Source organism: Camelus bactrianus, chromosome 5, assembly GCF_048773025.1.
Source record: "Camelus bactrianus isolate YW-2024 breed Bactrian camel chromosome 5, ASM4877302v1, whole genome shotgun sequence".
In the NCBI taxonomy this organism is placed as follows: domain Eukaryota; kingdom Metazoa; phylum Chordata; class Mammalia; order Artiodactyla; family Camelidae; genus Camelus; species Camelus bactrianus.
The window spans coordinates 9,371,813-9,443,207 of NC_133543.1; the positions used below are offsets into that span (position 1 = coordinate 9,371,813).

The 71,395-nt window shown below is 39.6% G+C and overlaps 2 protein-coding genes and 2 long non-coding RNA genes across 4 annotated transcripts; 2 read left to right on the top strand and 2 right to left on the bottom strand.

The window, feature by feature from the left end:
• Nucleotides 1-2,396: 2,396 nt before the first annotated feature.
• Nucleotides 2,397-6,428, top strand: LOC141577687 (uncharacterized). The gene is made up of 3 exons (XR_012506928.1): nt 2,397-2,532; nt 3,799-3,981; nt 6,294-6,428. It is a non-coding gene; the product is annotated as an uncharacterized LOC141577687 (long non-coding RNA).
• A 3,069-nt stretch (nt 6,429-9,497) lies between these two features.
• LOC141577685 (ankyrin repeat domain-containing protein 26-like) lies at nt 9,498-35,915 on the bottom strand. Its single transcript, XM_074363386.1, has 13 exons — nt 35,873-35,915; nt 33,945-34,015; nt 33,312-33,453; nt 30,951-31,161; nt 29,566-29,749; nt 28,579-28,716; nt 26,622-27,134; nt 25,001-25,153; nt 18,271-18,636; nt 17,502-17,692; nt 15,694-15,904; nt 10,938-10,983; nt 9,498-9,776 (listed from the first exon to the last, which is right to left on the bottom strand). Exons 1-12 carry the CDS (start codon nt 35,898-35,900, stop codon nt 10,972-10,974), a joined length of 2,220 nt encoding a protein of 739 aa, XP_074219487.1. The 5' UTR covers nt 35,901-35,915; the 3' UTR covers nt 9,498-9,776; nt 10,938-10,971.
• Nucleotides 35,916-36,138: 223 nt separating this feature from the next.
• On the bottom strand, nt 36,139-54,143 carry LOC141577686 (uncharacterized). Its single transcript, XM_074363388.1, has 11 exons — nt 53,750-54,143; nt 52,973-53,087; nt 52,637-52,810; nt 49,372-49,478; nt 46,382-48,056; nt 44,142-44,309; nt 43,492-43,543; nt 43,043-43,112; nt 38,592-38,685; nt 36,607-36,876; nt 36,139-36,167 (listed from the first exon to the last, which is right to left on the bottom strand). Exons 1-5 carry the CDS (start codon nt 53,959-53,961, stop codon nt 47,915-47,917), a joined length of 750 nt encoding a protein of 249 aa, XP_074219489.1. The 5' UTR covers nt 53,962-54,143; the 3' UTR covers nt 36,139-36,167; nt 36,607-36,876; nt 38,592-38,685; nt 43,043-43,112; nt 43,492-43,543; nt 44,142-44,309; nt 46,382-47,914.
• Nucleotides 54,144-65,748: 11,605 nt separating this feature from the next.
• LOC141577688 (uncharacterized) lies at nt 65,749-69,780 on the top strand. Its single transcript, XR_012506929.1, has 3 exons — nt 65,749-65,884; nt 67,151-67,333; nt 69,646-69,780. It is a non-coding gene; the product is annotated as an uncharacterized LOC141577688 (long non-coding RNA).
• Nucleotides 69,781-71,395: the final 1,615 nt, after the last annotated feature.

Here is a 71,395-nt window from a genome sequence, read left to right on the forward strand (position 1 = left end):
AGTTAATATGAAATAGATCCAAAATCTAAATGTAAGTGTTAAAAGTATTGAACTATTAGAAGAAAACATAGGGATGTACCTTCACGACGTTGGATTTGACAGTTGATTCTTAGATATGACACCAAACACACAAGCAACAAGAGCAAATGATAAGTAAATTGAACTCCATCAAAATTCAGACTTTTTGTGTGCCACAGAATGTAGTTAATAAAGTGAAAAGACAAATCCCAGAATGGGATAAAATATTAGCAGATCAAGTATGTCATAACGGACTTTTATCTAGAATGTGTAATGAAATCTTATAACTCAAAAAAGACAAATAACCCAATTAAAATGATATTCCATTTATTCAAAGAAGATATACAAAGACCAGTAAGTACAAGAAAAGGTACTTGGCATACTTATATAACAGGAAACACAAATTAAAACCATAATAAGATACTATTTCACACCTATTATGATAATTATAATCCAAAAGTCAGGTCACAAGTGTTGACAAGCATATGGAGAAACTGGAACCCTCTTATACTGCTGCTGAGGATGTAGAATGCTGCAGCCACTTTGGAAAACTCTTTGGCAGTTTTTAAAGTTGTTGAACATAGAGTTACCATATGACCCAGCAATTCCACTAGACACATATGCAAGAGAGATGAAAACATATGTCCACACAAAAATTTGTACATGAATGTTTATAGCAGCATAATAGCCAAAATTTGGAAACACCCCAAATGTCCATCAACTGATAAATGGATTTTAAAATGAGGTATATTCATATAATGGAATACTATACAGCAATAAACAGGAGTGAAATATGAAGTTTGACACGTTACAACACAGATGAACCTCGAAATCACTCTGCTAAGTGAAAGATAGTCACAGTACCTCACATATAATGGGATTCTATTGTACATGAAATGTCCAAAATAGGCAAATTGATAGAGGCAAAAAGTAGATTAGCCATTGTTTAGTGCTGGGCTGGATGGAGTGATAGGGAATGATAGTAAATAGGTACACTTTTTGAGGTAATGAAAGTCTTCTAAAATTGTATTGATCATTGTACATATCTGTAAATATACTTAAAATCGTTGAATTATACATTTTAAATGGGTTAATTATGTTATATGAATTATATCTCAATAAAACTTTTAAAAATGAGCCTATTCAAGTGTGAATTTTTAAATTAAGGCATAGTGTACCTCTAAAACAAAATCAGACGTGTTTGATAGTATTCAGGGTTTAAAATATTACAAAATCCGTAAGAAAAGAGTTATAGCTAAGAGTAAGGCCCATGAAGTCTGCCTAGATTTCTATTCTAGTTTGACCCATTATTACTATATGATTCAGGCAAGTTATTTAATCTGAAAGTTATTTAATCTGAGAAGTGGGTGTAATAAAAGTAACCGTGTCATAGGTTTATTAAAGAGATTAAGTGAGATCTGAAGTAAGTTCATGTAGGATTTCAGACTTTCATAATTCTTATTGTTATTCGCTGACAACCCAGTGTTACCAACCTACTACAAGTTCATTTCTCATATGCACTGCTCCTGAAACAGATGTGGTACAAACAGGTCCCAGATTCAAAGAACTGCTGAATTTCGTGGTGCAGAACACAAGCACATGAGAGTAGGTGAGGAAAGACAACAAGAGCTGGAATAAATAAGAAAGGTTGTCTAATGCATGTGAGAAGACCCAAGCTGGAGGAGGAGAAAGTGAATCTCAGGACACAATGGCAAACTGAAAGGTAAGGATGGAAAGGAAGATATCACTAGTGGAATAGTGAAGAGATTGGGCAGGATGAAGATGCTGGAAAGAACATCTTTGAACAGGTAGGACTGAGCTCTGCTACACATGATAGGCTAAGATGTTTAGATACGTGGGGTATTAGTGGAATTTTTATCTTAACTTTGAAAATTGTGGTTTTCTTAGAGAAACAGGATTACTTGCATATTGCCACCATTGGGTAACAGTTCTTATATTTGAGAGTTGTGTCAAAGAACCACTTAGCCAAGTAGTGGTAATGTTTAGCTCTGTCTCCAGTGGGCTTTTAACCAAGAAGCAAAATCCCTATCTTAGAAAGAAGGGTCAAAGGAAAACTGCACCAGATGAATGGCTAAGGAAGACCTGACTCAGGACTTTTGCAATAGAGACTGAAGCTATTGCAACAGAAGAGAGAACCTGAATTCCGCTCTTCCAGAACAAACGGTGAGAGGGTTTTTAAGTGCTGTGGTGAACTAGCGGGAAAGCGCTGAGGGCTGATGGTGGGGAGCTGGCCTGGGTGATCAGGCTGCTGCGGTTACTAAGTCCCTCTTGCTGCTGTTAGGCCCCAGCTCTCCCAGAGACCAGGGGCTCCCTTCCTTGATGGTTACACGTCAGAGGGCCAGCTCCCAGGGCCCCGAGAAAGACACTCCAGGATTACAGAAGATCTGCATCTCAAAGGAGCAGAGAAACAATGTGCAATTCCAAGTTTCCTGAAGTCTATGCTCCGAGAAATAAGAGGTCAAGGGCCTGGAGTCAGGAGAAATCTTTCTAAAGGTTAGTCCAGCTGAGGGGAACATTAAGGCTCATCTTGGTCAAAGGATGCATATTTTAGAAATTCTGTCATGTGGAAACAGCCCTTGAATGCTGGTAACGCTTTGGAAATATATATGCATTTACGCAATGAATTATTTTTAAACCAAAAATGTTCTGGGTACAATTATATGCATTATAAACCAAAGGGAGATCTTTCCTTCATTTTGTTTTCCTTTGGATCTCAAGGCCTTATTACTATTTTTTCCCTGTCAGAAAAGAACTATGCCTTGAGGCTTTCCTTCTTCAGGCAATATTTTAATGCAGAATTGCGCTTTATGAGCTATGACAAGTCCCATTGAATTTCCACCTTCACTTCAGAAACTAAGTGGACTTTGAGGCTGCCTTTGTGCTGGTAATTAGGGCAAGTGAATGTGAATCTCAGTGTGTTGAAGTGGTAGCACATGAATTACTTTCTCTCTCAAATTCACCTTTATTCAAATGCAATATCCCACAACAGAGCATACTGAAAATTCAGAGCCTTGTGGATGACCCACACAATCATAGCATTAGTAGCTAAACTTTGCATTTCTATGGTGCTCCATAATTTTTAATCACTTCCTCGTACATAATCTTATTTTGTCTTCCCAGTAACCACTGCGGTGGGGTTTACTACAGGCTTTTATAGTTGTCGTCCTGGAAATGGCAAGACTTGACTTTGAGGCTTTGGGCTCCTAGCTTAATATCTAGTTAGAAACTGAATACTTTTTTCAGATCTTGGTAATTAACTAGCATGAATTTCAAAATCATTATGCTCTTCTCTTTTTAAGTGATTAAATTAAGATATAGCTTAGTATTTAATAAATTTCTATTTCTGATACAACTTTAAGAAGGCTTCAGAATAACTGAAGCCCATTAAATCAGTTGGGGCCTTCGACTATAGGCAAAAAAATAAAGATTACAATAAAACAAGATTAACAAAAGTACTCTTACCCTTCTTCTGAGACTGAAACTCAAGAATAGCCTACGGCATTGACAATGAGAAGAAATGTTTGAGAAAAAGCTGCATATGCTTAGCATATATTTGAGAAACTTTCTACATGTCTGGTCTAATGTAATAAATACCACTATGTCAATCTCTATCCAAAAGAAACTATTTAACATACTATGAATGTAGGCAGAAAAACATAACTTTTAGTACTTCAATCTGAAATAGACATCAAGAAAAATGTCCAAAAATTACATCTTTAGCTTGATCACTTATGTTTGAAGTATTTTTTCTGTCATCAGGCAACCTGCCCAGCCCCCTTCTCTCCACTACACGAATCCTTGTCAAAACTGCACACCTGCGGTGCGGCGCTGACAGCAGTGGGGGAGACCGTTCAAGATTGTGACGGTGATAGAATGTTCCCAGCTGCAGGTTTTGGTGCAAAACTGCCTCCAGATGGAAGGATAGCTCATGAGTTTGCTTTGGTAAGAACACGTGGCAACGACTGATACTTAGAAAAACATATGTTGGATCTTTTCATTAGTTTGCTGCTTATGTTGTGATCACCCATGTAGCAAGTTTTTGTGACTATACATTCGGCTCAGTTTTGGTAAATGACTGGTTTAGGAGTGTGTGATTCATGGAAAAGAAGGACAGTTACATAGATTAGTAGTAAATCTACTTGAAGTGCCTCTGATTTATACATACGGGTTCTATTCTGGTTATCTATTTCTGCGTATCAAACCTCCCTAAAACTTAAGAGGCATAAAACAATACCTTCCGTTGCAGTCATCATTTGTGGGTCAGGAATTGGGCAGACTACAGTGGGGGTGGTGCGTTTCTTTAAGACGTACGGGGCCTCACCTTGGATGGCTTGACTGGCTGGAGATAGCTGGAACTCCTCTACTGGAGCCACATGTCTAGATTTCACTCTGGCTGTTGGTTAGATTCTTCAGTTCTCTCTCTGTCACATCACCTGAGCTCATACGTCTATTAAGGTGGTTCATTTGCTGTGTCTGACACCTAAGGATGGCTGACATAGCTGGGCTGCCTACACACCTTCCCTTTTTCTACATACAGCCTGTCCATGTGGTCACCACGGGTTTCATCATGGTGCAGTGGTCCCAAGGTAGTCAGATTTCTTACACAGCAGCCAACTTCTCCCAAAGCGAGTATTCTAAAAGGCTGGGGCAGAAACTGCAGGGTCCTTTATGCCATAGCCTTGGAAGTCCCAGAAAGTTATTTCTCCTACATTTCTCTTGGTCAAACAAGTCACTAAATTTAGCCCAGTTTCAAGGCAGGGGAAGTAACCTTCACTTCTCAGTGGGAGGGGCAGCAAAGAATGTGTAGCTGCCCTAAATTTACCATCTTCCAAAATGTCATTTCTTTTCAAATACAAAGGGTTAGTTATGGCTGGAATTAATTTTTTTCAAATGGGATGCAATAATTATGGCTATAGTTAATTATGGTTTCAGTATAACAGAAGAGATATGACTGGAATAAATATTTCTTAATTTAATGTTCAATTTACAAAGACCTACTCCATACTATATGATTACAAATAAGCAATGTACTGATTTTTACCTTCAACATAAACCTCATATAGATAGTGCTGATAGGCCCAATCAACCTTACCCTCACTTGCATTTTCTGATGAAATAATGGGAAAAAATCAGTGTAGGAAAAATTTGGGGGGAAAATTTTAGCTTTTTGTAATAGAAATGTCTCCCTCCCCTGCCCTATGTATTATAAAAGTAAACTTCCATGCCCGATACTTTTGTAGGTCTATTTTGTTTTTATTTTTCTTTACAAAAATAATGTATGACATCTTTTAGAAGTTCTGCAAGAAAAATAGGCAAAAATAAACAATAATATAATCATTTGTGAGAAATTACTGAGCATAAGTCTGGTACTTTATACTCATTTCTTATATAATCCTCATAACGTTCTTAAGTGCTAGGTGTACCATGACTGTCACAGCACACTATTCTACCAAGAGCCACTCATATCAAATACAGTGAAAAGAGTACCCCCAGGAGCTGTGTAACTTTGCTCAGCCACAGAATTTAACCAGGTTTCCAGGGGACAGGACTTGGACCCGGATCAGTCTTATTTTTGAATCCATGCTCCTAAACACTACTAAACCACATTTTTTACAAGTACCTGTAATCCTACCTCTCACAAATGTGCTTTCTTAATACAATTATATATATCACACACACACACACACTCTTCCAGAAGCTTTTATATGATTAAACTTCATCTCCCCTAAATATATTTTAAAAGCTGTATTTTCACTTTTTTTCTATATTTATTATGTTTTCTGTTCCATCACCCACACAATTTCAGGAAAGTTTGCTGGAGGGTTTCTTTCTTCTATGCAATCATTCACATGTTACAACCCCAATGTCATATAAAATGAATATCTGTTGGGATTTTGTTATGATTTTTTAAATTCCCAGAGCTCTACCTATAAATAGTACATGGTATTGAGATCAGAATATAATTGCTTATTATTCCAAGTACATGTTCCAGGAAAAAATTTAATGTGAAAGTCTGTATACACTTAACATTTTCCCATGAAAACATAAGAAACCTAGACACCACTTTTAATGTCCCTAAAGTTTGTCTTAACCCAGTTGCAAATCCTATGAAATCCTGCCTTATTTTTAGATAAGCAAAAAGTATAAGGCTCATATCTTTCTGAATATGTAGCCAAAACTTGAAAAAAATACTGTACTTGGCTCAGGTTTTCAGTGTTGAAAGGCAATATGAAACCTCAATTCTCTATTTGCAGGTTCTGGTACTTGGTCATCTCCCTATTGGACATCATCAGTGCTCTGCTTTTCATAACCTGGGACATAGACAAGATGCTGAAACACCCCTGGCACCCAGCGCTGACCCCAGTGGACTCTCCCATGGGTCTCCACCTCCAGCAGACAGTGGTACATTGATGGCATTCTCTGAGTGTGACCCTTTAGCTCAGGATTTTTCACTATTTTTTATCCACAACCTGTACTAAATTATGGATTTTATATCTTCACTCTGGACCCACACAACTAACATAAATATGAAATAATGCGCTCCCAGGCCATCTCCCTCCGCCGACGCCACGCTCACTCTCAAGCCCGGGAAGTGGCAACCTGTGTGTAAGAAGACGCGTCTGGCTCAGCTCCGCGGAGCGTGAATACCTACCGGGTCTTCTCCTCCTGCTGAGCTGCCGCCCCCCTTCTTGCCGCCGCCGCCGCCGCTCCGGGTCCTCCTCCTCCTCCTCCTGCCGCCGCCGCTGCTCAGGGTCCCCCTCCTCCTCCTCTCTCCCCCGCCTCTGGTGCCTCTGCTGTCCCTGCTGCCTCTGGTGCCCCTGCTGCCACTGGTGCCACATCTGGGTATTTTCAGGGAAAAACCCCAAGACAGTATTTTCAAGTGTCATACCATCCACATAAAAATTGAACTTCCAGAATTTACAAATTAATTATTCTGAGCGGATATATTTTACATTCTTTTCCAAAATCCAGTCTACAGCAGTTAAAAATTCATACAGTTACAACATAATATTTTCTGTTTACAATCTACCTATTTTCATAGCTTTTCCTACTACACATGATAAAGTTCTCATCATGGCTACCAAGGTTTGCAAACACACTATACTTAAAATATATTTAGCAGCATATAAAATTGGATTAAAAGGAAAAGAGGTACTGCTGTTAAATAAAAGTGAAAATAAAAGGTGATAATAGAAACAACTCCATAGAAAAATAGATCATAATGTATTTCTGTTAGGACATCAAAAGCTTTCCCATCAGAGCGTATGCACAGCACTAATGAAACAATTCAACAGCATTCTAGTCCTGAGCAGAGTACAGCTCAGCTGCAAAACTTTGGTTAATACAAGTAAACATGAACATTTAACGCAAACTGTTTGACATTCTTTGTTAGTAGATTAAGGTCAATTCCATTTCTGTACACCAAAAACAGACACATCTTGACTGACTATATACATCAATAAAAAGGCAAATAACTAAAAAAGCCAAAGAGAAAACAGAGAGGAAAATAAAACAGTGGTGGTGCACTGAGACCTGAGGTATGAGACGGTGTGGGGATGGGAAGGGGGCAGAGCGTCTCAGGACTGTAGGGCCATCTTGAGAGAGCAGAGCAGGAGGGAAGCTGAAGTTTCTGGCAGGTGTTCCGGATGACTTCATTCGGGCAATAAATGCTCACAGGGCCGGGTTCTCTGTGGGCTGAGACGTGCGTAAGTCTCACCTCCTTCGTGAGCCCTCTCGAGCAATGCAGACTCCGTTTTTGTTTTCCTTTCACAAAGGCAGTCTTCTGCTGCCGGGAGCAGTGACCCCAGCTCAGCCTGGAGGACGTTCAGGTGAGCTTCAGCTCACTGGCTAGTGCTGGAGGAACAGCAGCGTCTGCCATCGACCTCTTCCCTGCAGGCGCGGCAGCGCCCACGCCAGCTGAGAATGAGCACAGCCACCTGTGCTCAGGCTTGAGCTCGGGTGGGGGCGGGGAGCGGTCCTCCACCCTTCTAGACTCATCTGGCTGGTCTAAGAATTAACCTGACATGAGGCAGACTAACAGGAGAAAAATAAAAATTGAATAACACGTGTACTTCCTTGGGAGACAGCCAGGGTAAACTGAGTGAATTCACCAAGAAGGCTGCAGCCCTCACCTTCAACATCCTCTTCAGCTGAAGACTAAAGAGGAAGCTGCAGGCAGCGGTCAGTTACAGAGGTCAGCTACATGGAATGCCCGGAGGAATGAGAAGTTCAGTTAGACAAGGGCTGGAAAGGTGTCACTTTGGTTTAGACGTGGGAGTCATCAGTGACTCGCTGCGTGGGAATAGAGGAAGGGAAGACACACCAGCATGGGTGGGGACAGACTGCTGGTGGGGAAGCAGGCAAATCCTTCAGGAAGTTTGTCGTCAGAAGTAAGACTGTCTGTTCATCTGAGAGGGAAGAAACAGAGGGAGATGTTTACAGAGAGGGGAATTTGAAATCGTCACTGAGAAGGAAGAAGGTGCAAGTTAACTAAATAAAAGTAGTAGGATCGCTGGGCAGTGCGTGACTTTCTTCAGCAGCACTTAGATGCCTGGGGGGATGTAAGGGGGAAGAGTGACAATCAGTCTGTTGTGCAGTTGGGAGTTTTGCCAAGTAAGCACACTGAAAAGACAGAAAAGGGAATAAAGGATCTAAGTAGGAGTTATTAAAAATTTAGCTCCTGGAAATTGTTGAGAAGGAGAGTATTTCCTTTACCATCTTACATTCAGTGATTGGGAACCTGCAAATTAAATTGACTAAAGCTGATTACTGTGAGAAAAAAATTATGTATGAATACATGCAGGAGTTCACAAAGCAATGGGATTTGAAGAGGTGGCTAGAAGTGGGGGCTTATATGCAATTTAATAAGTGACAGGAAAAGGAGAAAGGCATTTTCTGAAAAACAAATGACTTCTTGGTGAGAGGGGAGAGAAAGGGCACTTATGGTAGAACAAGTGACATTTAGGGAAGATAGATAACGCCTTAGGAGAATGTATGGGAGAGATGGCATGTTTGTGACAATGTCCGTTTGAGTCTGGTGCTCAGAACTTGTCTCTAATTTTAAGACTGTTTCCAAAAAGTAAATAAATAGAGAAAATGAAAAGCCTGAGGCAGATTTCGTTTCTCCATGAGGAAACATCTGTGAATCAGTGTTTAAGGTAACATATAGAAAGCTTGATGGCACTGTAACGATTGTTGTGATCCATCAGAACACTGCAACAGCCACAGCAGATCCAAGCCCTGTCCGTCTAAATCTTTAGGTCTATAGACAGTGATTAACGCTGGAAAATTCAAAAAAGCTATCAGTCAACACGGCTCAATATCGACAAGTTTGGTGGGTGGCTGGGTGCTGTTTAAACAGCTGGCATCTGGGCTCAGTTTGAGTATATAATACTCCAGAGTGCTGGGTTTTATTCCCAAAATCTGCTTAAAAGTCAATGAGATGCAGAGAAACGTGATTTAAAATACTACATCAATTTTAATCATGCCCATAGAATGCAAGAGTATTTTCCCTTAATAAACAGGGTCAGTATCTTACATAATGGAAAGTAAATAAAATGTTAAGCAAACAGCCCAGCAGGTAAATGTTTACTATTTATCTTGCACATCATACAATTATTCTTCAAAATCTCCACATATTCTTCACGTGCTTTCGAAACCAGATCTGGACTTAGACTTGATTCGTCCATCAAGGCTGTGAGAGAGTCTCTAGGACTTAGATCCAAGTTCAGTAGTAGCTGGAAAGAAAATGAAAGAATTAGATTCTTTACTTAAAATACTTCATAGGTAACTAAATGTCAGTTTATTTTTTAAGAAAAGCTGAGACTCTTCTAAGTTTTAAGAAGAACGAAAAATACCTACACACGATTACAACACAAAATACAAGATTACTACTCTAGACTTTGCCCAGGGCTGCATGTTGAATTAACTGCTCCTGTGGCTAAGGATCAGAGCCCCCGGTTTTCTCATTCTTCATTCATTTACTCGGCAACCATGTACTAAGTCACTGTGACAAGCACTGGAATCACAAGATGAAGATGACAAAGCCCACCCTGAAAAATCATGTACCGTAAACTGGAAAACTAGATAAACCGGCAATTTCGGTACAGAGACATAAATGCCATGACAGGTATAAAAGAGGGCACAGTTGGAACACTCAGAAGGGACGTCCAGCTTTGTGTCAATACTGTCCCCTCTTTGGTGGCCGTGACGTGTAAGCAGATACCTGAAGGAGGAGGAGAAAGTGTGGGAGGGAGAGGCAAGAAGCAAACACACAGAGCAGAGGCAGGTGGGGCGCCCGCGGAGCCGGACGCAGTCTGACCAGCCACTGGAGCACAGGGGCAGAGCAGGGGAGTAAAGAGATATGGCTGAAGCCTTTGGCAAGAGCCAGATCGATGTGGGTGTTTTTCTTCCAAGCTAAGGAATTTGGAATTTTTCCTGAGGGCAAAATGTTAACCCCTGACAAAGTGAATGACAGGAAATTAATTGTCATCCACCAGGGGACAGGTACATGAACTGTGATTGCTTGAGTCTGGGTTTTTGGCCTCAGTCACTACCAAACTCGAGAAGCTGATGACCTCCATGCTTTCTGAGAACAGGTCCGTGTGCAGGTGACAGGCCCACGGGGACAGCAGAAGAGGAAGGGCACAGCCAGAAATAGAGAACACAGACTTCCTGAGATTTTTTTTAAAGCTATGGATCATGATGAATAAATGAGGAATAAGTACACTTATCATTATGAATGAAATTGTGCTTTCACATTTTTCATTAGATATGTGTAACAAAAAAATTTAACATAGTATCTGTTATTCAAACAATAGAAAGAGATGCCATTTACTGTTTACAGTGTATTTCGGAAATCAATGTCTAAATTTAATTCAGAAATGTTGGCAACATACCTTCTTTTAATTCTTTATCTGTATTATTCTCCAACTACTTCCGCATCTGAAATAAGTCAAATATTATTTTTAATGTGTAAGTTAAATATGAAACACTATCATAGGAATGACAGCTAGCTTATGAAATGTGGCCTTTAAATAAATACTTTTAGAGACTTGACCTTACTTGAGGATTGCTTAAATAGAAAAAATAATCACAGGACTAAAATAAAATAAATTCTAACTTACTTTGATTTTAGATAATACAGAACATATATATGAAAGGCTATTTAGATTCCCCTGATGGAAAGCACAATAAACACTGCCCTGTCGGATACACAAAATCTCAGAGGGCGATGCCCGATCTTATTAGTACAAAGAGTTTAAACAATTCAAGTCATGTTCTACACTGAATGCATTACTCTGCAGTTCTCAGAAAAACTGCCCTTTATAAAAGTTTAGGTTTTTTTTAACCTTAATGGATTTTTCCTTAAAATGAGATTTCCATTCCTGCACTTTTAATTTTAAGGTCTGTTCTTGCTAAAGTTTTTAGCACAGAATTGCAGATGCATAAAATGAAGAAAAGTGTTCTGTTATAATGTCAAATGAAAATTCTACCGGCAAACAAGTTAAGCAAATGTATTTTGCTCTCTGTATATGACTAAAATATTTATATCAGAAAATCTGCTTGAAGAAAAGAAAAGGAGAGACTAGCGACAGTTACAAAAGTTGGATTCTGATTCACAAATTCCTAGAGTTAGAAATACGGAAAACAATACGTAATTCTTTAAATGTAACTTTGTTTCCATTCTAGAAATTAGGGCCAACTTTTTGAAACTTGACTTAATTAGTTAGGTATTTAATTATGAAATGTGTGGGGACATTTCAAACTGCAAAAGTCCCCACCTACAGTGTTCTTTTAAAAACCTTTCTTATAAAAGTCACCCGCTCAATAAACAGGGTCTAAACTAGTCCACCAGACATAATAAACACTGCGGTGGTAACAGCGACACGAGAGCCGAGGCCTTTGTAAATGTTAGGTGCAAAGACAAAATTTGGGGCTACCATTTGCCAGTATTTTCAGAGACTGTTTTCCATAACACTGTCTGACAAGAGCATTCTACAGAGGCCTTCTGCCATCAACAACGTGACAAAAGTGCCAGGTGGGTCCTGTGAAGTGAAAAACGCCTAACAGATGAAGGGAGAAGACTTTACTGAAATAAATTCATATAACCGTTAATAAACACTATGCAAAATGTAGATCACACTTTCACATGAGCTGAATGTAAGATTACTATCTTTTCCTCTGCAAAGCTGTTTTCCTAAATAGGTACTTCTGGGACCTTTATGTTTATTTCTAGGTGAGGACCCCCATGTCCAGATGGTGGAAGTGGTCTGAAGTCCAACATTAATAAGGAGAAGGAACCTGCAGCTTTACTTAAACTTTTCCATTTAACAAAAACACAGAAAGGTGAGAAAATTATACACAGGAAGACAATGTATCAGCAAGTTTTAATTCTAATGGTTTTTAATTAGGAGCATTCTCTCCTAACTGGCAGTTTGCAGACTATGTCCCATAGAAATGGAAGGTCCCACTGGGGACACTGCAGGATTGAGGTCAAAACTGAGGTCACAGGCTGGAAGATAATGCTGCCCTCTCTTTCCGAGATCAATTTGATAAAAACACACTTGCCACACACGTATACACACACCTTCATTTCCAAAGTGAATATGTTCTCAGATTATTGATACTTTTCAGTTAAAATTTGGTACCATTCTTATTTTAAATGTAATAAACATAAGTACAATTCCACAAATGAAATAAAATCAAGTCATTTAACTGCTTTCATTCATTATCCTGTTGTAAATAGGCTAACGTATGAAGGAAATGACACTTGTCAGTTTGTAACTATTAAATGCATGTATTTTGCTGCAGAGAAAGGAAATGAGAAAGTATTTGTTGATCAAGGAGCTAAAAAATTAAGTACAGAGAAAAAAGTGAATGAAAGAAAAAGAACTGGAAGAAGTTGAGTGATTGTCTTTCAAAAGATAGCACGCTTCCTCATTTGTCCATTCAGACAAAATGAAATGAGGGCAGGAGGGAGTCCACAGGGCAGAGAGCTGATAGCAGAAACAAGGTTATTGAACTCTGCCTCTGCCTTAAGACAAGTGAGCTTAACTACTGTGATAGTTTGATTAGAATTAAAATTCACAGTGGATGTGCCCTGCCTTGGAAGCCTTCTTTTAAAAGAAACGTGACCAGATTCTGCTGAGACGCAGTGCTGTGTCATGTCAAAAGTTAAAGTCTTAGGAATGTTAATCGTTTTAGCTCTGGTGCACTGCTATAATCCCATTTAGAAAAAGGGCTGCTAAACTGAATGGACATTTGAGAAATTTAAGTTACTTAAATAAATCATTAGAAAATGTTTGAAAGTGTCAGTAATACACCAAAAGTCCAAAATCAATGAGTGTAAAATTTAGTCTTCCTATTTAAAATAGATCTGAAGGACATTTATTAACTATTGTGGCCATGCTTCACGTTAGGCATACCAATACTAAAACATTCTTGAACACAAAATAATCTTTAAAACAGAGAAATTTTGTCTGTTATAATACTGTCTGGAATCCATTTTTAAGTTTTCAGTTCTCAGAAAAAAAGTTCTATGTGCAAGAAAATCAAACAGTGATGTATCTGCTCAGGATAATTTTAACTTTTTGTATTTTATAGTAATATAATTAAATAACACAATTGAGTAAAATTGTAAAATTGCTTCTGACATGTAGGACAAAACACCCCAGAAATAAACTAGAATGTGAAATCTGAGGGTAAAAATCGGCAAAACAGATACGGGGTCCATCTGTCACCGCTACAACGATGTCACGTGACAAGGCTATACTTCATTCAGTGGTAAGAGAGGCAATAAACCCAAGTGTTACGAACTGGAAAAAACTTGCTTCGACAACCAGCACGACTGAACTCAGACTTAGAGCAACACTTCTGTCAAGTTAGAAAAAAATGCTGAGTAAGCTGGAACTTCACAGTAGGAACAGTCCAAAATGTTAAAACCTTGCACATAAAGGAGAATGTTAAATTCAACCGCAATGCCATTTTTAACATTTTGCTTTCTAGAACCATAGCTGAAAAGCTGTGGAAGTCTGTTGTTTTGTTAAGCCCCATGCAAAAACCCATCCCTTCCTGTCATTTTAAACAGTATGTTCACACCTCTCATAGCATTACTTTATGTTTTCCCAGCAGAAATAATTACATCCCCAGCAATTCCACAAGGCACCTTCTTTCTCTAAGTCTGACTAAGAATTCTGTAAGCAGTAAATGTACAGTAAGTCCTGTGAGGCGCCCGGCAGTGCTGAGGGAGACGTGTCTCTGCACCCGGACAGAGCGGGGCTTGTTAACCTCCCTGCTAAACCTAGCATGATTCGGCCCCACGGCCCCACAGAAATACGTGTACCTCGGAACTACAACACTGAGGTTAAAATAAATCATTTTCCAGTGTATCTAGAAGTACTAAAACATAGACACCTCTTTCCCCAAAAAACATTAAAGGAGAAAACTGTCCTCAGGAGCTTTCTCTTGCATTGCTTTTGCACCCACACTCTTCCACCATCATCCTGCAAAGTGACACACTGTCGATTTTTTGGTGACAACTAATGAAAACATTTCGAGTTTGCATCATGCTTAGCCACTGGCGGAAGTGTTAGCCATGCATTTTTTTTTTTTAACACCACGCAGTCCGGTTTCATGACTCTGAAGCACTTAGACTCAATTTAACCACAACACTGTCTACGAAACCTGAGCTTTATTCTTCTTTGATTTATTATGACACGAAGCCAAGTGAGAAGAAATGGGTTGAGACCTCACATAACAAGGGCCCGTGTTACCCTTCTCTGCATCAAGAAGATCATGAAAACACCATCAAACCATAAACCAACGCGTACCGCTTTAAATGGCTATTTTAACAACGATACACAATGAAAACTGGTTGTAATTTAAAGACTCACTATCGTTGCCACCTCGGTATTCCTGCAGGTGAGGGCAAGACAGAGACATAAGTGAACTTCTTGTTAAAAATTGAAGTATTTGCTTTCCTTGACTACGTATTTAGAAATGTTCTACAACTGCTCAGTAAGACATTTTATAACAATTAAAATAACAATACTAGAAGTAAAATAGCAGTTAAGGATGTACTCTTACAGAAGAAAATGATAAAAATTTTAAACTTAAAAACGGAACTTAATATTTTTAGTGTTACAAGTTTATTGAATTCATAAAAAGAATTTATCTTGGATTCCTTTACCTAAAAAGCATCCGCATGTGGTTAAGTAGCTCAATGCCAATCATTTACTTGTGCTTAGGGGTAGAAAAACTGGGCTGCAGCAAAACTTGAAAATTACTATCAACCAATGCCAAAACGAAATCAATCAGAAACTAAGCCAATCGATGGAAAGTGGATCTCTAGTTATTTGGCACTAATACTTAACTTCTAAAATAGAATTTAAAATGGAGCTTTTTAAGAAATTTAACATTTGTCAGTTTAGTTGCATCTATTGAATAAAGTTAATGACAGGTATCTCTTAAAAACTACAAGTCCAGGGACTTTAAAAAATTATAAAATTTGTCTCCTTTCTTTATAAGCACAATTAACGATGGCTTCTACTTAGTGTGCATCAGTCAAATAAACAACTCAGAATTTCATCAAATTAAAAACAAGAATTGTATCAGAAATCTGAAACCCAAGGAAAAAAAGATAATATAACTAACCCGGAACAAGGGAACGCTCAAGTTAGTTGAAGGGTCGGAAAAAGTCCTGAAGCGCCTTCTTCGAGTAGGACTCCTTTTGGCCTCCATGCTAGTACCAGCAGCAGAAGGAGGTGCGCCAACAGGCCTTGCAGGAACAAAGCCAGGGAAAGAGCTCTTGTGCTGTCTCTCCAGCAGAAGCTTAGTGCTCACTTCGGCCAGCCTCTCATTAACCCTGCGAGGATCGCAAAACACAGATTTCATTCATTTCATTTTCTTCCTAAGTAATGTGTATTTTTACAGTTGCTATAATAGTAAACAGATTGTCCCATTAAACTGCATTTTAACACCAAAAATACGTCAGCGAAGACCTACTGTAAACAATTACAGTTTAAAACTGCCCTAAAGAAGGACGTATGTGCCTGGGGGGGGGGGTGCTTAACTAACAAGTACTTCAAAGTGGGGAGAGTCAGAGATGGAGACGCCCCCACAGAGGACCCCCACTGCCTTCTGCACCGGCTGCATCTAGACATACTCACTCTCAGTAAACCAGTTTAGAAATAAAAGATAAACCATTCCTCAAAGCCATTTTCAAGCATTTGCTTTCACCCCCCTTATATACACATTTCACTCATTACCTGGGAGAAAGGAAGCATGCGGCACTGAGCAACAGTTTAGAGCCACCACCTCTGGGGGGCACCAGGCGGCACAGTCGATGGTGGGAAAGAACTCCGACAGCGCCAGGGGCAATTTCAACTGTCCCCCAATTTCCCAAAGCTCACTTTGTTACTTCGCTTTTACCAGAGGCCTACATCAGCTCCTGTTTTCCATAATCAAACAAACTCTCAAGCGGATTTTCACTTTTATGGGAAAAAAGCAAAAAGCCAGAATAGCGCTGGGTGTTTGTTTTAGCCCGAGCCATCAGAGGGGCAACGAGCGCCCCGAGAAGCGAGAGGGGCCCCACCGAGCTCCTTCCGCAGAACCACACTCAGTGTCCCGGCATCACGCCGCCACGGCTTAGGACCGTGTCCGTGAGCGCCTGTGCTTTATGCATATTTATTTCATGCATCCACCAGCAAGATGTGTCCTAAGGTAACTGCCTCTTTGCTTTACATCGACAACTTTCATAGGAACGCTCTACTTTTGGATAGCGGGGAGACCTGTAGCTTGTAACACTGCTACTCAGGCACCGGAGGTGGGACCCGCCCTTTCTGTCTCCCACACACCCCCTCGGGCAGGCCACCACATTCTTCTTAGCCACTTTGTGAACCACTATGCTGCCCTTCACCCCTATGTGAAGTTCCCCCTATTCCCCAAGCATGCCTTTGTGTAGCAGAGACAAACTTAGAAGGGTACAGTACTTCGTCTCAGGGTGCCCACGAGCGGTGACACCAAATATCACAATCAAGAACGTAAATTCACCAAATACCAGCATGGGGCCCCTTGGGTTTACATTGTGCTCTTCCAAAACACAGTCAATTTTAAACTCATTAACATTTCTATTTATGGGAATTCCAGCTAGAAATTTCTGATAATATGGCTGTCTAAATTACAAAGTTTGCAAAACCCCTAGCTTAAAGACTAGATCGGGTTAAATATATGCAAATATAAAAAATAAAGTCGTGTAAAAGCAACAAAAGGCAGGGAGATGCAAACTGCCCTGGACTGACATTTTAAAGGGGAGTTCATTTGCTAACATCATTTCCCCAAATTACACTATCTAGTTAGTTTTCACTTGCTGCTCACCTCATGAACCTGGCTCAGTAAGAATTATGCCTCAGAGGCAAATTAATGACCTGAGTTATTTTCTATAATTCTACATTTTGACTTACGAGGTAAGTTCACTTGCCAAAGACTTTCTATTTTCTAGCTCTTGCAGGTATAGTTGTTTGTATTTTTCCAATTTGTTTTCATTACAATCACTTTTAATTTCAGGCTCCAGATCTTTAACTCTGGGTTCCGTTTGACTAACTGAAGCACGCTTATACTCTTTCAACACGTTTTCTTGAAATCCTGCTTGTGCCTAAAGCAAATTAAAAGGATACAACTTTAAAAATAATTATAACCTGAGTAATTACAGTCTATTTGTTCCCTTTAGTTTTGAGTCAATGACTCAGAGAGCAATTTTAAGTGTGAGAAAAAAGCTGAATGTTAAACTACTTATCATCAATATCAAGTGAATTAAATCTGAATTACAAAATTAAAGTTGAATCACTCATATTAGTACTCATGTAATGTGATAGTTCAAAGAATAAAAGGATCGATTTAAAATTTTAAAAGTTGAACAATACAACTCAAGAGCAATCCCCGAGTGTGGCACAGTATTTACATCACAATATATTCTTCTCCTCCTAGTAGTCTTGACTTACACCAATTGGTCTTAAAAATGATTCTCTAGTGAGAATTGTTCTGAAAGATCAATTTAGTGATAGTGATGATGGAAACTGAATTATTTAAAGGGAGTAACAAAAGCGGCCTTCCTTCCAGAAATCTACAAAACCAACTGCTATATGGGAAGTAGAGGAAATACATAAAATGTACACATCAGAACTGTAATTCTCAGCAAAGTGAGTTAGAGCACATTACAGATCAGTGTCTCACCTGTAAAAACTGGCTGATTTCTTTTAGTTTCTCTACTACATCATGTCTTGCTTGCTCTTCAGTTTCCTGTCTGTGCTGCACAGCCCGCCTGAGTTCTTTCAGTGCTTCTACTGCATCCCGTCTTGCTTGCTCTCCAGGCTCCTGTTTGTAATGCTCCACTTGGCTGCGTTCCACTGGGTTCATTTCGAGGTGACGTCTCAGATTTACTGCTTCTTCCTCCAACTTCTTCTTCTCCTCCTCTAGTGCTTCACATTTCCTTTGCATCTCTTTCACAGGTAACAACTCATTTAGAAGAAGCTGAGTTTCTGCACTCAGATGGAGAACTACTGAAGATGTAGACTCCTCTTTTGCTGGAAGATCAGTATTCTGCATGAAAAAGATAAAATTGTTTGGTAATGATGTTAGCAGACTGAGAACAGCCTAACTCTAACCCAGCATCAAAGGTTGAAATAAATTCAGTTACAATAAAGTGGCATATCTACCTAGTGGAATGGAGAAACTCAAATTACTCAGAAAATCAAGAAAAAAAGTTCAAACCACCAAGAGTCACAAAAATATACTGTTTATTTTCATCATCTTTGTTATACATTTGTACTTGATTTTACAATCTTCTTTTCTGTAGTTGTTTCATGTCTTTCCTACATAAAATGACTACAAGTCACCTCTTAGTAGAAAGTCTCTTAGCCCTTCCTTCCCCAAGTCTCAACTCTTCATGATTTTTAAAGTTTAGGGAGATCATATTGAGTTACTTAGGGCTGAATTAATAAATGCCTCCCAAAACAAGACTTTGAAAAAAAGACTGCAATTAATACATCTTACAAATATGGATTCTAATGCCATAAGCCTTTCTCTGAAATACAAATATTTTATGCTAGTTTGAATTGCATGCCAAGGAGCAATGAATGATTCACAGAGTTAAGGAGAAATCCATCTCCTAGTGTAGTGGTTTAGTAAGATGACCCATACATTTTCCTAAACACACAAAAAAGCCTTAATTCTTGTAATCCTTTGTGGCTCTCCACAAAACAAGAGAACATACTTAACAAAAACAAACAAAAAAACTTGCTGGAATTTCAGTGACACTGACTTGGGAAGAACTGCTTTCCTTCAGATAGAAGGATTATTTGCTGACACTAGGCAGGCGGAGGTGGTGGTTGTAAAACATCTCTACAAATTCCTTGGCACTTCCCCTGCGAAATTCCCTCCCCTGAAGTATGTACTGGCCTCAGTTAACTGGTTTCCAGGGGACAGAATGCAGGGGCACCGCTGTGTGGTTTCTAAGGCTAAATGGCCTCTGACTTTCACTCCATAGGGATGCTCACCCTTAGAACCCAGCCACCACGTTGTGAAGCCCAGGCCACCTACTGAGTCTTTGTACACACAGCTGTCCCAGCTGATGACCCCAGGGAATGTCCTCAACCAAAGCCAGCTCCAACTTCCAGACATGTGCATGAACAAGCCTTTAGATTATGCTAGTGCCCGCTTGATGCCAAGTGGAGAAGAAACGAGCTGGCTCCACTGAGCCATGTCTAAACACAGATTTGGGAACCAAGCAAATGCTGTTTGGAGTCACCAGGTTTTGAGGCAGTTTATTATATAAATTATTAGCAATAAATCACTGGCACAGATATTGATATTAAAAATGGGGCACAACCATTAGAAAAGAACCCAAACTGTGGGGATGCCTTTGCACCTGGAGGTAGGTGAAACCTGAACAGATGTAGAGAAGAGTAAGAGTGAAAGCCCAAAGTGTCCACGAGACTGTTAGTGGAAGCCTGAGGGCCCTTGAAGGGCTGAGAGGGAAGGATTCTAGGCCAGGGAAGAAAATGACACTGAAACCGGAGGGAACGGGACCCTTGCTACCGAACAGCTGAAAGTAAAATTGATGAGAGAGATAAGCTAAAACAAGCAAAAAGATTATTAAATAGAAAGGAACCAGGACTCACTGGGTTCAAATATCTGTATCCCATTTAAAGCATCTCCACACGCCCAATTGTCACATAATGGGTAAGCAGAGAAATGGCTTCCGGGCGAAGATCAAATCTAGGGTGCTGCCAGGAAAACAGTCTAAAGATGAAGCCAAGGCTTTGTTAAGACCTTGGAAAGGTTTAACGTGCTGGCTCAAATTCCTTTAAAGATCTTAAAAGCGTAAGAATTTCAAAGGCACGGTCCCACAACAGCTTCACAGGAAGCCCAAGGTGAAGAGTTTATCTCAAAAAGACGTGAGAATACCTTTTCCAATGGCAGGAACCCCAATAAAATTCACAGGAAACTCAAAGTTTTAAAGAGAACTGTGGTAGCAAAACTACTGCTTGCTAGCTTGGACTGAAAGAGACAAGACAGTGCAAAACGGGAAGAGGCCTTTGGGTTTTTCTTAGAAGGTCTACGGGGAGGAAGCTGGCTTGAGAGAACCACTCAGCTGCAAACGCAGGTCACTGCTCATGAAAGGGACGGAACCAAGAGCTCAGAGAGGGCGGCGAAGGAGAACCCCTCCCAGGGTTAGGACTAAGTCCTAATCAAAGAGCCCACAGCATCAGGCTGCACTTCAGAACTGCTACGGGCCAGTGTGCCTCCCACCTTCCAGCTGTGAGTGAGGGAGTCCTTAGCAGTTCAGCAGAATGTCGGGTGTGTGGTGGTAAATAACCCGTGTCTCCTTATCCTCAAGCCTCAGCACTGAGGGGAGCGTTCCCAAGGGCTGTACACCAGAACCACCACGCCCAGGAACCTCAGCCCCACCTGGACCTGGGGAAGATGGGAAAGTAAGGCCCTGCACTGGAGCCTGAGCCTAACACCACAGCGACCGAGACCTGCTTGGGGACTGAGTGGGGATAAGTGGATTTCTCGTGTGGAAGCAGTAAGAAAACGTTGTGGCTAGTGAGTAGATTATGCTGGTTTTTGAGTGTCTCCATAAATTTTCAAAATTAAATTCCATAAAAAAGGTAGAATATGGGCCAACCTTAAGTGACTTGCTCCTAATGAACAGAAAACAGTGAAAGTCACACCGAGTGAACTGCAGGGCTCGGTTTCAAAAGGCAATTCAGCTTCTGCCTCGCTCTTAACCCTGGAACCCAGTCTCAGGTGCACAAGCTCAGGCCACAGAGACAGCTTACGTGTTCCAGGGGAGGGGGTCCACCTTCCCGCCCCACCTAAGCCACAGCCCACCACCCACATCAACCATCAGACATCAATGGGTGAACCTTCATGTGATTCCAGCCCCCCGCCTTCGAGCTGCCCCACCTGAAGCTGAGAGGAATACAGGCCAGCTGTCTTGGCCACACTTTTCCTAAGTGCAGGTTGTGAACAAAATAAATGCTTATTTAAGCCACTGAACTTTGAGGAGTTTGTTAGGCAAAAACAGATAAGCAGAAAAGTGGATGAAAAAAGACAGTAAGAAATGTAACTTGAATATAGTAGAAATTGGTCTCCTATAAACTGGAATGTAACAAACGTTGAGATTAACTTATTAATGACAAAGTGCTGATGAGAAGCAGCAGATAACTGAAAGAAAGACCTCAGAACTAGCGAGAGGGAAGATACTTTAGAGCTCCATCCCATTACAGCTCCTTACAAACAGGCATGTATTTCACAGTTTCCCCTCAACTTTGAGGTTAAGGAAGACTGGTGAGCAAGGAGACACAGGATTTGAAGTCTAATAATTGAAAAACAAATAGAAAGAGTCAGTTTACCAAAATCAGCCTTTTTACCTCATTTCAATTAACTGAAATTCTAAGAGACAGGCAGCTTTGAGAATGTATTAATCTAGCACTCACTCTTCATTTTCCTTTCCTCAGAGACAAAATAAAATATTAAGGAACCATAAATGTAATGTCCTTTTGCAGTATTTAAATTAAATACAATTTTTCCTTTACCTTACTTAAAAGCTTGTTGGGAAGGGAAGGTAAGATTGTCTCAGCTTCATGTTGTAGCACAATGCTTCTCCATATCAGAGATTGGCTTTGAACTTTTCAAATTCAAATTACTAATCTGTTATCTGTTTTTGATAAACTGATTGAATATTATCTAATTTTTAACAGCTGTACTCTTGGAAAATTTTCCTTGGATGGGATGAAATATTTATTTCATTAATTATGCATTAAGCTATAGAATACAGCTAGGCGCCTCTCCTTTTAAGTAAAAGGAGGTAGACACAGGGAGCTGACGATGCAGGATGTACACCAAGAACAAGATCGGCACCAGTGTTACACACAAGAACCAAGCCAAAAGAGGACTTCATCGTGAACGGCAAGAGGATGGATTAGAGAGGTTTCCAAAGAGGAAGGTTGATTTAATCTTTTCCAGGCTTAACCTTTTGCCTCTAGATACTGAAATCTATGGATGAGTCTATGAATTATAATCAATGCAACATAATGAAGTATATTGCAGACTGAGTCAGCAGATCCCGTGACCATGATTTGATGGAAACTGGAGTGAAGTGGGAGGCACTGGGTGAGAAACTAAAGGTCTGAATGGGGGGGAAGGGATGGACTTTACCTTTGCAAGCCTACTTTCTGTCATGTCACAGAGTCAGCAAGCCATAAGCTGGCCACAGGCCCCTTCACGAAGCAGCAAATCTCCACAGAAGTAGAGTTACAGACATTCCGTGACACTGACTTTTTATTATTATGTAAAACAACTGGAAATATGCAAGAAGACTCGGAAAGAGTTCTCAGAACATCTGAATTGGTACTGGCATAGGACAGACATACATCATGGCATCACCACTGAGAATCTAAAAGAAACCCTCACATTTATGGTCAATTGCTTTTCAATACGAGTGTCAAATAACTGAATGAGACAATAATAGTCTTTTTAACAAATGGTACTGGGACAACTGGATATCCACATGCAAAAGAACAAAATTCGAACTCTACCTCATACAATATATAAAAAATTAACTCAAAATGAAAAAGCTAAAACTACAAAATTCTTAGAAGAAAACACAGGGGTGTGTCTTCATGACTGGATCTGGCACTTGTTTCTTAGGACAGTAAAAGACAGAAATAGATTAACTGAACTTCATCAATATTAAAAACTTCTACTCTTCAAAAGACACCGTCAAGAAGGTAAGAAGGCAAGCTCCTGAACAGGAGGAAATACTTGAAAATCCTACTTCTGATCAAAGAATTGCACCCAGGATACAAAAACAACTCTGACAATTCAATCATAAAAAGACAACCCAATTTGAAAATGGGCAAAAACCTAAACAGACAGGTCTTCAAAGAAGATACACAAATGGATAAGCACATGAAAACATCCCCAACATTCTTAGTCATCAGAAAAATGCAAGTCAAAGCCACAATGAGATGCCAGCTCACACCTAGCAGGAGAGCTGGTGGCCAGTGGTGACAGGAATGCATAGAAATTGGGAGAATTATACACTTTGGATAAAAATGTTAGATGGTGCAGCCACTCTGGAAAACAGCATGGCAGGTCCTCAAGAGGTTAAACAGAGTTACCATATGACCCATATGACAGCATTTCCATTCTTAAGTCTGTTCCCCAAAGAAATGGAAACATGTTTACACCCAAACTTGGACAGAAATGTTCACAGCAGCATTATTAGCAATAGCCAAAAAGCAGAGGCAACCCAAAGGTCCATCAACTGATGGATGGGTAAATGGTTTAGCCCCACAACCGAGTACTGTTCGACAATAAACAGAAATGGAAACACTGACAAGCGCTGTAACATGGATGAACCTTGAAGACGTTTTGTCAAATGAAAAAAGCTAATCATGAAGGACCACACAGCATGTGATTCCATTCCTGGGAAACACCCAGAGCAGGCACATCTATAGAGACAGAAGTCAGACTGGTGGTTGCCAGGGGGTGGGGGGGCTGTGGTGCTGGGGGTGATGGCCAAGGGATGCAGGCTTTCTTTTTGGGGTGATGGGAATGTTCTAAAATTGATTGTGGTGACAGCTGCACATCTCTGAATATACTAGGAGATACTAACTATGCATCCTAAATGGGCGAATTGTATGATACGTGAATTTTTTTCTTTTTTGGTGGAGGGAAGTAATTAAGTTTTACTTATTTATTTTTAGAGGAGGTACAGGGGATCGAACCCAGGACCTTGTGTATGCTAAGCATGCACTCTACCACTTGAGTTATGCAATCCCCTTATAATATGTGAATTATATTTGAACAAAGTTAAAAAAAAAAAAATCCAAAGGCAGGATCTAGACAATTTTCTTAATTCTCTATTTTGGGTGTACAGATGTGATCTGAATTTCTCCGTGCATTGACAACATGTCTAAAATGAAGAGAAAATGAAGGCAATGCCTAACTTCAACTGGTTTGTATAATGACCTTTCTGCACAAGGCATTCTGAAATCCATGAAATAAATACACACAGATTCGATATCCATTCACAAAAGTGAAGATGAGACATGACAATTTTCTGGAACATTCCATGAAACATTATCCTCTGATTTGATCTAGCTTGCCTCATTGTGGTGAGAGATCACTAACAAATACTGTTTAATAGGAAAAAAAAGTTCACTTCTGTGAGGAAAGAGGTATAAATCTCAACTTCTCTAAGGGTAAATATTATAAGAAAAAAATAAAGAATGGCAGAATGAAAGTCCAAGTTTAAGAAACAAGTGCATTATAAAGATAATAAAAGTGAAATTATAAGGAAGATGCAAAAGAAAGCTGTCCCTGAAAAGCTAGTGTCCTGCAACACTCTGCGCTGCACACTCACGGCCGACGTGCTGAACTTCATACGTACTGGATTCGCAGTTTGATGTGACTTCCTCTCTCCATCCCGTCTCTTGTTTTCTGAATTAGTCTTATGATGTGCTGTCACCTCCAGGGACGCTTCCAACATGGACACTTTCTTTCGGGTGTCAGTCAGTTCTTGTTGAAGCTGTCTCATATGGGCCTAAAGAGATAACTCTGTTACTGAATTTTAAGTCACCTTATCATTAAGTTACATTAATAATATATAACTCCAACAAATGGACATTGAGAACTATCCCCACAGACATCAATTCGCCTTCTTTTCCTCACAGGCACACATTCCTTTCTACTGAGTTCCATTAAAGACACAGATAGCGTGACCCTCCTGCCTTACCGACAGTAAGTTAACTTAGACGATGGATGCAGCCCCACCAGCCATTCCCTGCCCCTCCCAGGAAGTGGCCAAGCTTTACCCCCACTGAAGTCTCAAACAGAAAGGGGTGTGTGGGTGGGATGAGTGGTGGTAAATTCCACACTGTGGAACATTCTCCCTCTTTCTCACTAGAGGCTTAAGTTCAGAGTTCTTCACATATTCAATCTGGTGTTTAAAGCCTTCCAATAGACTCCCATCTCACAATAAAAGCGAGGTTATTCCAGTGGCCTTTGGGGACCCGAGACAACCTGGCCTCCCCTGCCTCCTGGACTGCAGCTCCTACGGCTCCCCCCACCCCTCCCACTCACTCCCTTCCTGCCACTCAGGACTCTGGCTGCTCCTCCTCAGTCTGAAAATGGGACCCCAGTGCCAAACTCGAACATCACAGAGCGCTCCAGTTCCTCTGTACTGGACAAACTTAGATCCAAATGACAGTAACTGAGCCTTGCAATGAGAACTGTGAGCACATTATTTGAAAAAATGTTCAAAGTAAATTATAAATACAACATGGGAGACTAAGTCAAACACAGTTTTGCTAAAATTTACATTTGTCCCAAATTATGACTGAATGAAAAGTAGATGTCTTCAAGGAGTGGAGAGATCATAACAATACATGATTTGAGATGGAAATATTTTAAATTTAATTCCAAATGACATGAATAAAAATAAAGTTATATCAAATAAAAATGTATGAAAAGCTACTGAAGGAAAAGTACTGCAAGATACAGCATTTACACATCAGTTCATCTGGGAAATCTGGATTTAACTGTCAAGGTAATCCACACCATTGAATCTTTTCTCTCTCTCTCTTTTTTTTTTTTTTTTTTTTGTTTGTTTACTTTTTTGGTTCACACAACTGAATCTTAATTTCAAAATACTCATTTTAGTTCTGAGCATTTCATTTATCTGCTTCATGATACTAAAATGTGGTGACAGAAAGATTAAAATGATTTGGGCCGTATAAATTACTAAGACCTGCCTGTATCTGTCAACAACTTATAGCTTAATCTCTTAGAATTTCAGGTGACACGGCATCTTTACTCAAAGTAAAGCACCTCTCAGGTCTAATTTTTGTTTGCTGGATACAAGAAATGCCTTTAGGCTGCTTTACAATGTATATATTTATAGACCGCACATTTCTCATATTCAACTAGTTTCAACGTTCAGCTTTCATCAGATACTACTTTGAATTTTCTTTGAGGAAGTCTGACAATTGGTTCCCTTTCTGGGTACTTACTTCCATTTCTGCTCTGTCCGTTTCATACTGACACAGTCTGTGCTTTAAACATCTGCATTCATCGATTAGCTCCTTGTTTCCTTCCTCCAGCATCAGAACTCGTCTGCTCATGGCTTCAAGTTTTCCCATGTGATCCAGAAAGAGCTGTGGGGTATTAAGTATTGTCTCTTCACTTCTGCCTTCATTTTGAGCAACTTCCAGTCGCTGTCGAAGCAACGTGTTTTCACTCTGTAGTTTACATATTGTCTCCTTCAAGAACGCCTGCTTTCCAGTGTATTTGCTGAATTCCACTTGTTTGCTCTGAGACAAGGGTTCAGTTTCCTTGTTTGAACGCTGGGCTTGGCCTCGGTCTCTATGCACGCATTCTAATAACAACGTCGTTGGTCTAAGAGCATCTTTCCTGGGATGGAGCTCAATTTCTGGGCCACGGAATTGACGTTCAGCTTCAGGAAGTTGCTGAGGAAGCACCTCGCTGCTATCTTTTGGGTCAGACAGCTTAAAATCCATCGTGTCCTGTAAGTGAAACCCCTCATCTCTTACTCTTTGAACTGTACGCAATAAACTGACATATCATAATTTCCTTGGAAGTGAAAGACTAATCTCTAAGTTTATACAACAAAAAGTTTGCAGTAACTGGGTATCCAACTGGAAAAACTTAAGGTGGATACAAATCTCAAACTTTAAACAACCAGAAATCCCCAAAGTTCAAAAATTTAATGAAAGACAGTGAATCCATGAAAGTAAAAAAAAACCACAAAAGGATGTTTAAGAAGCTCAGAATCGGAAAGGCCTTTCTTTCTCTGAAATACAACAAACCCAAAAGGCTTAAAAAAAAAAAATGAATAAATCTGACTACACTTAAAAATTATATCTGACATCTTACCTTTACAGCTACCCCCAAAGTAAGAGCCTTAGCTCTGTATAAATTGGGCCAGGTTAGATTTCCTAAAAACTTCTTTCCTGAGAATATTCCATAAATATTCTCCCTTTCTATCATTTTTAGAGCGAGTTATAAGAATTACATCTACGGATAAATGATAAATCTAAGCACTGTTCTAAGCACATCTACAAACATCAGTTAACTCATTTAGCTGTGACAATTCTGGAATAAAGGGTTGAAAACACAAGCAAGCTGCAGGGTTTCCCCCAGGGCTTCTGACTCTCTGACACTTACACCAAACCAAAGCTATTTCTCTAGGATAAATACATAAACACAACAGAAGCCTTCTACTTCCCTAATGGTGAACACACTAAAGGTCAACAAGGTCAAATTTACAGAGCTCTTCGTAGAAAATCAGGAGACTATTTGCTTCTGCAATAATTTTGATTTCTTCTTCATGGTGTTTATAACAGTAATGGATGTGAAATATCAGGGAAATACAGTGAACTGCTTTATTAAAAATAAAATACTGATCATTAAATTATCACTCAGTACAGAGTACGGCATATCTATCACTACATTCGAAATCTCCTTGTACTGAAATCGGATACCACATGGAGCAGAGCGTTCCTTTTCATCACACGTAGGAGAATGACACCCAAACTACGGTTTCTGAACTGGCTGCGCTTTTCCCTCCTTACCATCAGTGGAAATGATAAAGTTACCTCTCCATTCGTCTATCAAAGGAGTGAGATCACTGCCAGAAACTAGAATGCCTGCCGTTAGTAGCAACAGTTTTGAGATAATGGAAAGTTCATCGATTCCTATGGGCAATATTAACAGCCTCTCCTTGGATGAGGCCATTGTGAATGTCACTACGTCACTGTTGCCGGCAAGTGGACTTGAATTCAAAATATTGCTTTATCCAATGGACCGGAAATGAAACCTCCAGAAAATATATTTACATATATAGGCTTTTAAAACCCTCTATATTTTCTGTACCTACAGTATTGGTTTTTAAACTATGTAAGTATACAAATTCATACACACACGTTTGAAGATGACTAAAGAAAATACCTCAGCATTCATTTCCTTATTAGCCTTTTCTGCCTCCTTTTGTTGGGAAAGATGATGGGCCAGGATGTCATCTTGTATTACTCTGGCATTCTGCACTCGAGAACGTTGTCTCTCAGCGTCATTTCGCTCTTCTAAAACCTGGAGACATATTACATTAGGTTTTGGGTTTTATACCATGAAAAAAAGTCAAAAAAAGCTTAGGAGGGGAATCTTTAAAAAAATTTTTTAAACCTGTTAAAAAGAAGTAGCCTTTTTAAGCACAGGGACCTTTAATGCATATAAATAACTCAAATTCTAATATACATGACAGCTAAATTTATCACAGAGCAAAAACACAAGGGATGTAGTATCATGAAAGAAAAACTTTTTTAACACTTTTGAAATTGAGTTATACTCATTTAACAATGTTGTGTCAAATTCCAGTGTAGAGCACAAGTTTTCAGTTGTACATGAACATATATATATTCATTGTGACTGTTTTTTGTTGTGAGCTACCACAAGATCTTGCATATATTTCCCTGTGCTATACAGTATAATCTGGCTTATCTATTCTGCATATGCCTGTCAGTATCTAGAAATTTTGAAATCCCAGTGAAAGAAAATTTCTTTATAAGGCATTTAACCAGTTCCATCATAGTCTCAAGGCGATTTAACCTGGATTTTAACTTCAAAAAGCCAAAATTAACACATGGATTTGAATTACACTTGTTATTTTGTTGAACGGACCAAAACTGTCAAACCTTATGTTAATGATTAAGCTCAATTTAACTTCCATTCCTTCATTCAGAAAAGACACAGAGCATCTGTTAGATGCCAAGAACACCAAGAAACTGGTAAATTAAGCTCTAAATGTCATAGTTCATATCTAGGATGAGATAACTTTTATTTGTTTTAAATGCAAATATAGATTCATTCAGAAGAATATTATAAATAATATTGATGAAACAGTGTTAGAGATATGAAACTTTCACGTTAAGATTAATTTACCTGATTTGGTTTATTCCTTACGCCCTTCAGTTTGCATTCTAGTGCTCGGGCAGTGCTTTCAATCTGTTGCTTCAGGAAAACTTGCTCATTGTCTTGTTTCTCTTTTCTTTTTAAATCATCCTCAGGTTTTTCATATAATGTATAAGCATTTTTCTTCTTCTCTGTTTCTTGTTCTAATGTGAATCTGCAGTGAAATATGCTTACCTTAAAATTTATTTTGTTAGAAAATAAAAAGTTCATTTTATGATCTGGTTCTTCACATGCTGATTTATTACCCTAATGGAATTTCTATGTTCTCAATTTTTTTTCACTTCTAAGTCTCACATTTTAAATTCCTCACTTCAATCTCTTCATAAAGATACACACACACACACACACACACACACACACACACACACACACACACACGTTTGAAAAGTAGCAATAAAAAGACAAAATGCTACTGAGTTTCAATCAAGAGTAACTCTGGTCAATAGTGTAGGAAAGAAATTTTGCAATTATTCACTAAGGTTTGAATTGAAAATTACCCTCTTTTCCCCACATAGTCATAAGTTACTCCTTCATTGGGACAGAGAAATTAGTTACTAGTTAAAAGAGAAGTTGCTATTTAGAAACAAGTTTATAAGTTCATGAGAGATAAAATTTCAACTTCCTGAAGTATTACAGGGACTCCTACATGATCTCCAGGGGAAGATAACAACCGCAGGTGCCTTTTCCAGAACACAGACCCGCTAATTAGCATAATCCAAGGCGAGGCTGGGGAGCCTACTCCCTGATGCCCTACACTTTGTTTCTTCTTTCGCAACACTTTGAACTTACCTTGTTGAATATTATTTATTTAGTAAATCATTTTTAAATCCCTTTTGGTACAAGGCAGGATCCATAGTAAGTAATTAAAAAATAAAGAGTAATCCACGCTTTCAGCATAGACCTTTGAACTAATCTTATCTCTGTATGAGAGCGATGCTGAATAAACTAACCAGTAATCACTTTCCACTTTACTTTTTAGTCCATCCATTCATATGTTAAGAATCAAACTGCATAAATTTTTTGAAAGTTTCTGCCTTGAGAAAAATGGTCATTTCATAATTCTGCAAGTGGGAATGTAAAGTAATATAAACTTTCTGGAGAACACTTGAGAGATAAAGATCAAAGAATTTTTTTAAAGAAATATAGAATGAGGAGATATATATATATATAGATATAGATATATATATATTGCTGTGTTATTTCCAAGAGTCTCACATTCCACAATATTAATGAAATTTTCTCCCCTGTAAAATCCCAAAAGGGAAGTTAGCAATTATGACTTCTCCTACATACCTACAGTATTAAAGTAAATATAAAGAGTTCAAATATTTCTTTAAAACCAAGAAATTCAGTACCTCATGTGGCGGAGCTCTCGTTCCCACTCCATATTTTGAAGTTTTAACTGTGATTTTGCTTCTCTTGTTTTCAGCAGCTCTGTGTGTAGCCAGTTCACCTTCTTTTCCATTTCTTTAAGTTTTCCTCTAAGTTGTGTGCAGTCAGATTCTTTAAGTTCTATTGATCGGAATGAATCAACTGGATCCTGAATTTTCAATAACCTATCAGGATCTGCATTAGGAAGAAAACAAAAATAGAAACAAAATATATGAATAATTTTTGTGTATAAAGGACTGTGCATTTTCACATTCATTCATCCATACATTGAACAAATGGATATTGAGCATCTATAACGTGGAAGACATTCTTGTAAGCTCTGCAGATGTTAAAAGAATCACAAGGTAATATTATGAACATTATGCAAATAAATTTGACAATTCAGATGAAGTGGGTAAAATTCCTTGAAAGAGAGGAATTACAAAAGCTCACTTAAGAAAGAACAAATAAGCCAAAAACCCCTACATCTTAAAAACCAAAACAAAAGTCCTATTTAAAGACCTTACGACAAAGAAAATTCCAGTCCCAATGGTTACACTGGTGAATTCTTCCAAATATTTTAGGAAAATTTAATACCAATTCTACACAAATTCTCCTCAAAAAATGAAGAGGAAGAAATATGTCCTCATTCTATGAAACTCACATTACCCTGAATCCAAAACCAGACAAAGATATTACAAGAAAGAAAACTAATGTCGTGAAAATGGAGGTAAAATTTCTAAACAAAACATTAGCGAATTAAATCCAACAATACAGGATAATTCATCGTGACCAAGTCGGGTGTATCCCAGGAATGCAGGGCTGTTTTAACACGTAAAAATCAATGTTATTCATCATATTAACAAACTAAAAAAGAAACCATATGATCGTGTCAGTGGATAAAAAGAGGCACTTGCCAAACCTCAACATCTATTCCTGATAAAAACTTCCAGCAAACTGGGAACCAAGGGAACGTCTTCACTATGACAAAGATCTGTGCTAAGCCGACAGCTGGCACCATACGCAACGGTGAAAAACGGAATGCTTTTCCCAGAAGGTGAGGAACCGGACAGGAGTGGCTTCTCTTACTCCTTCTAATCAGCACTGTACTGGAGCCAGTGCAATCAGGCAAAATAAAGAAGCAAAAGGCATCTGGATGGGAAATGAAGAGGTAAAACTATCTGCTAATCAGCGGGGAATATGACTACATGGTGCGAGTCAGCTAACTCCAACCTGTGCGCTGGGTTGCTTGCTTTGGTAAATAAACTTTTACTGAAATACAGCCACGTCCATTAACTTGTGTATTGTCTATGGCTACTCTTGTTGCAACGGTGACAGAGCTGATTAGCTGTGACAGAGAATGTATTTATTGGCTGCAAGTCTTAAATGTGAACTATCCTTAGTAACACAGTAGTTTAAAGAAGAAAAAGCTGGACCACCTCTGGTTATTTAGAAAATCTGAGAGAATCCATAAAAACACTACTAGAACTAACAAATGGGTTCAGCCAGGTTGGAGGGCAGAGAGTCACTATACAGAAATCAACTGTATTTCTATCATCAGAAACTAAAATTTAAAATATATTATTTTAAAACAAATAAATAAAAATATACTACTTATAATCTCACTGAAAAATAAGAAATACAGGTAAACTCATAAAAGACGGAAACACCCAGACACTAAAAACTCTAAAATATTGCTGAGAAAATCAAGGAAGACCTATATAAATGGAGAAATAAACTTTGTTCGGGATTAAAAATTTCATTTTGTTAAGAAGTCAATTCTCCCCAAATTAATCTACAGATTCAACATAACCTACATCTCATTTCCAGGACACTAGCAGACTTTTTTTTTAGCATTGACAAGCTGATTCTAAAATTCATGTGGAAAGAAGGGTAATAAAAGGAAACAAGACGAAGCCAGAGGACTGTGGCCTTTAACCATGGAGCTACGAGTGGCAGGAGCTGGATTTTAGGCAAGGAGGTAACAAAGACCTGAATTTTAAAAACTGTCTAGTAATCATGGTTGCGGTGTAGACCAAGGTCCCAGGAGGTGGAACGGTGCAGAAGAAAGTCCTGAGGTGATTTCAGCGTTCTAGGAGGGAAGTAGTGATACCCTGACCTTGGGTGAAGGCGTAGGAGCAGCAGAGTCAACAGAAAGCACAGGGAGAGGGAACGGTCACAGCGCCTGGCTGGCAGCGCACAACACGTCTGCTTCTGCTTTAACACAGAGCAGGTTCCTGAGACGCAGGGGACTGTAACGGAGCCGCGCTCCCTGGGTGGCACTAGGTGTGCACACGTTACCGCGAGACACTTAGAAAGGCTGTGTAGTCACACGGGGGTCCTACCTTTACTCTCCGGGCTAAGTCGCTCGATTAGCCTCAGGGTGTTCTTATAATTACGGGAAAGCGACTCGCAATCCTCGGAAGCTGTCCCCGGTGACCGAGGTAAGTCATCGAGGCCATCCAGAGAATTCATCTGCTCTTTGACCTACAAATAAATAATGCTATTTCACAGTGTCTCCAACATTGTTATAAAATATGCTCAGTGTACAGAGGTGATCGATATCCATCTTTTTATGAGAGCAAAAACACAGACACTTCTCGAAAGAACTGATTTCTGTCAAAAGGCTAACTTTATCAGTAGTGTTTCTAAATGATTTTGAAGTAAACGTTTCTACAACAAAGGAGGATTTTCTGTTTTTCCTCTCTATCTTTTATAATTTTTTTTTACTACAGGAAAACAATATTCAGGAAGGTTTTTTGCCTCAATTCCAAGGATAAAATTTAACTATAAATTATTATAGATCCTAACAATACTTTAAGTTTTGTGACTAGATAAAATGCTATTAAAAACTAGATATTAAATAATTATTTATTGACTCTAAAAGTCTAGTTTGAAAGGCAATTTCTTTTCAACTGTGTTATCAAAGCACAAAAAACAGTATTAAACAAGAAATTTAAATTTACATTTTTACATACCTGTGAGTGGTTATTTTCACTTCCAACAAGTCTTTCTTGCTCTTCCTCAGATGTGCTTTCTAAGTCTAGGCCTGCTGAAAAATGAATATGCTTAGTTAAAATTCACTACTTAGAACAGCTAGATAAAAGGCATCATCTTTATAAAAACATACAACACATTTCATCAATTGACAGTTTAAATTAAGCTTAATCTTTACCTGGATATTTTCTTCTTTAAGAAATACTTCTAATTATTTAAAATTTCAACAAACTATTTGGGAAATACTAGATGTTACCAGATTAAAGGCATACAAACATCTCAAAGTTTCACTCACAAATTGATTCACCAGACATGAACAAAACAAAGAAATAAAACAAAATTTAAAAATACACTAGAAATATACAAAGTCACCTTCTCTACCTCCTAACAGTACCTTTTTAACAACATACCAAGCTTCAAGAGCAATGTTATTCATGCTTTCCAAAATTACTGTTACTTTTTATGCTTTTATCTTTCCTTTATCTGAACGTTTCCCTCTATTGTTCTGACAAGTTCCTTTTACTCTTTGAAGACTCAGCCTGCTCTGTGAAGTCCTCCTTGATTGCAGCTCTCTTTCTGCAGAGACACAGGGATCTCTTTCCTTGGAGTTACCTTGGTACTTCACAGATTTTTCTAGTGTGTCTTCACCAGCTGAACTCTAAACTATTTCTTTACATGTCTATCCTCTTTGCTCCTCTGCTGCAGAGGACAAACTCTTAAAAGTATCTTTGAATAAACAGTATTTATTAGAAAAACTTTGAGTTTATAGCTTGTAGTCACTACTATAGGAGATAACTGAGAATCTTTTGTAAATACGACACTAATTCTACAGGTAAGGAAAGAAAAGATAAAACTATAGGAGCAGAAAAAATATTGTATGACTTATTACTACAGCTCTGATTATATCACTGGTTTCACATCCATGAGCCCTGTTTAAAACAGCAGTTCTCAGGTGCCATCCGAGAAGCCCTGAAGCCCCAAGTTCCCTCCATCTAGGAAGTCCAGGAGGTCAAAACTAATTTCACAATAATACTGAACGCTATTTTCATTCTCATTCTCCGTTAAGTGTGCAGTGGAGGTTTCCAGATACATGACATGTGATAACATTATAGCTCTAATGGCTAACGCAATGTTTCTGTGTGCTTGTTTTTTAAATCTTTCAGTTTCATTTTCTAATATACTAAACATCAATAGATACAACCCACTTAAAAGTTCTTCAGAATTCTCAATAATTTTTCATAGTATAAAAAATATCCTAAACCCCAAAACTTTTAGGATTATTTTTGAAAAGATCATGTCTACCAAATACTAAGGTAGGACTAATAACTTCCATCATTTTTAATAATCAAAGACACCACACACACACTCTCCTAATCAAAACATCCAGTTGGCTTAAGATCTTTGGGCTAGGGAAATAGCTCAGTGGTAGAGCACATGCTTAGCATGTACAAGGTTCTGGGTTCAATCCCTAGGACCTCCATTAATAAATAAGTACAGAAATAAATAAATATCAGCAATGTGATAGCACTCGATAAAATCATTAAAGTGAAATATGACTGACATGTTAGCAAGTGAAGCTTTACCCTACGTAAAGGTCAGAATTCAATTAAGCATTTTAAAACTGGAAAAATCTTAGAACCAAATAATCAATCTCTCAGAATCCCCGAGAAGTATTCGGACTCCAAACTGAGCACTTTAGTGTCTCCCAACATCAATAGAAACATCCGAGTCAAAGCTGACATTTTAAAAATCTATTTCTTATGCTTATATATATTTTTCAAACATGGATACCGATCGTAACATCTGCCTTACTTATGTCATCTTTCAATTAAGTTTGAAAAAGTAAAAGGAGTTAGGAAGAAGAAGACTGTACTTCATTTCAGAATTAAATTTGTATTGCAAAATTTACCTGATTTGAATCTTTGAAAATTCTTCATTGCTCCTGTTTTTTTAGGAACAGAATCTTTCACTCCAACTGCAGGCTGAATGGTTTTTGAAACAAACCGATTAATAATGTACATTTGATACAATCTGTAGTAATAATTCAAGGGGGGAGGGTCTAGCTCAGTGACAGAGTGCCTGCTTAGCAGTGCATGAGGTCCTAGGCTAAATTCCCAGTACCCTCATTAAAAAAAAAAAAAAAAAAATTCAAGATAAAAGTATAAAAGTTTTTACCTTCAGGTGAGGATACTTTTCAGTAGAATCTAAAAGCCAAAAGGGACACATAATCAATTATAAGTAAATATGAAAGCCAACTATCCAGTCATGCAGTTAGTACTGAGCGCAATCCTCATGCTTGCTTTGGAAATGAACACGTTAGGTTTCGGTGTTTTGATTTCAGGGGCAGTTAGGACAGCAACAAGGCAGAAATAGGAATCCGTTATAGACACTGAATAAAGAGCAGGAATATAGGTTTAACAAAACATGCAGGTAAGATCTCAAAAGTACGATTATGTTTCAAATGACTTTATAAACTAGAAACGTGCACATGTACCAGTGTGAACATGCTGCCTGAGGAGGAGAAAAGCGATCTTTAATCAGAGGAGCAAGTCACGGCTCCAAGAAGACAAATGTGAAAGCTGACGGTAAAACGCAACAGCACATCTTACATGCGACTGACACCATTAGACTACAAGTATTTACCACGCTCTTCAATTCGTCCTGTGATTTAGGAAGTCCAGAGCTGTGATGGCAGTTCATTTGAATGTGCAATTCACTTCTCGTCAGAGAAAGTGTTATGAATTGATCGGCTTGGATACACACTTGTAGAATAATCGTTCATAAAAATATTCATTTTTTTCCATACCCACATGGGCTACCGGTGTGCCTACATTTCTTGGATCCTCTAGCCGTCAAAGTTTCTTGATCCACTCATGCAAGAAAGAATGTATACTGAGTTTTCAATATTGAAATCTGGTGATCAAAAAAAATTCATTGCCACAGAATTATTAGACATTAAAAGTCTTTTATATTTCAAAACCTGTGTAGTAGTCACTGAAAATAACAACTTTTGCATTTATGGAATGAATCCTATTAATTTCTTTTATTTCCAAAATTGGTTTGGTAAATCAGGCTAATGTTTAAAAGGATTATTGTGAAACAAATATCTTATCAAAAAATTAGGTACCATTAAAAACAACAACAACACAGCCAATGCTTCATATTCAAATTAATCTCACTTGAATAACAAATACCAAAGCAACATGTATCTTTGAAGCCTGATAGGAGGAGTGGCAGTGGTTTACCCCAATTCTAGGCCCCCTCCGGATTCCAGTATTCTCTGTAGTGGCAGTGATCAAACCTGGCTTCAGTGCAAAGATACTGATGCCATCGAAAAGGAGTTCTCTCAAGATTCCCCTCAATTCCAAAATCACCTACCTGCGGCCTTTTTTCCCTCCTTCCTTCCTTTCACTTTCCTCTTCAAAGGTACCTCTAGATCTGTGGTCTTAATTCTTCCCCTTCTCTATTCTTTGGATGGATGATGCCCACCACTTCTTTTCCCTCTCTGCTTAGCAGCAGTAGCTTACATCTCTAATTTCTACTTCAACTCTTTGCCTCGCTCTGGCTATGAACGTGCTCAGAAAGAAACACAAAATCGTGCTTTTCCTTGATGCTGTTGTGTCTTTAACTCCCCAGTGGCTCTTTTTCCAGATTCCCCTAAACACAAGTCTACCCTCTGAGCGTGATCTGAAGACCAGCAACAAGGGCATCACCTGAGAGCTTGTTAGAAACGCAGACCCACTGCTCAGAATGTGCACTTTTCACTGGGTCCCCAGGTGACTGAGTAAAACGTGAGCAACTCTGGTCTATACCGAGTCTGCTTCTGCAGCACTCGGACTTAACTGATCCTTCTGAAATCCAGCCGCACGCGTCTCACTGTAACACTTCCCTGAAAGCTGCATCAGGAGTTGCAGACTTTCCAGTGGACTCTTTACCAGGCTCCAGCGCCCCTGACCTCCCCGGAACGCACCCTGCCCTCTTCCTCTTTCCCACTCTCTTCTGTTGGCCTATGAGACACCATCCTGTAAGGCAGCAGCACGCTGCATGACACGAAGGTCCAGACACTGACAGCTGACCACACACGCCTGTGCTCACCCACGGCAGGCACAGCCAGCTCTGCGTGATCAGGTACCGCAGTCCTCACCGCCTTCCTAATGATCGGGGGACGAGGGAGTGGAACATTCTGCTGAGCTTCCCGGACAAGCTTTGGTGCTGGAAGCAGCTCACTTCATACCCACCTCATTTCAAACACTCCTCTTCCTTCTTCTAAAGAACTATTCTACATTCATTACCACCTCCTGCCAGGGACCCCCCTCCTTTTCCTTCATTTTCTCCCCTCCTCTCTACCTCTCTCATTCTTCGCTCTCTCCTTCCCTCCTCCTGATTTCCTGACTGTCCTCAGGTCACAGAGCATCTTGAAAGAAAGCTAACAACTGAGCTCCTTAAACAGCATTCTAGTTTAATCTCTTGCTGACACCCGATAAGATATACAATTTACTTCCTTTCCTCCTCTTTTTTCTCACTATACGTTCAACAGGTGATTTTCTTTGGCTGAGAGAACAGATCCAAATCCATGTTTTAAATCAACATTCTGTCAAATGACTTTTTTTATAAAATACAGTGCTTACTTTCTATTTGTCCATTTAATGTATTTTTTTCTCTTAGACCTGCAGATCCAGATAAATGACCAACATGGCTCCGTAGTTGAATCTCGGAGGTACTCTGTTAAAATTAATATTAATAATGAGTTGCATAAAGATTCCCTTATCCCTTTCTAAGAAAATACCTGTGTTTCCTACCTTATTATTATTTTTAAATTTCCTACTTTAAAAGCAATTAGACTTAAAAACAAAATAAGCATATCCTGGAAACCCAAACATTTAAAGAGAAAATTTCATATAGACTCTCTAGATCAAGTCTTACCTTTTATCTTCAGTTGGCTTCTGACTCTGTAAACTGAGCATGGAAAGCCAGAGCAAATATTTTCATAGACAAAATACTGACTTATGTGCAGATTTCAACAAAGAATTAACTTCAAAATACCTAATTCCATTCTGCATTCCTCGACAAAAGAAGAGGACATTTTAAAAAATACACATTTTTATGTGTATAACTGAATTGCTTTGCAGTACACTTGAAACTAACATTATAAACTGACTACACTTCAATAAAAAATAAAATTAAAAATATACATATTTAAATATATGCTTTAATAAGTATACATGCTATAAATTTAAACTGTTTCTTAGGACAGATATTGCTTTTAATATTAAAATAACATACTTGGCATGAAAAGAAGCCTTGGAGTCTGTCATGTTGAGTATTAAAAGAACACTGTGGAAACTGCTACATTTCAGTAAACAAAGGCTTAGCAGAATCTAACGATTATTTGATAAAACTTTTATTGATAGGAAAAATAGTTGAATAAAGTACCAAAGTGGAAAGAAAAACATTTATGTTTAAATTAACAGCAGAGAAATTTTAAATGTAGCTATGCTGCTCTTCAAAAAAGTACCATAAGCTTTACTTTACTAAGGGAAGAATAAGAACACTGTTTAGTGACCAACCGCCTGTGCCAGGCCCTTAGGATGCACATTCTCTTCTCTACACATAACAATAATAAAAGTGATTCTAAGGACGGTTACACACTTGCTGCTTCCTGGCCACTCCAACATGCTGGAGCACCGTGATGAGCAGACGGGACCCGCTGTTCTCTCTGTCCGGAACATCCCTCCCCTGGACCTTCGTGTGACTGGCTCCTTCCTGTCCATCACCTGGCAGCTTTGGTCACACTCAGCTCCTTTCTGACTACCTAAATTCCACCCTTACTCAACCCCCAGCCTAACTACAAACTCCCCCACTGTTGTCTAACTTAACGCTCTCCATGTTCCTTAAGTGAAGGACTTACTGTCCCTGATAAAGGGTTCCTGTTTACTTGTTCTTGTGTTCCTGCCACTACAGCCTAACCCCTCAACTGCTACATTCAGTGTCTAGCTGCCTGGTGCTAGTCGGTGTTCAGCAACAGGAGTTTATTTAAGGTCAAATCATCTAAAGTCCCCAGAAAGCGTCAAGTACCAAAGAACTGTATACCTATCAGAGATGTCCGGTAATAGTTTGCTGACACTTAACGTACCCAAAATGAGAAGTCCCCGTGCCCGCTCTAACTTTCCCATTTTATTGTCCTTCAGATTTTAGAAAAGTGTCCTCAACATTTCAGTAGGTTCCTAGTGGCCACTGTGATCATTCTGTCTTACGTTTCTATAGCACCCTTTACAGTTGACAATGTGTTTTCACATTTGTTACCACAGTATTGTTCACGACACATAACCTGAGAGGTAGGTATCAGTACCATGTTTTTGAACGAGGTCACTGACATTCAAACAAGTCAGACAAGTGTTTCCAAGATCCCACAGTGGGTCAGAACCAGGATGCCACGTCTGCTGACTTCAAGTACAGTGCTGTGCCACCAGGCAGGAGCTGCCGGGATCCAAGGGCTCAGGCTCTTCTGACCTCTTTCCACGGCTATCACCTTGGAATAGGTCACCACTACCCTGCACTTAGCTGCCTTCAAGTCTGGTCACCATAAAGGTACTCAGTGCACGCTATTTTCCCTACCCAAAATGGGCTGTCCTCAGCAAAACATCACTAAACCAAACTGCTGGTATTTTAACCCCACATACTTATTATTATTCCCCATGCTTTTGCTTCTCCTGAAATGTTCTTTGCAGCTCTAATTGACAATCCAAAGATAATACTACCTGCAAGTCGCAAGCACTGTCTTTTCAAGGTCAAAGTGGTTAAACAAACAAACAAACACACCATTATTTGTGGTTGGTTTTTTTTTTTTTTTTACTACAACCTGTTTCTCTCTGAATCTCACGAAGAGTTTTACACATTCATTTATAACAAAGAAACAGCTGGTCACAGGCTGACCAAGAATTATTTTCTTTAGTTTTTAGAAAATGTAACTTCAGAACCCAAACCGATTCCCTATGACTTCTAAGCCTTGGTTTTTGCACTACATACACCAGTTTCATTAGGTGAGTCTGGAAAATTAACAGAAGTGCAGTCTGCAGTGGTATGACACGTGGCACGGAATGACTTTACTAAGTGTGGGTTAAAATGAGGAAAAAATTTTGCTGGGCAAATGTAAAAGTGAGAAAGTGAAGTCAAAACATCCCTGCATTTATGTTTTAACATGACTAGTCAAGTACAAACTTAAGGCAAGAAAAAAAGGAAAATGTAAGTATAACAAGGCATGTGGAGAAATACATGTATTTCAGCATTTATATATAATAGATCGGTGATGTATCAGTATTGTCAGGGATATACTATGAATGAAAGCCTCTGTTTAACCTTTTTATTATATATATAAAAATATATAAATTACATATGCAAGTATATATATTATTCTTCAGCAAATTTTATAAAAATATCAAAATATATGATATATAAAACAAAGGCCTTTGTTCATAATATATCCCCAATAATACTGACTTGTACTAATCTACAACCATTTGTTTGTAAATACTACTATAAGTAAGACTTAAATTTTGTCACTAGAAGTCACTCAATTGAACACGGTCATCTCTCACTACCTGAGCACTGTGAATTATTACTAGAGAGAGAGAAAAATAGATTTTAGAAAGTTCCTAACACATCAACTTTCCACTTAGAGAAAGAACAGGTAATCAGGATTCTAAGCATAATATATAGCTTGAAAAGATACATTGAATGGAACATGAGAGGGGGCTAAAAAGAAGGTTAAAAAGTTTTCATCTCAAATTCTAAGCTCACAATTGGTAGATACTGGAAAACAGACTGTAACTTATTCCTATTCATCATATACTTCTTATCTATTTCCTTGGCATTTATGACAGATTTCCTGTCATAACAACTGAATTTTACAACCTAAACAAAGGGAATACAAATTGAAGTCATATTTTTAGAATTCAAATAGATTTCATTATGACATAGTACGTGTACTATATTACCTGTACAATCAAATAGATTTCATTATGATAGAGTGTGCGTGTTATATAACCTGCAGCGTGGTGCAGAAGTCCATGTCTCCTCATGCACTCACATTCAAAAAATACTAAAATGCTTCTTACATTTAAGACCTTATTCTACGTGCTCCAGGAAATGCACAATTATATTCCCTAATCTCTAGCGGTGTATGCTGATGCAGGGGCTATAAAATGAGTATGTAAATAATTATACTACAAAGTATCTGAAACTTGAAATTTTAGAATGGGACACGAGGACTGGACATACTTTTTTAAACTATAATACAAAAGAATTCTGAAGTAGGTTTTTCATATGGTTTTTATTAACAGTCTACTTTGAGAGCTGGTTGTTATTTCAGGGAAAACGTATTCTTCAATTAGATGAAGAGCTTTGAATATACTCTTAATGGGATAATTTAGAAAACACAGAGGAATCTATAATACGGATTTTGAGAAACAGAATTTTAATTTCTAAATTTCTATAATTTCAATTATTATTTTAGTCTTAATGCAGAACCAGAGATAGAAATAAAGTAAAACAAGCAAACAAACAAAACAAAAACCTCTTTCCTCACAACTCTCTAATACCAAAATAAAAAATGTCCAAGGGGAAAAAAAGAGACACATGCTACGCAGTTTTGGAACTGAAAGGCCCCAGGAAGAGGCCATGATTATCACAGTAAGTAGCTGTGTGCACTGAAGATGTCCCTGAGGCACGAGTATTATACAAGTGCCGTCAGTGTGGTTTAAAAGTCAAAGAACCCTTATCCTTGGCCAAGCTTCACACTTCCTCTATGGTGGGAAACCTTTTCACAGTACAGTTTTCCTGTCACTATATATGTTCTAGTCCATTTTGCTTCAGCCTTATCTTCAGTATTTACCAAAGTAAAAAAAAAAAGAAAAGAAAAAAAAATCAACCTGTCATATTTTTATAAAATGGTTTACTCTGACCAACTTTCTAACACAAACATAAAACAATGATAGGCAGACCACTGCTAAATTTTAAGAGTAAATACTACACAAAACTAAATTCAGAGCAGAAAAATGAATTTCACAAGAGAACACTTTACCTTGGGAGGAAGAGCTAAGTCATCATCTGATGGAGGCCTTGAATCATCAATGTCACGTTTGGGTGAAATGCTTTGGAGCAAAAATACACATCAAAAATGAGTGAGTTCATTTCTTTAAACAAACTAGTCACAAAAGTCTATGCTGAGGGATAAGAAAGCAGATCTGGGAGCCAGGCTGCCTGATGGTCAAGTCACAGGTCAACTACTTGATAACCATGGAATCATGGGTCAACCAGTCAACCTCCTTAAGCTACACTTGCCTAGTTAACTAACAGTAAGCTGTATCAGCACAGCTACTCTGCAAAGCTGTTGTGGTGACTGTACGAGGTAACATATGTCAAGTACATAACACGGTGTCTAACCCAGAGTAGGACACTCAACAAGCCTTGTTTCTTTTCTCTGTGTTCCCTTAGTCAACATGTAATTTTTAAAAATCCATAAAATCCTACCTGATGACAGAGATATCTTCATTACTCGGTGAAACCTCAACCACTAAATCCGCTATTAAAGAAAAAAGTAAAATAGATTTCATATCAGCAATAGAAAAATACAGACTATTGAAAGTATAAGACCAATGTTCTGTTAACAAGCTTTCCTTTGGGACCACACCTGGAGACTACACACTTGAGTGAATACTGAGTATACTCCTGGTAGGTAATTAATGCGTAAAAACCACTTCCCCTCCTTTATATTTATCAAAAAGAAAAAGGGTGTTTATCCAAATTTGATATCTTGAAGTGAACTGCTGTTTACAAGGACCAAAATCCCAACCAAACTTTACGAGACTCACAAAGGATGATATTCATTAGTAGAATCAGTACCATAAACTGACAACGTCAAGCTCACACAGCGTGGTGTTTCTGGACGACACTCATGGGACTAACCCACCCCGCCATTTGGCTTTGTCGGCCTCGTGTTATCTGGGCACGGTCATCCCTTTTCGCTCACATACGGTCTAGGGCTGCCTTCACACTGCAATTGCAGAGATGAGTAGATGTGACAGACACCACATGGCCTAAAATATTGACTCTCTGGCCCTTTATAGAAAAAGCTTGTGCATCCCTGCCTTATGTCACAACCAGGAAGCCCTAAGACTCACATCGAATCTTCTTACTCTTCTGCTCAACATTCTTCAGTAGATCCATGCAGCTGCCATTGCTGGTTCCCAACTCAACAACCATTTCTTCTTTGTCGTCCTTGCCGGACAATTGCAACTTTTCTTTGATGTTTTCTGCCCCAGTATGCGAAGAAGGTAATCTCTTCTTAGCTGCAAAAAGAGAAATGATTATTCTGCGGTCATCACAGTAACTACATCTCCTTCCCCCGTGGCTGGTTGAGGCATGAGCATGCGATGTAGCCCAGCCAGTAAGATGCCAGGGGAAGTCTACCGGAAGCGTCTCTGTTTTCTTCCTCGTTAACAGGAAACATGCAGAGGGAAGCAGCCCTCCTCGCCTGCGGATACTGTCAGGTGAGAAGAAGACGCTTGGAGCTGCTGCCAATCAGCAGACCAGGAAAGGCGACATCAAACACCAGCAGCCTCACAGCTGAAGGAGGGACAGCGTCTGGGATCCTGACGACATCACCGAACCTTCTAACCAATCCTGACTCCTGCTGCTGTAGCCACTGTTACTTAGGCCTCCTATTATTATTTGTGGCTAAGAGCTTTCTGACACATCTCCCAAGGTCTACAGCAGACCTCCTCCTTTCTATACTACTAGAAAGGCTTTCAGAAGCGTGCCTGAGCTACGTAGTCACCTCGTTCCCAACCATTCCTACAGCATCCTTCCTGCACCAACAAAACGAAACTCATAGACCCTGCAAAGTTCACTGGCACATCTTAGCCTCTGCACTGCTGTCCTTTCTGCCAAATGTAATCTTCAAAGATGTTCCGCCCACCAAACACTGTCCTTCTGCCTCCTTCCCTGGCAAACTTCTACTCGCTCTGCGTGGCTTACCTGACATCCTACCCACTTTTCAAAAACTTCTTTCCTCACCATGGACTTAAAGTATTTGGCACATATTAAATACCCATAAAAATATATATAAAGACAGTTACAAAGTCCTCGTGGGCTCTGGGACACAGTAAGCAGAGAATAAAGTAAAGCAAATCTTAAAAATGGTGATGACAGTAACGAGCTCCCGGAGGCCAGGAACTGTGCTTTTGACCTGTTTGCGTTCTGTAAAGTCACAGTGGCGATTAGTACCTAAAAGACACTTGAGAGTCATCTGTTAAGTGGATGAATTAACAGATAAGAATGTTTTCTTTGAAAATCCTGTTTAAAAAAAATACAGACATTAACCAGGGACAACTCTGTTGTGTTATGAGCACCTTGAAGACCAAAACTCTGTCTATTCCATCTTTGTATTTCCTACAACAGAAGTTCTTTGCTTGATCCAGGCCTACCACATTAAAGGTGCCCTCATACATTTCAGGTGGAACAGCACCCTAGGGGTCACATCTAGGCAGCATAGTCTTCTTTTTTTCATGTGAAGCACTTCTGTGCTTTTATTACAATTTGTTGAGTCCTGAGTTGTGCTATTTGAGTATTTATTATGACAATCCTTTAACTAATGGCAATAGAAAATCTTGTTCCAACAAAATATAGTTTCATGACAAGAATCCCCCAAAAAGAAGAAAACATCTGACTCTCATGAAGGCAACATATCTCATTCTGTTTGCACTTCTGAGGAATGCAATCGGTAAGAAAGAGACCTTGTTGGTGTAATGATGTGAAAAGTAACCAGTGCTTCTCAACAAGACACTGCTTTCCTGACTTCTGCACTATCACTAGGTATCTTTAAAAAACAATCTCTTATTAGTATGCTACACACTGGCCCAGCTGTGCAGTTCTAATTGTTGGCCATTTGTTTACAGCACCAGGAAGGTATTCCTGAGCTCCCAGTGTTAAAGACAATAACTTTTTAGTGAGACTACTCATTATGCAATAACTAGCATTCATTTACCGGAAGTAATCCATTTGCTGTAAAAATTAAAGATCCAGTTCTGTAACAAGGCCAACTTGTTATAATGTTAGAGGAAATGTACAACAAAGTTAAAACCCTGTTTTTCTTATTTACACAAAGATGTAATATGGCATTTCAGGAGCCATGATTAAATAAATGAATTTGTTTTCAGACAATATTGTCTCACATTTTAAATTACCTACAATTAACTTCTTAAGTAATTCTGAATACTAGACCATTAAGAAAAAATTAATGAAAAAAATAAAAACATACATGAAATTTACACACTGGCTTTTTTCACTGCTCTTCCATTATCAAAACTTCCTCAATCTTACTTCCTTATCTATGGTAGGCCCAACAAGAGTAACTTATTACCAGAACTCTGTCCTAGGTCGGTATTTTGAGGGGGAGTAGTTGGTATATTTCCATCTGTGTAGTCGACAATCAGCTGGTAAAGGCTGTGTATAAAAAAGTGGGATAAATAAATATTACTACTTGAATACTAATATCAAAAACAATTACCAAGTATATTAAATTCTTAGATTATTTCAGACAATATCAGAGGTAATATCAAAACTTCAACTATCCCATATACTTCAAACTTGTACAATCTACACTTTTAAATTTAGGATGTATAATTAAAAAAGAAAAAAAAGGAAGGTGAAGTAGTCATGAACTGAGGGCAGTACAGCTCAGTAAGTTAACTAGAGCGAGCCTGACATAAGGAAAGTGTCTCGAACTCAGAAGTCCCAGCTCTATAACCAACAGCTATTTGTTCCTGGAAAAGGGGCTTCTCTTCAGCTCAAAGTCTTCCTTTATAAAACTGGGATCTTTCTGTCTTGTTAGGCAATTAGTTATTAATACTCATAAGAGTATTACAAAGATTTAATGAGAGAATGTATTCCTCAGATGCTGAGAGAAATAGGGGAAGAATGGAATAATCTGTTCTTGAACTTTAATGCTGGAACTATTTGAGAATCCCAAATAAAACCCAATGTGTGTTTTTTTTATAGGTGTAACATTTAGATGTGGCAGTTTTCAGAAAATGTTACAAATTATGGTGATTAGCTGTTCTTCGTGGTTTATAATTCAGGACACCTCAGCTACTATATAACTTGTAGCTAAACTCATTTATAAATATATGACCTCATACAAGCATATGTATGAGAACTAAACAAGCTGTCACGCTGAAGTTTACGTGTCGATCGCCACGAAGACCGCGGAAACTGGATCAGCACAGGCATCCCGGGAGCAGAGGTCAGTCATGACCCGACTGCACGACCAGTTTCTTTCTCCTTTTCTTCTTTTAAAATTTTATTAAAGGTCTTTAGAGAGCAACATCCAGACCCAGACTCAGCTGCCAAGGAGATCCTGTTAAAACTAGTTTTAGTACCAACGCTGCAGCAACTGAATCAAGGGAAACAAGAGAACGATTAGCATGCCCTCGCCCTGCCCCAATGCCTTTGGGAGAGGATTGTCACTGTGGCCTTAGGGAATCCCTTAGGTTCTTGAAAAATGCAAGAGGAAGATTATAGAAGAAAGCCCCCAAAGGAAAATACAGGATTTTCTGCTCTGCTAAACATTTCAAGACCCAAATGACTAGTTAGAAAAATCAGATATGTGACATTACTTGGACCGCATGCATAGGGGTTACACTGAAATGAAATGGAAACCAGTAGGACCCTAAGGATAAAGGTCTTACAAACCCTGAGATAAAGAACCCCGTGCCCACTGCTCCATCTCACTAGTCTGGCCTTTTGCTGGTTTCCAGCTGGTGATGGGGAGGGTCTCACTGCCATCCCCAAAGTGCCTGCTCCCAACTAGGAACTCTCACCTGTCATGTAACAAGTAACAGTTAGGTCATTTTCAACCTCAATTTACAGATAACTGCCATTTTAATGTAAACACTTACTGTTTAAAACCATTACGACAAGCATATCTTTCAGCAGACATTCCGTGTAAATCTCGAGAACTGGCATTAACGTGCTTCTGAAGCAGCAGCTTGACTGTGTCCGGTGAGTCATGAAACACAGCAAGCATGAGCGCTGATCTAAAATAAAAGAGACAATTTCACCCTTAGGAACTTAGTTAGCGTAACTCAAGCAGTTAATTTGGTCTAGTTTACCAAGTTAATATCCTGCCCACCACTGGAGAACTGACCATTTACATGCTCAAGTGCTCATCTTTGCAAATCCCCTCCAAGGCCAAAATGGAGGGACAAAAAAGAAGCCTCCTGTCCTACTTGGGTAGCACATAGTAGAAGATGCTAACTTAAACTCCTCTGATGGACAAGAAAGGATGCTGAGGTCACTTATCTGAAGTAGGTAAAGGTTTAAATAAAGGATTCCCCATTTCTTCTCTAGTCTGAAATATAAATGCTTTAAAATCAGCTAGAGGTCAGGTAAGGAGAAGCTGTTTGCAGGCTGAAAACAGTAACATGAATAAAAATGGCAACAAAAATAGTCACGGTTGCAGTTAACCACGCTGAGAAGCATGTGCCCGGCACTAACCTGAACAGTCTACGCATGGTCTTTCTTAGGCACAACCACCCTTGAAGGATGTACGACGACCCTCCTTTACGTGACAGGAAACGTACTGGTTGGTGATAAATCATGTCCCCCAGGTAACACACCTGACCAGCAGGAGAGCTGGGAATTCAACCTCGTCTGACTCTAAAGCCCAGCTCCTTCCTATCATCCACCAATGACCTGTCTTCTTTAAAGGGAGTGTTTATTCAATAATTCAAGCTATTTTTCTTCCTTCTACCATTATCAATTGAAAATAAAAACATCAAACTGTACTAGAAATGAAAAAGGATAAAAACTGATGAGCCCACAGTATCTGGTCATAGTAACTCTCTTAGTGATACTCACTTAGTGATAACCTAATCACATCATTATCCTTCAAAGAAAGTAATTTAAAGCAGAATCATCCAAAAGGCAAAACAAACTCCTCTCTGTTTAATATGCATCTTTTAAGAAAAAAAATATACACCAAGTAGAGGTTAAAAAAATTATAAAAGAATGAAGAAATTCAACACTGTCTCATAAGGTAAATTAAAATTAGAGTCCATACTAATAAAACTAAAATGAAATCCCTGAACTATGGTAAGATCACATGACCAAAAAAATCAGGTTGCAAATGACAGCAGTCACTACCATAAAGGAAGATGAGTCCTGCTGCATACCGTTCTTCGTGACACCAGGCAGAATAATTGCTTTTCTACCTGACTGATGATGTGTTGATTCCAAGTTAATCCTCTTCTTATTAAGTTAATCTTTCTGATTGGCTGTTACTACTCTAGAACAACATTAAGATTAAACAAAAAAAAAAAAAAAAGAGGGAGAGAGAACAAAGTATTGTACCTTTGCATCTTGTCAACTGCATGTACATTTGCCCCGTTCTCAATCAAAAATTTGACCATCTCTTCTTTGTTCTCCCTGACGGCGACTAAAAATGGTGTGAAGTTATACTGTAAAATAGTAAAAACATTTGATAATGTACAAAATTACATATACATTTCAAAACTGAATTTAAAAACTTAAGCCTCTGAACTTAAAACATATACTATAAAAAAGTAAATAACAAGTAGCCCCTTCCTCCTCGCCCCTCTGTGCCCCTTCTCTTGAAAAGGTTCCTCCTTGGCCTCCTGGAAAGTTTCCCTGTGAAGTCATTCTCTGAAACCCCCTTCAGACATTTGCTGGTTCCAAGAACCTTCGCTTCTATCGCAGCGTGTGTCAGGCATTCTCTAGTTCCCTTACTGCTCAACTACTACTCCTGACACTCTAAACACTGCTCCAGAGAGAGCCATTTAGCTACTGAATCAACTACATTTTTAAGGAGCCACGCTGAGGAGAAAGATACCATACTGTCTGCAACATGCATAACCTATCCAGTTACAACTACGACTAATCTCATAAAGCTTGCAGACATTCCAATGGGAATATGACTACTTGCATGTAAAGAAAAGGTTTTTCTTAAACCAACTTATAAATTCTAATTTGAAAACTTCCATCCCACTCTTAAGGGATTATTATAAAATATGAAGTAGACTATAAATTAATATAGGCTGTCTTTAAAATATTGAAATACTTATCAAAATATACAACAGGAACTGTAAATTCAAATGCTTACAGAGGCAACATAGGTGGCCCGAGTAAGTGAAGGTCCCAGGTGAGGACAGCACACCGGAGAACACACGCCCCACCAAGAAGGGGCCACCTCTGCAGGGCAGACTGCACAGGAGCCTGGGCTCAAGGGGGACCAGATTTGATTCTTGAGGAGAAGTTCTGAAGTGCAGATTTCTGCACAAGTCTCCTAAATTTTAAATGTTGACTCAATGTGTGGAGACAAACTGTACATACCCAGGGCCATGTTTAGTCTATAGCCCACTTGTGTTTTTATGTTTGCTGTGTTTCCAAACAGTTGGGTGTAAATCAAGTATTTGTATGTAAAACCTTGCCTTCCTGTAGAATCATATGTCTTACACACGAAAACACTGGGCCCCAACATGAAATAAAAATTGTGATTAAGACTCATAATATCCACTTCAAGAATTTTTCCAATGCCTGCTAAAACTACAATCTACCTGTATCTTATTCTCCCTGATTGTTAATCAAATGGATCATCAGTTCATAAGACGGCTGAAACTAAATTATTATAACAATTCCAATTTGTTACTAATGTCATGGGTCTTGATGTTTAAAACTGCCATCTTGCATGGTACACTTATATACAATGGAATACGACTCAGCCATAAAAAAAAAGAATGAAATAATGCCACTTGCAGCAACATGGAAGGACCTAGAGAGTCTCATACTGAGTGAGGTAAGTCAGAAAGTGAAAGACAAACCCCATAGGCTATCACTTAATATGTGGACTCTAAAATATGATACAAATGAACTTATTTACAAAGCAGAAACAGACTCACAGACATAGAAAACAAACTGGTGGTTACCAAAGGGGAAAGGGGGTGGGAGAAGAATAAATTAGCAGTTTTGGACTAGCAGATAGAAACTACTATATATAAAATAGATGAACAACAAGGTCCTACTGTATATACTACAGGGAATTATACTCAATATCCTGTAATAAACCATAACGGAAAAGAATATGAATATATATATGTACATACATATAACTGAAAAAGAATATATATAACTGAATAAGAAAATATATATAACTGAATAAGAATATATATAACTGAGTAAGAATTTTATATATAACTGAAAAAGAATATATATAGCTGAATAAGAATATATATCTGAATAAGAATATATATAACTGAATAAGAATTTTATATTTAACTGAATAAGAATATATATATATAACTGAATAAGAATATATATATATATATATATATATATATATATATATATATATATATATATATATAATAGAATCACTTTGCTGTACACCAGAAACTATCACAACACTGTAACTAGACTTTAATTTTAAAAAGCTGTCATCTTGATTATGCTAGGGCTCAGTGAATCTAACAGATAGATTGCAAGAGTCTGTCACACAGCTTTAACCAAAAGAAGGCTCATGATTTCCTATTACTGCAATCAGAAAAACCCTGTTGACCTAATGACCTGGATGGGAACAAATGGTGCAAAATCTTTAAAGGGTCTGACTCTACTTACTGAATCACTCACCACAACCAAGTTTATAGGATTGTCTGAGAGCCACTGAATGATCAGTGGTTAGAAGGGAAAAGGAGCTACTCTTCAAGGCAATAGATACTGCCAGTAATATTGCCAGGAAGAGACGGATAGAAGTCAGGCTAACATGGCTGGAAACGAGAGCACTGAAAGAAGCAGCATCTATCAAACCCCCGCTCTTCCAGAGACGTCTTATTTTTGAGATCTGTGAATTTACATGTATTACACATATCCATTCAATAGTCCTTAACCAAGGGTTGTATCAGAATCTCAGGGAAGTATTTCTAAATACCTGTGTCCAGACCTGAGTAGACTTATTCAATCCAAATCTTCAGGGGAGAGCCAGGAGGAAAAGCAGGAGGACCAGCTGCGCCATCACTTGCTCCCCACCTACAGCCACAGCCCCGCAGGGGAGCTGCACCCGGCTGAGCATGGAAGACCCCAAGGTGAAGGTGTACGTGGAGGGCCATGTGGCCGCCAGCACAGGTGAATGCCCCTGCTGGCTGGCTGTCAAACATGACCTGACCTCACTTGCCCAGATTCTAGAACCTGGGATCCTGGGGTGCTCAGGGCCTGCGGTTTGCCGCCTCCCCTGCCCAGGTGCAGTCACCCAGCTCCCCCTGCTGGGTACTGGGCTCCTTCCTCCTCCCACCCACCCCCAGGCAGGCACCCAGCCCTTGCCATCACTTCACTCCCCGCAAGCCTTCATCTTCTCTAGGCTCTGAGCCTACCACCCACTCCCAGGCACTTCCTAATGGGAAGTTGCTCCTTCTGGGGTACAAGTGCGGCTGGGAGACAGAGCTCTGCCCTTTCCGTGGGCACTACCTCTAGCCCCTGGCCTTGGCTTTGGAGTTGTTTCCATGGTAACAGGGCCTGGTGTATTCAGTATACATTCTACTATAAATAAAACACCTGTAGCTAGAAAAATCCCTGTATTTCAAATATCTTGTAAATAGTTGAGCTATACCTGGTTTATCGCCTCGATGTTTGCCTTATAGCAGAGCAGCTCTGCTGCAATTGATGTATCTTCAGCCAAGACGGCGTAATGCAGAGCAGTGTTCTGACAGTTGTCCGCAAGATTTGGGTCAGCACCCTGTTTCAGCAGGATAGTGACACACACTTCTTTCTGGCATTGTACAGCCTGTTGGTATCAAGCCAAGAAACAGACTGTAAGTGCTAGGCATTCCAAGTTAACATTCCTCAAGACCCAGCAGCTCGTTATATTTAAAACAGATAAATTCATTTTTATTCTAAGTAAGTAAATCGAATCCATCTCACGTGGACACGGTTGGCTGCTACACACCTTGATGAGAGCTGTCTTGCTTTCCTCATCACGAGCATCCAGGTCACACTTCCGCTGGATAAGGAGAGCCACCACTGATGACTGGCCGCTGGCGCAGGCTAAGTGTAGTGCAGTCCTGAGAACATGAGAGGGCTTTTTAGGAAATTAGAGCGTACTAGTTCAAAGGTACAGTTACTCGTGTAATTGTAAACATTCAACAGCATGCTATTCCTACCCCTTTAAAACTAACATTTAGTCTTCTTATCTTAGTTCTTTCTATGGGGAAAGAACAATATTTATTAGCTCTTATTACTCACCACATTAATGGAAGAACTACCTGTTTGAATAGAAAGGGCATGCCGTTGAGATTCAGCTCACCTTGGGTCTGACTTCTACTTTAACACTGTCCCTTATTAGCTCTCACTTAGCCTGACTGTGCCTCAATTTCCTCATCAACAAAATGGGCATGAAGTAGTAGTTATCTTACAGGATGCCGCTGTGATGCTTAAATGAAAAGCTATGCAAAGTGTCTGGCAGTTGAACAGCTCAATAATTGTTAGATAATATTATAATTGTTACCGTTACTGTTTTACCAAGACAACAGTTCAATTAAGTAAAATGATAGTGTATCTACTTTGCTGCTGCAAGGATGAGAACACTGTACTTCAATGATTCTAACATGCTCATTGTCTCACACTTGAACATCTCTGACATGGGAAGGCAATTTAAAATCCATGTCTTACAACCACAGTTGGCAGCTCCTCCTAGGCCCGCCCCACCCCGCACCACCTCTGTTACCTGTTCTTCCTGTCTCTGCTGTCTACATTTTTCTTATGTGACAGCAGCTCCTGCAGTGTATGCGTGTCACCTAAATATGCGGCTTTGTGGAACTCCTTTAGCTCACACCTATGGACATGATACCCAGGCACAGGCTTCTCACGATTCCTGCGCTCTCTCTGATGGATGCTGAAGTCCACCCAGTTCACGAACTCAACGAGTCTCTTCTTCATCTGGCTTATCGCCTTCCGACACCGCTCACTTCCCTCCTGGTCTCTTGCCACCTCCAAATCTCAGCGCTGGCGCTGCAGAAGAGCCACAGAGGTCTCGCTGCCACACCTTGGCTGTGAAGCTCAGCGGCTTGGAATGTTTGGTCCGGAACACTCGTAGCCTAGCAACAGCACTGACCCTCAACAGTCCCTCAACTGTCCCTCAACTGCCCCTCCAGAGCCAGTGTCCCTGTGAGTGTGCACAGAGGCCCAGAGGCCCAGTGTGCCCGGTGCGCACGTGGGAGCCTAAGTCATTTTAAATCTCTGCAATTGCTTGTGGGCCATTTTGGATTCCTTTGAAATGTTGGTGCTAGGTGGCTGAGTGTTTTGGGACATTTCCAGAAGTGAGGCTTGACCCTGAGAAAGCCATGTTTGTATGCAACTGAGGTTAGAGTGGGGTGGGACCACAGGATGCTGAAGGCCTAGTCCCCCAGAAAGCTCCCCACCAAAAACCTCTGTATCTCCATATCCCCCAGTGTATTCCTTTCCACATCCCTCTGGGCCCCAGCCAGTCTCCAGGGAATTTAGCAGATGCAAACAGTAAAAAGCTGTTTTCATGGTTTCAGAGATTGTGGCAATATGTATCATTAAGTACAAACTCGAGAAGCCAACACTCGCTCTCCAGATGAAGTGAAAATGTGTTTCCTCATGTCTGCTGACCCTGCTCTGTGGCTCAGCCTTATGTTTACATGCTTTCTTCACTGTATTTTTTTGGTTTTTTTTTTTTGCTTTTATTTCCACCAATTAAATCTTCAATCAGTCTGAGATTTATTCGGGAGCATGGCACAACATTTGAGAAATTTTTAACCACATAACTATGAAAAGACCACGTCAGTTACTCAGTGAGGCCATGCTGCTGGCTGACCACTTGCAGGAGGGGGGGAAGGCAGGGCAGGCCTCTTCTTCCTGCCTAACTCCATCCTTCCTCAGCTGGCTAATTATGGCTTCTGGCCCTGCCAGGATCAAAACTGCAGGGGGCGGTAAAGTTCCTAAGTGGCTGACACTCCTGGGACCTGGTCTTGAGTGGACTGGACCTGGCAAGTGTTTTGAAGCTGACTCTCTCAGGGGCATTTCTGTGTCCCCACCTGCAATTCCCCTGACCTAAGGGAATGTGGTGTTACTAACTTCCCCATTTAAACTATCTTTTCTATTAGCATACACTGTTATTACCCTCATCTTATAAAAAAAGATGCTTTCACCCTCCAACTGCGGGCCCCAGTTCTCTGCTCTCCAGCACACATGCCTCCTGCCCCTGCAAAGGAGCTGTTCCCATTCACTTCCTCTGATTCCCCTCATTTTCCATACAAGCAAGTGTGTCCACTCGCTGCAACTGCTCACGACAGGGTCACCCACCACCCACCAGGTGCTGACTCCACGGGGAGCTCTCAGTCCTCTCCTCGCACGGCCTGGCAGCCACACTTCCCACCGCTGCTCTCCCCGACTTCCTGAAGCCCTTTCTTCATGGGGCTTCCTGGGTCTCGGGCTGCTCTGGTTTCCTCCCACGGCCCTGGCCGGTCTTCTCAGTCCCAGCCCCTGAATGCTGGCACACAGCACCCCTGAGGCTCAGTCTTCTGGCCTCTACTACTGTCTGCTGCCGCCCACATCAGCCTTAGGGCTTTATGTATTATCTACAAGTTGGTAACTTCCAAACTGCTATTTCCCATCCAGACCTCCCTCCTGTATTCCAGACTCAAATACCCATTGCCTCTCAACGTCATCACTTGGAAGTCTAATAGGACCACTCCTGGGCTGGCCCTCACCTCTCCTGCTCCCTTCTGTGCCTGCACACTCCTGGGCCTGCCCTCTCATGTTCCTGCCCTACTCTTGGTATACATTTGCTCACTACTCTCAAAACCCTCAACACTTTCTCTTTAAATTATGGATCATTTTCCTAGTACTTTGACCACTTTCTTGATAGTGATCCTGTAACACCTAACAATTTAAAAGATTTTTCACACTTCTTAGCTTTTCCATGCTGTTTAATAACACTGCAGCACATCCCAGTCTTTTGAAAATTATATGTATTTTGCCCTCCTAGTCTTCTGTACATTGTGCTGATACTCCAGTCTTGTGGGTAGATTCCCCTTCATTTACTGTTAAAGGCGTAGGTCCTTGTGTTGTCACTACAGCTCTGACAACTGAAATGAGTCAGCTTATGTACATGCTGTGCTGTGCGTCATGCTTTAGTGAAGATATCTATTCATGGGCCATTTACGCTACTCCCAAGTCTTTCCAGGTGATCTGCATTCATCTGATCACTGAAATAGGTTCCTGCCTGCCTATTTCTTCCATGCGCCGGTACTCTGGCTCACCGGAAACGTGTTAAGCCAAATTGTGTATACGATTTTCTTTACGTTACCAAGCTTGGTGTTCTCACTTGGCCCTTGATTTATATTTCTTCAAGCTTTGGCTCACACCCAGATCCAGGCAAGCCAGTCTTCTTGCACAGACTTGGTTCCAAAGGCCAATCAAGTAAGGCATTTTTGATATTGACTGAACACCAGAAAAGTGCTATTTATCTATCCTAAGTGAAGGCCACAAAATATGTACACTTGCTTTACTATTTACGAATACGAGGCCCTTAAAGGAGTTCTGTAATATGTCTGATAAGGAGTCAGTTGCTAATCTCGTGGTTTGCTGCACAGAATGAATTGTTTTGCTCGTTGCTTTTAAGATTTTCTCCTTGTCTTTTCAACTGTCTGTGCTGTCTAGTTGTGAATCTCTTATGTTTGTTCTCTGTAATGTTTGTTGAACTTAGGTGTGCAGATTAATGTTTTCTTTGAATTTAAAAAGTTTTCAGGCATTATGCCTTCTAAATTTTTTTGTATTTTTCTCTCTTCTGGTCTGCCAGTTTTGTGCGTGTTGCCACGCTTACTGGTGTACCACAGTTCTACGAGAAACTATCTTAATTTTTCACTGTCTGTCAGATTGGATAATCTCTTTTGCCCTGTTTTCAACTTTACTAATTGTTCCTTCTGCCACCTCTAATGTGTTGTTGAGCCCCAACAGTGAGTTTTTAATTTTAGTTATTGAATGTTTCAATTTTAAAATCTTCATTTGTTTTCTTAATGTAATTTTTATCTCTTGCTGTTATCATTGATTTCTTGAATCAGTGTCATCATACTTTCCTTTAAATCTTAAACATGGTTTTCTTTGAATATATTTATAATACCTTGTAATATACTAGTACTATAGTACTTGTATTCTGAGAACATATTTATAACAGAAGCTTTGATTTTCTTCTAAATCCAATAGCTGAGCTCCCTCAAGACAGCTTCTCAAAAACAAATGTTTACTAAAAGTGATTATTAAAAAAAGAGATGACTAACTGAGCATAAAGTCATCAATGTGAAGGATTGAGATACAGAAGTAGTGTGTTTGTGGAAAACTTTCTTTTTGATACCAGTTTAGTAATTTTCTCAGCACATTTTGTGTATTCAGTCTTGTGTGTGTGTGTGTACCATTAAAAGAAAGAATTAGTGGAAATAGAAAATCATCTCCTGTAATCTTCAATCTTCTTCACAAAACTGTTCCTATGACATCCTCTAATCTTTTGCTAATAATGCTATGTTCAAATATGATACTAATTTATATATATCCACAGTTTCAGATACCTTAGTTTGGATCAAGCAGATAAGAAAAAAAGATACGAACTGAAAATAAGATACAAACTGGAAAAGTATAAAATGTATAATGTGTAGATATATGAAATCTTTATCTATTACAAATAACTAAGTATAAGCATGTTTTTTTTTAATTTACTTTATGTGACACCATCTGCATAATTCAGGAAGTCAACACTTTTCCACAGCGCTTTATTATATGTTGATGAGAAGCTTTGCATTGTGTCCTCTAGCCCAATGTATACCTTCAAGCACAAAACTTACAAAGTCTATTCTTAGAATCATCTCTCCCCACCAAGGCCAAAGCTTTCATTTGTACCTCAGTTCATCTATTCTTTAGGATAAGTACTCTTCTATGAATTTATTCATCAATTAACTTCTGATGGGTTAGCCCTATAATTTTTTCCCACTGAATCCAAGCAATAAACACATTCAAATTAAAACATTCTACCACTTAAGTCTTACTATATTTTAATATTTAACAATGTTTCTTTAACCTCAATTTATAGCTTAATACTATTACGGTGTATTACCTGAATTTAAAACTGTGAACATTTTTGATGTAGACTTTACCGATATCTGTAAACTGAGCTACAAGTGTAGGGAGGATGGGATAAGTTTATGAGCACTGTAAAACTCAATAGCTATAATGAGTATTTACTATGTTTGTATGTTATATTTAATTTGAAAAACAACCTTAATTCTATTAACATTCTGCATAATTCTTTCCAAGATTTATTTTCATCAACGTGTATGTGTGTGTGTATGTATACATATATGTGTATGTGTATGTGTATATGTGCTTATGCTTATAGACAGATTTATACTCATGTAACTAAGAATAAGCAGGCTTATATATAGGCCTGTACTTCTGAATTTCATGACTTGTGTCGTTAACATTTCACTGACCACTAACTATTAACCAAAATTTGATTCTTAGTATGTGTTTCATATACGCAACACTTAAGTCAAACATTTCTGTATTATTGACTATTAGTTTTTTTCCTCCAGAATCTCCATTCTCATAAATAACACTCCGAAGAACATCTCTGAAAACAAACCTGAGCTTGCATGTCTTGATTATTTCTAGCATTACTTCTAGGGAAAAGCCTTGACTGGGTGGTTAAAATGAATTGTTTGTGAGCTAAATAAAGGTTTAAGCTAGAATTATTAAAACTAAATTCTAATACATAATTCAAATTTGGTCAGCTAGTATTTTATACTACCAGAAAAATATTATGTAAGGATTTTTATCCTCTCCTGATTTTCCAAGATGTTGGGTTTTTACATAGTAAAGTATAAATAACTAAAACAATGTATTTTTCAGATAAAAATAAAACAGTACAACTCTACACTTGTATTAACTCTCGCTTTCTCAAATTAATTCTGTATTCTCAATAAAAGTATGATCATAAGAGATTACAAGTAAAAAATTAAATCTCAGATTATTAATATTGCTTTTCAAAAAGGCATTTAAAAGTGTCTGATGTTTGCATTTATATTAGGAAACATCCTTTTTAAACGTCAGTGAGCATACTCTCCAAATGCATTTACTTAAGCATTCTTATTAATAGTCCTGGTATTATTTTAATAAGAAATATCTAATCAAGATATTTTATATTTAATCCAAATATTGTAGGTAAATCAGAATATATTAATCATTTACATGCAATCAGAACATTAGAATTTTTAAAGCTACGTAACTGTTGATTTATTGAGATACGTCAGCCACCAAAAGTAGCAAGTAATGAGAACAAACAATTTATGCTGGGTAAATTCTAATCATATTTCTTTAAAAAATTGTGTAGGAAAATGAACATGTACAACTATGATGAACTAATCCCTTCAACTAGAACAGTCCTGGATGTACTTAAAATATTGAGATTTCATTTAAAATAATATTTATAGTCTTTCTTCCAAAAAATACATTTTAACTATTTTGGTCTCATTGCCAAGGGGATCGAAAAGGAACTCATAAAATGAGATTATTGTAATTATTTTATTTTCCTATTAAAATGGCAAGACACAGATTGAGTTTAACAGATACCATGAGACAGTATATTCTTTTTGACTATAAAAAATATTTTCGAGGTCTTTTTTCTTGGTAGTAGGATGTCACTTTGCAGGAGAAATATTTAACTACAGATGTATATAGACACAGATACAAATACAGATATACATATGTATATTCTATTTGCAGAGAATTATTTATCATTAAAAGGTATTCATAATAATATCTCTACCATTTATGAAATGAAAAAGTGATTTAAAAACAGCAAAGTCGACTGAAGGGAAATTATCTTGCAATTTATGACAGCATCTAATTTAAATCCCTACTTTCTGACTTAAATCAACATTGTGACTTTTAATTAAATTGACACTAAATAATAAATTCTTCAGCATAGTGAGATAAGTGGATTCAAACTTTATTTCCTAGAAAGTATACATTATTCACGAATATATCTGTGAAAAAAAGTGTAATGCGATTATTTGGAAACAAAACCAAAATGAGTATGACTCATCAAAACATGTCAATTTTTAAAATCGTAATTACCACATGAAATGGTTAAGGGTAGAATTTAAATACATGGATTTTATTTTTCTCACTTTTAAAACATTCTCTGATTTAGAAGGTGGGGTAAAAGGACAAAGAATTTTGTGAAAAAAAATTACAGTGCATACACGTATTGAAAGGTAGTATGTATAATGAAGCTGCGATACATCTTTTTCTTCAACAGGAACACGAGAGGAAAGGAGAAAGGAGACGGGGATCGGGTACAAGACGACGCGGCAGCAGCGGCGGCGGCGGCGGCGGCGGCGGCGGCGGCAGAGCGAGCTCCGGGGGCAAGGGGCGGGGAGGGGGGGGCGTGTGCGGGGACGAACCGAGGTATGAACGGGACTTCGGGCTAAAACTCGGTGGTTCCCGCCGCCCGTTCCCGCGGCCGAGCCATGAGAGCCACGGTGAGCTCGGGCTTCTCCGGAGCCGCCGCCCCTACCGTCTCTCCAGGCCCCAGCCCCTCCCGCGGCTTCACGGAGCGGCCGCCCGGCCCAACCCCCTCCCCGCGGCCCTGCGGCAGCCGCCCGCCCCGCCGCCCCCTCCCCACGGCTTCCCGGAGCGTTCCGCCGTCACAGCCCCCTCCCCGCGGCTTCCCGGAGCGGCCGCCCGTCCCCGCCCCCTCCCCGCGGGAGCCGCCCGGCTTCGCTCCCTCCCCGCTGTCCTCCGGGAGCCGCCCGGCCTCGCCCACTCCCCGCGGTCCTGCGGCAGCGCCCGTCCGCGCCCCCTCCCGGCGGCTTTCCGGAGCGGCCGCCCTTCCCCGCCCCCTCCCCGCGGCTCTGCGGGAGCCGCCCGGCCCCGCCCCCTCCCCGCGGCTTCCCCGAGCGGCCGCCCGGCTTCGCTCCCTCCCCGCTGTCCTGCGGGAGCCGCCCGGCCTCGCCCACTCCCCGCGGTCCTGCGGGAGCCTCTGGGCCCCGCCCCCTCCCCGCGGCTTCCCGGAGCGGCCGCCCGTTCCCGACCCCTCCCCGCGGTCCTGCGGGAGCCGCCCTGCCTCGCTCCCTCCCCGCGGTCCTGCAGGAGCCGCTCGGCCTCGCCCCCTCCCCGCGGTCCGGCTGCAGCCGCCCGTCCCCGCGGCTCTGCGGGAGCCGCCCGTCCCCGCCCCCTCCCAGCGGTCCTGCGGCAGCGCCCGTCCCCGCCCCCTCCCCGCGGTCCTGCGGGAGCCGCCCGGCCTCGCTCCCTCCCCGCTGTCCTGCTGGAGCCGCCCGGCCCCGCCCCCTCCCCGCTGCTTCCCCGAGCGGCCGCCCGTCCCCGCCCCCTCCCCGCGGCTCTGCGGGAGCCGCCCGGCCCCGCCCCCTCCCGCGGCTCCCCGGAGCGACCGCCTAGGCGAGCCGGTGGAAGGCATCCTCCAGGTGGGCAACCATCTGAGTGACCTCTCAGCCTGCTGACCCCAGGGTGCGCAGGGCAAGTATCTCTTCCAAAGGCTCATCCTCGAGCAGGACTGGAGCCTCGGGAGCTCCGGGGCGCTTGAGGGGCGCCTCTGCGTTTCCCGGGTGTCAGGGCTTCTGCTTGAGCCTTTCTGCTTGCAGCCACCAGGCAGCTTTTAACCACCCTGGAGCCCCGCCCGAGCCGCGGCCCAAATGGAAACAATTAAGCTTCTGCAGCAAAGTTAAAGAAAGCAAAATAAACAAAAAGGCTTTAGAAAGGGCCCGTTTATCTTTCAAAAAAACGTTTTATTCTCCCCTAGAATTCCCGCATCCCCCCATTCCCTTCCCCTATTAAGGTTGTATATAAGCTCTCAAATCTCACCCCTTTTGGGGAGGTACTTTTCTTTTTTTCCTGTGAAACTCCTTGTGTATGCAATATTAAAAATAATAAAGTTGTGAATCTATTCTCCTGTTAATTTGCTTTGTGGCTTATTTCATAGAGTCAGCTTTTGAACTGAAGTGTAGCAGAGTGTGCCACTCCCAGATGTATGATTTGGGCATAAGAACTCTGAGCTGAGGATAAAAGAAAAGCTCCCACCTTCCCTTATTTGCTTAAAAGTAGGACATACATTTTCACAGCCATTCCTTCTCCCATTTCTACCAAAAAAGACAAAAGTTAATCACACCATTAGACACCCCATTTTCCCATAAGGGGAAAAAGATTTTTCCTCCATCCTCCTGGGCTCTACAGGGGAGGACAAATAATTTTCTTTCTATCCTTCTGAGTTTTGGAACCAGAGGAATCTGCATAAGAAATTTTACTAAACAACCTTTATTTCAACCCCTGGAGGCCTGAACCTTCTTTCTGCTGTCCTGTCATTTCTCCACAAATTTATTCTTTGTTGAAGACACTATATAAGCTGCAATTCTAAATTGTCTCTTTGAATTACTCATTTTTCCTTGGGTATCTCCCATATATACATGAGCTGTACATGTTAATAAACTTCTGCTTGTTTTTCTCTTGGAAACCTGTCTTTATTACAGTGGTCGCAGCCAAAAACTGACTTGTGACATTTGGCAGGCATGCCTTGTTATAGTATTCTATAGTATTCCTATCTGGGTTTCTTGAAATCCTGCTGTCTGCTTTCAAAACATAAAAAGACAGCTAAAATAATGCTTCCTAAGCAAAATCTTTCAAAGACTTATGTGTGATAGTTTTATGAATACTCAGGCAAGAGACATCTCTTGTGAAATGAAATTAGGAAAACAATTCCATACAATAGTATCAAAAGGAATAGTACTTAGGAATAAATTTAACAAAGTGAGTGCAAAACGTATACCCTAAAATTAGATTCTGATAAATTTTAGAAAGAAATTAAAGATCTAAAAAAGTGGAAAGCATGTTGAGAAAATTCAACATTGTTAAGATGGCAATACTTACTTTAAACTCTGTCAAAATCTGAAAGGCCTTTTTTGAAGAAATGAATAACTGACCCCCAAATTTGTCTGGAATTCAAAAGGACACAGAAGAACCAAAGCAGATTTGGAAGAAGAACAAAGTAAGAAGATTCATATTCCTCATTTTCTGAACTTCCTACAAAGCAACAGTAATCAAGACAGTGTTGGGCTGGCATAAAGATAGATACGTAGATCACTGAAATAGAAATAAACCCATGCATCTAAGGTTAACTGATTTTGAGAAGATTACAAGACAATTCAGTCAGAGGAGGGTCTATTCAAAAATGGCACTGGGACAGGTGGGTGGCCACATGCAAAACGATGAGGTTAGATCCTTAGCTAACATCGTATGCAAAGTTAATATGAAATAGATCCAAAATCTAAATGTAAGTGTTAAAAGTATAGAACTATTAGAAGAAAACATAGGGATGTACCTTCACGACGTTGGATTTGACAGTTGATTCTTAGATATGACACCAAACACACAAGCAACAAGAGCAAATGATAAGTAAATTGAACTCCATCAAAATTCAGACTTTTTTGTGTGCCACAGAATGTAGTTAATAAAGTGAAAAGACAAATCCCAGAATGGGATAAAATATTAGCAGATCAAGTATGTCATAACGGACTTTTATCTAGAATGTGTAATGAAATCTTATAACTCAAAAAAGACAAATAACCCAATTAAAATGATATTCCATTTATTCAAAGAAGATATACAAAGACCAGTAAGTACAAGAAAAGGTACTTGGCATACTTATATAACAGGAAACACAAATTAAAACCATAATAAGATACTATTTCACACCTATTATGATAATTATAATCCAAAAGTCAGGTCACAAGTGTTGACAAGCATATGGAGAAACTGGAACCCTCTTATACTGCTGCTGAGGATGTAGAATGCTGCAGCCACTTTGGAAAACTCTTTGGCAGTTTTTAAAGTTGTTGAACATAGAGTTACCATATGACCCAGCAATTCCACTAGACACATATGCAAGAGAGATGAAAACATATGTCCACACAAAAATTTGTACATGAATGTTTATAGCAGCATAATAGCCAAAATTTGGAAACACCCCAAATGTCCATCAACTGATAAATGGATTTTAAAATGAGGTATATTCATATAATGGAATACTATACAGCAATAAACAGGAGTGAAATATGAAGTTTGACACGTTACAACACAGATGAACCTCGAAATCACTCTGCTAAGTGAAAGATAGTCACAGTACCTCACATATAATGGGATTCTATTGTACATGAAATGTCCAAAATAGGCAAATTGATAGAGACAAAAAGTAGATTAGCCATTGTTTAGTGCTGGGCTGGATGGAGTGATAGGGAATGATAGTAAATAGGTACACTTTTTGAGGTAATGAAAATCTTCTAAAATTGTATTGATCATTGTACATATCTGTAAATATACTTAAAATCGTTGAATTATACATTTTAAATGGGTTAATTATGTTATATGAATTATATCTCAATAAAACTTTTAAAAATGAGCCTATTCAAGTGTGAATTTTTAAATTAAGGCATAGTGTACCTCTAAAACAAAATCAGACGTGTTTGATAGTATTCAGGGTTTAAAATATTACAAAATCCGTAAGAAAAGAGTTATAGCTAAGAGTAAGGCCCATGAAGTCTGCCTAGATTTCTATTCTAGTTTGACCCATTATTACTATATGATTCAGGCAAGTTATTTAATCTGAAAGTTATTTAATCTGAGAAGTGGGTGTAATAAAAGTAACCGTGTCATAGGTTTATTAAAGAGATTAAGTGAGATCTGAAGTAAGTTCATGTAGGATTTCAGACTTTCATAATTCTTATTGTTATTCGCTGACAACCCAGTGTTACCAACCTACTACAAGTTCATTTCTCATATGCACTGCTCCTGAAACAGATGTGGTACAAACAGGTCCCAGATTCAAAGAACTGCTGAATTTCGTGGTGCAGAACACAAGCACATGAGAGTAGGTGAGGAAAGACAACAAGAGCTGGAATAAATAAGAAAGGTTGTCTAATGCATGTGAGAAGACCCAAGCTGGAGGAGGAGAAAGTGAATCTCAGGACACAATGGCAAACTGAAAGGTAAGGATGGAAAGGAAGATATCACTAGTGGAATAGTGAAGAGATTGGGCAGGATGAAGATGCTGGAAAGAACATCTTTGAACAGGTAGGACTGAGCTCTGCTACACATGATAGGCTAAGATGTTTAGATACGTGGGGTATTAGTGGAATTTTTATCTTAACTTTGAAAATTGTGGTTTTCTTAGAGAAACAGGATTACTTGCATATTGCCACCATTGGGTAACAGTTCTTATATTTGAGAGTTGTGTCAAAGAACCACTTAGCCAAGTAGTGGTAATGTTTAGCTCTGTCTCCAGTGGGCTTTTAACCAAGAAGCAAAATCCCTATCTTAGAAAGAAGGGTCAAAGGAAAACTGCACCAGATGAATGGCTAAGGAAGACCTGACTCAGGACTTTTGCAATAGAGACTGAAGCTATTGCAACAGAAGAGAGAACCTGAATTCCGCTCTTCCAGAACAAACGGTGAGAGGGTTTTTAAGTGCTGTGGTGAACTAGCGGGAAAGCGCTGAGGGCTGATGGTGGGGAGCTGGCCTGGGTGATCAGGCTGCTGCGGTTACTAAGTCCCTCTTGCTGCTGTTAGGCCCCAGCTCTCCCAGAGACCAGGGGCTCCCTTCCTTGATGGTTACACGTCAGAGGGCCAGCTCCCAGGGCCCCGAGAAAGACACTCCAGGATTACAGAAGATCTGCATCTCAAAGGAGCAGAGAAACAATGTGCAATTCCAAGTTTCCTGAAGTCTATGCTCCGAGAAATAAGAGGTCAAGGGCCTGGAGTCAGGAGAAATCTTTCTAAAGGTTAGTCCAGCTGAGGGGAACATTAAGGCTCATCTTGGTCAAAGGATGCATATTTTAGAAATTCTGTCATGTGGAAACAGCCCTTGAATGCTGGTAACGCTTTGGAAATATATATGCATTTACGCAATGAATTATTTTTAAACCAAAAATGTTCTGGGTACAATTATATGCATTATAAACCAAAGGGAGATCTTTCCTTCATTTTGTTTTCCTTTGGATCTCAAGGCCTTATTACTATTTTTTCCCTGTCAGAAAAGAACTATGCCTTGAGGCTTTCCTTCTTCAGGCAATATTTTAATGCAGAATTGCGCTTTATGAGCTATGACAAGTCCCATTGAATTTCCACCTTCACTTCAGAAACTAAGTGGACTTTGAGGCTGCCTTTGTGCTGGTAATTAGGGCAAGTGAATGTGAATCTCAGTGTGTTGAAGTGGTAGCACATGAATTACTTTCTCTCTCAAATTCACCTTTATTCAAATGCAATATCCCACAACAGAGCATACTGAAAATTCAGAGCCTTGTGGATGACCCACACAATCATAGCATTAGTAGCTAAACTTTGCATTTCTATGGTGCTCCATAATTTTTAATCACTTCCTCGTACATAATCTTATTTTGTCTTCCCAGTAACCACTGCGGTGGGGTTTACTACAGGCTTTTATAGTTGTCGTCCTGGAAATGGCAAGACTTGACTTTGAGGCTTTGGGCTCCTAGCTTAATATCTAGTTAGAAACTGAATACTTTTTTCAGATCTTGGTAATTAACTAGCATGAATTTCAAAATCATTATGCTCTTCTCTTTTTAAGTGATTAAATTAAGATATAGCTTAGTATTTAATAAATTTCTATTTCTGATACAACTTTAAGAAGGCTTCAGAATAACTGAAGCCCATTAAATCAGTTGGGGCCTTCGACTATAGGCAAAAAAATAAAGATTACAATAAAACAAGATTAACAAAAGTACTCTTACCCTTCTTCTGAGACTGAAACTCAAGAATAGCCTACGGCATTGACAATGAGAAGAAATGTTTGAGAAAAAGCTGCATATGCTTAGCATATATTTGAGAAACTTTCTACATGTCTGGTCTAATGTAATAAATACCACTATGTCAATCTCTATCCAAAAGAAACTATTTAACATACTATGAATGTAGGCAGAAAAACATAACTTTTAGTACTTCAATCTGAAATAGACATCAAGAAAAATGTCCAAAAATTACATCTTTAGCTTGATCACTTATGTTTGAAGTATTTTTTCTGTCATCAGGCAACCTGCCCAGCCCCCTTCTCTCCACTACACGAATCCTTGTCAAAACTGCACACCTGCGGTGCGGCGCTGACAGCAGTGGGGGAGACCGTTCAAGATTGTGACGGTGATAGAATGTTCCCAGCTGCAGGTTTTGGTGCAAAACTGCCTCCAGATGGAAGGATAGCTCATGAGTTTGCTTTGGTAAGAACACGTGGCAACGACTGATACTTAGAAAAACATATGTTGGATCTTTTCATTAGTTTGCTGCTTATGTTGTGATCACCCATGTAGCAAGTTTTTGTGACTATACATTCGGCTCAGTTTTGGTAAATGACTGGTTTAGGAGTGTGTGATTCATGGAAAAGAAGGACAGTTACATAGATTAGTAGTAAATCTACTTGAAGTGCCTCTGATTTATACATACGGGTTCTATTCTGGTTATCTATTTCTGCGTATCAAACCTCCCTAAAACTTAAGAGGCATAAAACAATACCTTCCGTTGCAGTCATCATTTGTGGGTCAGGAATTGGGCAGACTACAGTGGGGGTGGTGCGTTTCTTTAAGACGTACGGGGCCTCACCTTGGATGGCTTGACTGGCTGGAGATAGCTGGAACTCCTCTACTGGAGCCACATGTCTAGATTTCACTCTGGCTGTTGGTTAGATTCTTCAGTTCTCTCTCTGTCACATCACCTGAGCTCATACGTCTATTAAGGTGGTTCATTTGCTGTGTCTGACACCTAAGGATGGCTGACATAGCTGGGCTGCCTACACACCTTCCCTTTTTCTACATACAGCCTGTCCATGTGGTCACCACGGGTTTCATCATGGTGCAGTGGTCCCAAGGTAGTCAGATTTCTTACACAGCAGCCAACTTCTCCCAAAGCGAGTATTCTAAAAGGCTGGGGCAGAAACTGCAGGGTCCTTTATGCCATAGCCTTGGAAGTCCCAGAAAGTTATTTCTCCTACATTTCTCTTGGTCAAACAAGTCACTAAATTTAGCCCAGTTTCAAGGCAGGGGAAGTAACCTTCACTTCTCAGTGGGAGGGGCAGCAAAGAATGTGTAGCTGCCCTAAATTTACCATCTTCCAAAATGTCATTTCTTTTCAAATACAAAGGGTTAGTTATGGCTGGAATTAATTTTTTTCAAATGGGATGCAATAATTATGGCTATAGTTAATTATGGTTTCAGTATAACAGAAGAGATATGACTGGAATAAATATTTCTTAATTTAATGTTCAATTTACAAAGACCTACTCCATACTATATGATTACAAATAAGCAATGTACTGATTTTTACCTTCAACATAAACCTCATATAGATAGTGCTGATAGGCCCAATCAACCTTACCCTCACTTGCATTTTCTGATGAAATAATGGGAAAAAATCAGTGTAGGAAAAATTTGGGGGGAAAATTTTAGCTTTTTGTAATAGAAATGTCTCCCTCCCCTGCCCTATGTATTATAAAAGTAAACTTCCATGCCCGATACTTTTGTAGGTCTATTTTGTTTTTATTTTTCTTTACAAAAATAATGTATGACATCTTTTAGAAGTTCTGCAAGAAAAATAGGCAAAAATAAACAATAATATAATCATTTGTGAGAAATTACTGAGCATAAGTCTGGTACTTTATACTCATTTCTTATATAATCCTCATAACGTTCTTAAGTGCTAGGTGTACCATGACTGTCACAGCACACTATTCTACCAAGAGCCACTCATATCAAATACAGTGAAAAGAGTACCCCCAGGAGCTGTGTAACTTTGCTCAGCCACAGAATTTAACCAGGTTTCCAGGGGACAGGACTTGGACCCGGATCAGTCTTATTTTTGAATCCATGCTCCTAAACACTACTAAACCACATTTTTTACAAGTACCTGTAATCCTACCTCTCACAAATGTGCTTTCTTAATACAATTATATATATCACACACACACACACACTCTTCCAGAAGCTTTTATATGATTAAACTTCATCTCCCCTAAATATATTTTAAAAGCTGTATTTTCACTTTTTTTCTATATTTATTATGTTTTCTGTTCCATCACCCACACAATTTCAGGAAAGTTTGCTGGAGGGTTTCTTTCTTCTATGCAATCATTCACATGTTACAACCCCAATGTCATATAAAATGAATATCTGTTGGGATTTTGTTATGATTTTTTAAATTCCCAGAGCTCTACCTATAAATAGTACATGGTATTGAGATCAGAATATAATTGCTTATTATTCAAAGTACATGTTCCAGGAAAAAATTTAATGTGAAAGTCTGTATACACTTAACATTTTCCCATGAAAACATAAGAAACCTAGACACCACTTTTAATGTCCCTAAAGTTTGTCTTAACCCAGTTGCAAATCCTATGAAATCCTGCCTTATTTTTAGATAAGCAAAAAGTATAAGGCTCATATCTTTCTGAATATGTAGCCAAAACTTGAAAAAAATACTGTACTTGGCTCAGGTTTTCAGTGTTGAAAGGCAATATGAAACCTCAATTCTCTATTTGCAGGTTCTGGTACTTGGTCATCTCCCTATTGGACATCATCAGTGCTCTGCTTTTCATAACCTGGGACATAGACAAGATGCTGAAACACCCCTGGCACCCAGCGCTGACCCCAGTGGACTCTCCCATGGGTCTCCACCTCCAGCAGACAGTGGTACATTGATGGCATTCTCTGAGTGTGACCCTTTAGCTCAGGATTTTTCACTATTTTTTATCCACAACCTGTACTAAATTATGGATTTTATATCTTCACTCTGGACCCACACAACTAACATAAATATGAAATAATGCGCTCCCAGGCCATCTCCCTCCGCCGACGCCACGCTCACTCTCAAGCCCGGGAAGTGGCAACCTGTGTGTAAGAAGACGCGTCTGGCTCAGCTCCGCGGAGCGTGAATACCTACCGGGTCTTCTCCTCCTGCTGAGCTGCCGCCCCCCTTCTTGCCGCCGCCGCCGCCGCTCCGGGTCCTCCTCCTCCTCCTCCTGCCGCCGCCGCTGCTCAGGGTCCCCCTCCTCCTCCTCTCTCCCCCGCCTCTGGTGCCTCTGCTGTCCCTGCTGCCTCTGGTGCCCCTGCTGCCACTGGTGCCACATCTGGGTATTTTCAGGGAAAAACCCCAAGACAGTATTTTCAAGTGTCATACCATCCACATAAAAATTGAACTTCCAGAATTTACAAATTAATTATTCTGAGCGGATATATTTTACATTCTTTTCCAAAATCCAGTCTACAGCAGTTAAAAATTCATACAGTTACAACATAATATTTTCTGTTTACAATCTACCTATTTTCATAGCTTTTCCTACTACACATGATAAAGTTCTCATCATGGCTACCAAGGTTTGCAAACACACTATACTTAAAATATATTTAGCAGCATATAAAATTGGATTAAAAGGAAAAGAGGTACTGCTGTTAAATAAAAGTGAAAATAAAAGGTGATAATAGAAACAACTCCATAGAAAAATAGATCATAATGTATTTCTGTTAGGACATCAAAAGCTTTCCCATCAGAGCGTATGCACAGCACTAATGAAACAATTCAACAGCATTCTAGTCCTGAGCAGAGTACAGCTCAGCTGCAAAACTTTGGTTAATACAAGTAAACATGAACATTTAACGCAAACTGTTTGACATTCTTTGTTAGTAGATTAAGGTCAATTCCATTTCTGTACACCAAAAACAGACACATCTTGACTGACTATATACATCAATAAAAAGGCAAATAACTAAAAAAGCCAAAGAGAAAACAGAGAGGAAAATAAAACAGTGGTGGTGCACTGAGACCTGAGGTATGAGACGGTGTGGGGATGGGAAGGGGGCAGAGCGTCTCAGGACTGTAGGGCCATCTTGAGAGAGCAGAGCAGGAGGGAAGCTGAAGTTTCTGGCAGGTGTTCCGGATGACTTCATTCGGGCAATAAATGCTCACAGGGCCGGGTTCTCTGTGGGCTGAGACGTGCGTAAGTCTCACCTCCTTCGTGAGCCCTCTCGAGCAATGCAGACTCCGTTTTTGTTTTCCTTTCACAAAGGCAGTCTTCTGCTGCCGGGAGCAGTGACCCCAGCTCAGCCTGGAGGACGTTCAGGTGAGCTTCAGCTCACTGGCTAGTGCTGGAGGAACAGCAGCGTCTGCCATCGACCTCTTCCCTGCAGGCGCGGCAGCGCCCACGCCAGCTGAGAATGAGCACAGCCACCTGTGCTCAGGCTTGAGCTCGGGTGGGGGCGGGGAGCGGTCCTCCACCCTTCTAGACTCATCTGGCT

Coding starts and splice junctions, on each gene's coding strand:
- LOC141577685 (XM_074363386.1), bottom strand. CDS start 35,900: ATGAAGAATTTTCAAAGATTCAAATCAG. Junction 33,454..33,944: donor GTGAAAATAACCACTCACAG/GTATGTAAAAAT, acceptor ATTTATTTGTAG/GTCAAAGAGCAGATGAATTC. Junction 15,905..17,501: donor TTGGCAAGTGAACTTACCTC/GTAAGTCAAAAT, acceptor CGATCCTCGCAG/GGTTAATGAGAGGCTGGCCG.
- LOC141577686 (XM_074363388.1), bottom strand. CDS start 53,961: ATGAAGAAGAGACTCGTTGAGTTCGTGAACTGGGTGGACTTCAGCATC. Junction 52,811..52,972: donor GCAAGACAGCTCTCATCAAG/GTGTGTAGCAGC, acceptor TGATACCAACAG/GCTGTACAATGCCAGAAAGA. Junction 48,057..49,371: donor GCAGTTGACAAGATGCAAAG/GTACAATACTTT, acceptor CTTTTATTTTAG/ATCAGCGCTCATGCTTGCTG.